At 40.4% G+C, this 66344-nt stretch overlaps 2 protein-coding genes across 2 annotated transcripts; both read right to left on the bottom strand.

Moving 5' to 3' along the window:
- Positions 1–21004: 21004 nt before the first annotated feature.
- On the bottom strand, positions 21005–63682 carry LOC117710335 (uncharacterized). The gene is made up of 5 exons (XM_034505067.3): positions 62659–63682; positions 57167–57373; positions 47765–47908; positions 29473–30688; positions 21005–25304 (listed from the first exon to the last, which is right to left on the bottom strand). Exons 4-5 carry the CDS (start codon positions 30664–30666, stop codon positions 24039–24041), a joined length of 2460 nt encoding a protein of 819 aa, XP_034360958.1. The 5' UTR covers positions 30667–30688; positions 47765–47908; positions 57167–57373; positions 62659–63682; the 3' UTR covers positions 21005–24038.
- Positions 63683–64440: 758 nt separating this feature from the next.
- LOC143442815 (T-cell-specific guanine nucleotide triphosphate-binding protein 2-like) lies at positions 64441–66090 on the bottom strand. The gene is given in 2 exon segments (XM_076936986.1): positions 64441–65976; positions 65979–66090. Coding segments are annotated over 2 exon segments (1419 nt in total). The 5' UTR covers positions 66043–66090; the 3' UTR covers positions 64441–64621.
- Between the last annotated feature and the right edge of the window lie 254 nt (positions 66091–66344).

Genomic DNA, 66344 nt, shown 5'->3' with positions numbered 1-66344 from the left:
CCTTGTACAAAGGTCAAGTCCAAGTGGATAAAGGACCTTCACATAAAACCAGATAGACTGAAACTACTAGAAGAGAAGGTGGGAAAGACCCTCGAATACTTAGGCACAGGGGAAAAGTTCCTGAACAGGACACCAATGGCTTATGCTCTAAGATCAAGAATTGATAAATGGACCTCATAAAATTGCCAAGCTTCTGTAAGGCAAAAGATACTGTCAATAAGACAAAACAGCAACCAACAGACTGGGAAAAGATCATTACCAATCCTAGATCTGATAGAGGGCTAATATCAAATATATACAAATAACTCAAGAAATTAGACTCCAGACAGCCAAATAACCCTATTAAAAATGGGGTACAGAGCTAAACAAAGAATTCTCAACTGAGGAAATTCGAATGGCCGTGAAACACCTTAAGAAATGTTCCACATCCTGAGTCATCAGGGAAATGCAAATCAAAACTACCCTGAGATACCACCTCATACCAGTCAGAATGGCTAAGATAAAAAAAAATCCAATTGCTTGTAGATGCTGGCAAGGATGTGGAGAAAGAGGAACACTCCTCCATTGTTGGTGGGATTGCAAGCTGGTACAACTGCTCTGGAAATCAGTCTGGCGGTTCCTCAGAAAATTCGACATAGCACTACCTGAAGACCCAGCTATACCACTGCTGGACATATACCCAGAAGATGCTCCAACATATAACAGGGACATATGCTCACTATTTCATAGTAGCCCTATTTATAATAGCCAGAAGCTGGAAAGAACCCAGATGTCCTTCAACAGAGGAATGGATACAAAAAATGTGGTACATTTACACAATGGAGTACTACTCAGTTATTAAAAATAATGAATTCATGAAATTCTTAGGTAAATGGATGGAACTAGAAAATATCATCCTGAGTGAAGTAACCCAATCACAAAAGAACACACATGGTATTTACTCACTGATAAGTGGATGTTAGAGCCCAAAAGCTTGAAATAGCCAAGATTCAACTAACTGACCACATGAAGCTCATGAAGAAGGAAGACCAAGTGTGGGTGCCTTAGTCCTTCTTGGAAGAAGTGACAGAATGCTCAAGAGAGCAAATAAGGTGACAAAGTGTGGGACAGAAAGTCAAGGAGTGGCCCTTGAAAGACCACTCTACCTTGGTATTTGTCACATGTGCAGTCATCAAAGATAGATTCTGATATGAATGTCAGGAAGTGCATGCTCACAGGAGCCTGATGCAGCTGTCTCCTCAAACGTCTGCCAGAGTCTGACATATCCAGAGGCAGATGCTCGCAGCTACACATTGCTCTGATCAAGGGTTCCCAATGAAGAATTTAGAGGACTGAAGGAGCTGAAAGGGTTGGTGGCCCCAAGAGGAGAGCAACAATGCCAGCCAACCAGAGCTCCCCAGGGTCTAAACCACCAGCTTGGGAGCACAAAGGGAGGCACCCATGACTTCAACTGTATACTTAGGGGAGGATGGCCTTGTTGGGCATGGATGGGAGAGGAGATCCCTGGTCCCATGAAGGCTGAACACAGAGAGGGGAGGAATTCAAGGGTGGGGAGGGAGAGTGGGGGGTAGGTTGGGGCACACCCTTGTGGAGGGAGGATAGGGGACAGGATAGGGGGTTCCTGGGTGGTGGGGGGAATGGGTTGAGGGGATAAAATCTGAAATGTATTTTAAAGAAATAAATTTAAAAAAATCATGCCAGGCATTATGGTGCATGCCTTCAATTCCAGCACACAGGTGTAGGTACAGGCAGATTTCTGTAAGTTCTAAGCTAGTCTTGTCTTCACACTGAGTTATATAATAGTCAGAGCTATATAGGGAGACAGTCAGAACCACCACTCCCACTTCCTTTACCAATAACAGAGAGAGAGAGAGAGAGAGAGAGAGAGAGAGAGAGAGAGAGAGAGAGACTATAGATCAGGCTACTGGTCAATCTTATGGAGGCATTTGCTCAATTGTTTCCCTCTTTTTATCGATTCTAGCTTGTGTCAAGTCCAGATAACACCAATTAAGACAAACCACTCACATTAGAGCTGGCTTAAGCTTTTCTTGTGTCTCATCTCCAAACACTGGCTGGTGAAAATAATTAGTGATCTTTTAATATTTAGGATGAAAAATTTCATGCTCACAGAACTGGACCCATTTCTGTAGGTGCCATACACACCCGCTGTTGGTCAAACACAGCTTGAAACATCACTAATTCTACATTACAAATCAGGCTTTAAAATTTTTTGGTTAATTATGAAATTGAGAGCAGACATAAAGAAAAAGTAAGTAACTTCAGAATTCAGAGCACTACTGTGTCTGTTTTCTTTCTCTGGCCCTGCAGTGGCCCCATGTATAGTGTGGAAATTAAACAACTTCAGAGTGCCTAGCATAACTGTGTCTGCCTGTTGCCATTTTCCTCATGCATTTGACAATGTATTACTGGTATAACTTTGATTATTAACAATTTGCCGCCTTCTGGTTTGTGTCCAAGCACTGAGCAGATCCAGGGCAGCAGCTCTGAAAATCTCACAAAACCCAGAGGAAGCAGGACTCCCAGGAGCTCTAACCTGGGCAATATTTTAGGTAAGGAGACAGTAATACCGGCCCCAAACAGGGAGTAACTGGGACCCACTAGGACCCAGAAATTCACTCCTGGCTCAGAGCACTGATTTTTTTTGGTTTATGCCTGAGCACTGTGCAGATCTTGGACCTCAGCTCTAACCCCAGCAGCAACACCCACCCCAAACAGTTGTGACACAACCAAGATAATAGGAAAGACAGGCTTCAGTCAGAGAGAGCACAGGTAGCACTAAGAAGATCCAGATGGCAAAAGGAAAGTGCAAGAACATAAGCATCAACAACCCAAGGTACTTGGCATCATCAGAACCTAGTTCTCCCACATTAGAAAGTCCTGAATTCCCCATATCACCAGGAAAACAAGATTCAGATCTAAAAATCACTTCTAATGATGATAGAGGACTTTAAGAAGGACATAAATAACACTCTCAAAGAAATTGAGGAGAACACGGGTAAATGCATAGAAGTCCTTAAAGAGGAAAAATAAAAATCCCTTCAAAAAGACACAACCAAACAATTGAAGGAATTGATCAAAACCATTCAGGACATGAAAATGGAAGTAGAAACAATAAAGAAATCACAAAGGGAGACTACTCTGTAGACAAAAATCCTAGGAAAGAAATCAGGAGTCATAGATGCAAGCATCACCAACCGAATACAAGAAATAGAAAAGAGAATCTCAGGTACAAAAGATACTATAGAAAATATTGACAAAACTGTCAAAGAAAACACAAAATGCAAAAAGTTCTTAACCCCAAACATCCAGGAAATCCAGGACACAATGGGAAGACCAAACCTAAGGATTATAGGTATAGAAGAGAGTGAAGATTCCCAACTTAAAGGACCAATAAATGTCTTCAACAAAATTATAGAAGAAAACTTCCTTAACCTAAAGAATGAGATGCCCATAAACATACAAGAAGCCTACAGAATGCCAGATAGACTAGACCAGAAAAGAAATACTTCCCATCACATAATAATCAAAACAACAAATGCACAAAACAAAGAATAAGGGAAAAAGGCCAAGTAACATGTAAAGGCAGACCTATCAGAATTACACCAGACTTTTCACCAAATACTATAACAGCGAGAAGATCCTGGAAAGATGTCATACAGACCCTAAGAGAACACAAATACCAATCCAGGCTACTACACCCAGCAAAACTCTCAATTACCATAGATGGAGAAACAAAGATATTCCAAGACAAAAACAAATTTATACAATATCTTTCCACAAACCCACCACTACAAAAGATAATAGCGGGAAAGCTCCAATTCAAGGAGGGAAATTATACCCAAGAAAGAACAAGAAAACATTCCTCTTCCAACAAATCCAAAAGAATATAGCCACACAAACAATGCCACTGCTAATAACAAAAATAACAGGAAGCAACAATCTCCTCTCCTCAATATCTCTTAACATCAATGAACTCAATTCCCCAATAAAAAGACATAGGCTACGGAACTGGATATGTAAACAGGACCCAGCATTTTGCTGCATACAGAAAATCCACCTCAGTGACAAGGACAGACACTATCATAGAGTAAAAGGCTGTAAAACAAAATTTCAAGCAAATGGTCCTAAGAAACAAGCTGGAGTAGCCATTCTAAAACCTCCAGCCTGAGAACACAAAGGGGGGGGTGGTGGAAATCATGGCTCCACCTGTACAGGTAGTTGAGGGTGGCCTTGTCAGGCATCAGTGGAAGTGGAGGGCCTTGGTACCTCAAAGTTTGCATTCCCCAGTTTTGGGGAAATCGAGAGCAGGGAAGTGGGAATGGGAAGATGGTGGGAGCACATCCTCATAGAAATAGGAGGAAGGGGGATGGGATAAGGTTTTTTTTCGGGGGGGATGGGAGAGGAGATAACATTGAAAGGTAAATATATAAAATATCCAGTTATAAAACAGATAATGGGTCTGGGAATTGTAGTTGAGCAGTCGAGACTTTTTGTCAATAATTTATTACGGGGATTTTGTATAATCCTCAAGGACAAGGTATTGTGGAAGAGGCCCATGGAACTTTAAAATGATTCATGAGACATACTGTTGCTGAGACAAAGAATGATGCCAACCTGTGAGCTTGCTGAGTGCCCTGACAAGGTTGACTGGGAGCTGTATTGGACATATGTTCTTGACCCACCTTTGCTTGACTATATTCTAGATGGGACAAGCTGCCTTGCCTCAAGTTTTGAGACCTTGTGGGATAGAGTATCAAAAAGAGAAATTATGTCTTTTGTATTCTTCTTAAAGGTGACCAGCTATTAGGAGTCAATCATTTACTGGTCTAGAAATCAACCCAATATGGGAAATAGCAGACTACTTTTGGAAGACTGGGTCTGGACTTTGTCAGGAACATATTTGGAAGCTAACTGTAGCTCGCTATGATGTTAGGATAGCAAGAGATAATGTTGGGACAGGATCTGGATTTCAAACAAGGGTTAGTGTATGTTTTAAGGCTCTTTTAATTGTCAAGCTAAAATTGGTTTTGTCTCTTTTACAGGATTTATTGTAAGTTGCATTGACTGTATAATTTCTAATTATGTTAGTGTGTCAAAATCTGGCATGTCTGTTATGGGGGTCTATCAACCAGCTTTCGTCTCACTGCCCTGAGTATTAGAAAACCCTGATTCTCTGAAAAAAGCTTGAAAGTGGTGGAAGAAATGAGTTAGGCTTTAAGCAGATGAAGAGGGTAGTAAGTTTGATTATTGCTGGTATAACAGCTTTAATTCCATTAATTGCTAGCACCACTGATTATGCATTAGCATTGACAAAAGGAGTTAAGACAACTATTTTTGTTAACCATCTAGCACAAAAAATGTTACTAATGTATTCAGTATACAAAAAGATTTATATAGGTATCTGGAACAATGAATGATGCTCTATAACCCATTCAAATTATCTGAAGAAGGTTCAAGGTTCAAGAGGTAGGAGTCATCCCGAGTGTCATGAAAAATATCACTGGAGCAATGTTACTTTTGAAATTCACAATAATTGTCATTATAACTACAAAAAAGATTGAAAGCACCTGTAGGATATTTGGCATAATCCTAATGCCTCCTTGGGTGTGTTAACTTTGCATAGTGAGATTATGAATTTAAAGAATGCTGCTCTGTTGACCTTTGATGCTGCAGATAATTCCAATAAAATTATCCATGGCCTGAGCTCAGTATTTCCATTTTGGTCAAACATTAGGAATGACATATATAGCTTGATCAGGCTAGCCCTTCTTGTCCTGAGAATAATTTTATTCCTGCCCATCATGTTAAAGCTTATCTTTAACAACATCAACATGTTGGCAGCCAAAGTCAATGGCTTAAACCTGAAAATGGAACCCCAGGCAGAGTTAATAAATTTATAGGCTGGTAAGCCAAGGACAGGTAAGATCTAAGACAGTCTCAGTCTTGTTAATGAAATAAAAAAGGAGGAGAGGTGGAGAGCCTTTGGGGCTGCTTGCCACGAAGCTGACGTGGGCCAAGGACAAAGAAATGGGCTGCTTGGAAGGAATATGACATTGGCCAAGGACAAGGAAGTAGGCTTCAAGCAGGAATCTGACATTAGATGTCGCTTCTCTATCCGACCAGCAGACAGGAACGATGCAACTCAGAGTTCTTCTCAACACAGTTTTATTCAGGATCCTTTATTATCCTCTCTCTATGGAAGCCCTTCTCTTATCTTCCTTTCTCTGGATGCCCTTCTGTCCTCTCCTCTCTCTGGATGCCTTTCTGATCTCTCCTTTCTCTGGATGCCCTACTCCTATCTCTCTGGGTGGTCTTCTGTTATCTCTCTGGGTGGTCTGTTATCTCTCTGGGTGGTGGGGGCTCTTCTGTTAACTCCCTCCGGGGCTCTTCTGTTAACTCTCTTAATGGCAGTCCTTTTTATACCCCCTGCCTGTCCCAATCAGCACCTGCCATGTGGGCATGCCTCATTGGTGCACCTCAAACAGCCGGATCCTGCGTAGCAGTGAGTCTGCACATTGTGGCTCAGGGGAAAAGGCACAGTGCGCAAACTGCCAAGAAGCAGAGCTCGAGCACACCTGCTCCTTGCTGGAGCACACCCACTCCTCACAATTAGACTAGAACAAAGAAGTAATTTCAGGTAGAAATCTAAATCGTAGGACTACAACAAAGACGTAATCTGAGGCAGGAATCTAAATATTAGGCTAGAACAAAGAAGTAATTTCAGACAGGAATCTTATATTAGGCTAGTACAAAGAAGTAGGCTTCAGACATGAAAATGACCTTGGGCTATCATAGGGAAGTAGGCTCAGATACTTTGGTCATCCTGATAAGCCTTTAGAAACAGTGACCAAGGTAGTGTTCACATAACTGGGTTTAATGCATTGCTTTTTCTTTGACTATTTGTGTTTATTGTATTGCTTGTTTCTTGACTATTTGCATCTATTGTATTGATAGACCCTCAACCTAGAACTGATCTTAATACATGCATGTAATCAAAATGGTATAAAAGAATAAAGGAAGAGGGTGTATAGGATAGGGGGTTCTAGGGAGAGGAAATAAGGAAAGGGGATGACATAAGTATTATAAATAAAAATATCCAACAAAAAAGAACAACAACAACAAAAAATCAATTTGCTACAGCATGTGAACTATTCAAAGGAAGTTTAGGATTTGAGTTCACACACTTACACATTGTAAGTACAGAGTTCTGTAAGTAGCTATGTGTACTGTGTGATCTGTCACATAGGAACATATAACCTATTGTACACATAAACACAATATATCAGCTCATAGAAATGCACACATGTACAGTCCCAGCTTGTGCACACATGGATGCAGATAGTTTTGTCTTTGATCCAGGGTGATAAGGTCACCGTATATTTTCTCTGTAACTAAAGAGAGAACCATAGTGTCCCTCTGAGAGATTACAGGCATCTTACGACTGAATTAAGCAGATTTAGGTTCTTCTGGACATTGAAACCTCTAGCTCCTGCATGCTTACCTTGTTCCACCATATCTTGAAGCCCCAAGATGCTCTAACGAATGTTGTTCACTGCTCTTCTGATATTGTAGAGATAAATGTAGATGGTGTTCTTTCTCCCCTTTTCATACCTCAAGAGTATTTTCATTGTGAATATGTGGCACATTGCCATGACTTCAGTTGTCTAGAAGTCATGCTTTACACCCAAATGTTTCAATTTCTGGACCTATATTTTGACTCTTCCTCCCAGAAAAAAAAAAAAAAAAGCACGAAGAGCTCTGTTTAGTTCTCACACAGGAATCCACTAAGTATGTGAAAGTCGATGTATGGGAGGAGACAGAATCACTGTATGCCTTCAGGTAATGAGAAATAGGACCCCTAGACATTGATGTCAACCTCCTACTATCTGCACTCATCCAAACATTCAAAACTAGAATAAACCCAAATCAAAGGAAACGGGGAAAATGACAAAGTTTGTATTAACAAGAGAATGTAGTTTATTCTTCATATCTAATTAAAGTTCTCAGAAACTCTTTCTGTCAATAGAACCGCCCCGCCCCAGTCAGACAAACATCTCTAAGAACAGAACATGTCAGTGACAGCTTTCTCTTCCAACATGGCAGCAAATAGTTTTCCTCCATGGTTATAAAGATTAAAAACAACAGAAATAGATTAAATATGGAGCTAAGACCAGGCAATGAGACACCACAACAAGGCTGAGGTATGAATGGTAGAGACAGGGATTGAGGACAACTGTAGGCATGCTTATTTTCATCCTGAAGCTACTGTGCAGTTGGGGATGCCTCTGCAATAGAACACAGGGGCAGGTAAATGGCCTCAGGACCATTTAGTAGAAGCTGCCAGAGTTCACAAATAATGGCACAGAAAGAAAAAAATATAGTGTCACAAGAGAAAATGAATTACAAAGAAAAGAAGTCATTAACACATATATTCTCTCACAAGAGGAAGGGGAAGAGGGAGAAATAACTAACACTAAAGATCTTTGAAAAAGCCACTGGAACCTTATTATGACAGAAGCAAACTAAAATGCAAAAATGACTTTAACTGGAACAACCACACAATGGAGGGAAAATACCTCGCTCAGGCACCATAGGCTACCAGATGAAAAACTCAATGTGAAATACAGTTTACCTCTTTTCAAGCTGTTGGTCACAGGGATCCCATAGACCCCTAAATCCTATAGGCTATTTATTACCTTTGCTTTTGGTTAGTCTTCAGAACTTGACAGTAAGATGCTATTGCTGAAGGCATCACACAGTGAAGTAACAAGGTCTGGAGAAATTAACCTGGTAATGGCCTTTAACCTTCATTCCTACTTTCATCGTGCTGCAAGGTTCTATGCATGCTGCTGGATGAGAGAAATAACCACCACAGAATCCAGCTGTGAATCCCGAATCCTGCATACTAGAATAATGAATGATCTGGCAGGATACACCCACTGGTGCATCAATGGCACACATGTTATGGGAATAACCAATAACTTTCTGACTAGTTTTAAAGCTTGTGCACATTATCAGAGTCATGTTAACTGTACTAAAAGCCTAAAGCTGGTTAGGACATAGGTCCTAGCAGGAAAACAGAATAGTGTATTTTCCTGGTCAATTGATGTAGTAATAAATTTCTCCTAAGTTTTCATCTTTACACCCATAGATTAGCACATCTTTCAACTTTCATCAGAGAAGCTCATTTTGTAGTAGTTGGTGATTCATAGAGACCAAGGACTGGTCACCATGCAGAGAGTAAAATTTTGTAAAGTACTCATCTCTAAATGGTAATTCTGTATCTTACTCCTTTCTCCAAGGCACATGGTTCATTTCAGATGAGAAGCAGGGGAGATTGTAAGAGCTGGAGCCATTGGAATCTTCTGAGAAACACCATTTTTTATCATGGTGGGGCTGTTGCATACATGAAATCTCAGAGGCTGTGAGCAGCATGCACAAGACCTGCAGAAAATCAAGCCAGCTGAAACTCTAGCAGTTTTGGGAGAAGGGCTTATGAAGTCCTAACCCTTTCTAAGATCTATTGAAAACTGATGGCTTTTGGGAAAGAGAGAATCAGTTTTCTCAGGAATGTGTCCTCAGAGAGGCTTCCCATGATTCAGTAGATGCTACTGTACCCATGTGCATAAAGGCAGCATTAAGTGGGTATCAGGGAAATTCTCTTATAATAAGAAATTTTATAAAAAAAAAAAAAAAACCTGATGCCCCAAAGCCTTGCAGTGTCAGTAGCAATGACCTTTGTGATGAACAAATATGTGATGGCGAGATGGGGAAGAGAAACAGAGCACTATGTGTTCAGTGGAAAGAGACAGAATGGGATACGTCAAGGATGTGAGGAATATGCTGATGTGACTGGGCTGTACTGCCCCCTGAGGCCATGGTGATGCACAAATCCATGATGCTTGTCTGGGTCCATGGTCCTACTACAGCTGGAGGCCCTCCATATTTTTTGGTCTTGCCAGTAAATATGTGGAAGACCATAGTCATGTTCTCACTGTCTCTAAGGAGCAAAAAAGATACTTTTGTAGTGACATCAATAATTACAGATGCACAGTTGAGAAATAGGGACATGGAAGTCTTTTGTCACAACCTTTACACCCACACCAATTCTCACCTCCTCCAAGAAGAAGGAGCAGCCTAAACCGGAAGGCATCAAGGAGAATTCAGAAAACATAAGATAAGGATGCCGAAGTTCTCTCTGCACAATTGATGGTTTCTAACCAAAAGTTATCAAAAAGATAAGGAAGTACTCTTCATACTCATCAAATGAAAAATCTACCAAATGAACTCTGAATTTTGAAGATCTATGTTCAAAATACAAGGGCACCCATATTCATAAAAGAAACTTTACTAAAGCTAAATACATACATTGAACCTCACACAATAGTAGTGAGAGACTTCAACAACTCAGTCTCATCAATGGAAACAGAAACTAAACAGAGACACAGTGAAACTAACAGAAGTTATGAACCCTATGGATTTAGCAGATATCTATAGAACATTTCATTCTAAAACAAAAGAATATACCTTCCTCTCAGCACCCTGATACAACTCACAGACCACATGAAACTTAAAAGCAAAATATACCAAAGAGTGGATGTTTCAGTCCTACTGGGGGGGGGGGGAATAAAATAATCAAGGGAAGTAGAGGGTGGGAGGAACTTGGGAGAAAAAGAAGAAGGGGAAGGGGAAAAAGAGAGGAAGAATCAGGCATGTGAGGAGATGGTGGAGATGGGCAGAGGATCAGGAAATTGAACAGAGGTGTGTAACAATGGGGAATGAGGAACTGGGTGTAGCAACCAGAAAATCCCAGATGCTAGGAAAGCAAGAGAGTCCCAGCTCCCCATACAGGTGACATTAGCTGAAATACCCCACAAAGGGGATGGAGAACCTGTTGAGAAGATATTCAGAGTTTAGGCATGGCTCTATTAGTGAGAAATAGGGCCACCCACCCATCTTTAAAATTTTAACTCAGAATTGCTCCTGTCTAAAGGAAATACAGAGACAAAGAGTGGAGCAGAGACTGAAGGAAAAGCCATCCAGAGACTGTCCCACTTGGGGATCCATCCTACATGCAGACACAAAACCCAGATACTATTCAGTATGCCAAGAAATGTTTGCTGACAAGAGTCGGATACAGCTGTCTCCTGAGAGGTTCAGCCACTTCCTGACCAGGGCACATGCAGATGCTCACAGCCAACCACTGGACTGAGCACAGGGACCCACTGGAGGAGTCAGGGAAAGAACTGAAGGAGGTGAAGGGGCTTCATCTGGCATCAATGGGAGGGGAGGCCCCTGGTCCTCTGAAGGCTTGATGCCCCAGTGTAGAGGAATGTGAAGGCCTTGAGGTAGGTGTGGGTAGGTTGGTGGCAGAGCACCCTCATAGAAGCAGGGCAAGGGTGGATGAGATAGGGGTTTTGCAGAGGGGAAACCAAGTTAGGGGAAAACATTTGAAATGTAAATAAAAATATCCAATTTAAAATTATTATTTAATAATATATCCTGGTGGCATGGTTTACCACACTTTCTCCCATCTATCCTTAAAAGAACACAATTTCCCTTTATTCCTCCCTTTTATGGAGATTAATATTTCTTTATTATTATTTTTGAGACACGGTTTCTCTCTATTTCTGTGTCTTTGTTTCCTACATTTCGGATCAAATGCCTGGATGTCTTTATCCTTTCATGCTTACTTTTTTATTTTTACTTATGCAATATAATTTTTTTCAGCTTTAATAAAATTTATTCTTTCATCATTTTTTTTTACAGCCCAGATTTCATCCTAATCCCAGTCCATCTTCTGACTGTTCCACAACACATATCTCCTAGTCTCCAAGAAGATGTTACCACCCCAACTCCCACCCCATCAAACTTTCCCACTTTCTGGGGCCCCAAGTCTCTCAAGGATTAGGTGCATCTTCACTGACCAAATACAGACCAGGCCATCCTCTGCTGTCTATGTGTTTGTGGCCTCCTATCAGCTGGTGTATGCTGTCTGGTTGGTGGCTCAGTGTCTGAGAGATTCTGGGGGTCCAGATTAGTTGAAACTGCTGGTCTTCCTATAGGTTCACCCTCCTCCCCAGCTTCTTCCAGCTTTTCCCTAATTCAACCGCAGGAGTCACTACCTTCTGTCCATCTATTGGACATAAATATCTGTCTCTGACTCTTTCAGCTGCTTGTTGGTCCTTTTGGAAGGAATTCATGACAGGCCTCTGTTTGTAAGCAGACCATAGCATCAGTAATAGTTTCAGGCCTTGGAGCCTCTTCTTATGGTGAATCCCAATTTGGGCCTGTCACCTGACTTCCTTTTCCTCAGACTCTTCTCCATTTTTGTTCTTGCAATTCTTTCAGACAGAAACATTTCTGGGTCAGAGGTTTTGACTGTGCTATGGCAACTCCATCCCTCCAAATGATGCCCTGTCTTTCTATTGGAGATAGACTCTACAAGTTCCCTCTCCCCACTGTAGGGCATTTCATCTAAGGTTCCTCCCTTTGATTCCTGAGGGTCTCTTACCACCCACACCCCAGGTCTCTGGCACACTCTAGAGGGTCTCCCAACTTTCTGCCTCCCGAAATTGCCTGTTTCAATTCTTTCTACTGGCCCTCAGGGCTTCATTCCTGTTTTCCCCTTCCAATACCTTAGCATGTTCCCCTCTCCCACCCAGGTAACTTTCTCCCAATATTTAATCAATTTCTGTTTCTCCCTTCTAACCCTAAAATAATACAACTTTTCTTTATTCCTCCCTTCTAAGGAAGTTAATATCTCTTTAAAACAGTAATATAAAATTTTATCTATGCCATTTGAAAAGATGGCATTAAGAGTCCTGATAATTTTATAGCCAACAATATTTATTGGTTAAACTTTGTTGAAGTTTAGCTTAGAACTGTCTCAGAGGTGTTCCCATGAAGAGGGATCAGGAATGTATGTTACCTGTTTTGTTTCATCTTCTTGATTTTTTATTTTTATTGGCAGCCAAGATATTCAGGGTGCCTCCCCCTCTCAATTCTGATTTTTATAAATTTGAAAGAAATCCAGAGTTTTTCTTCTCCCATGGAAACAAATACAAAGCCTCTCCCCCTGTGTAACATATTACCTTCCTTTCTTCAGTTCCTAAAGTGGGAATATCTGATTTTGTTGGAGACTCAGTTGGGTTATGTGAAACTCTTCTGGAAGCTGTCTTATGAGAAGATATTTTTTTCCTGAAGCAGACAGGTGAGAAGATGTTTTGCTGAGAACAGACAGGTGTTGTTTTTCAGGAAGTTGTCTTATGAAAGGGTATGTGATGTTTTGCTGGACTGGATACTTGAAAAAAAAGTGATATTTGAAAGGGTATAAGTAAATCCAACAGAGAACGGAAGACACTGTTGCATGGGTTCACCTTGCTACTATTTGGTGGTCTTCATTGGGCTTTGCTGATCCTGGTCTTCACTGATGATGCGCTTGCATTGGTTCACCTTGCTTTCTTTGTTCTCTGCATGTAATAACTTCATAGAGAGAAATTCACAAAAGATCTTCTGGTGGTCTTCTGTGGACATGTGCTGATCAGTAGAGGCTTGTGGTCTCTTCTGGATTGAGCTACTTCTACTGATTCATCGACTAGATTGCCACTGCTAATTCATATTGGTGTTTTGCTAGTGGACTCAAATGCTGACAAACAAATTTGGAATTGCATCAAAGAACTACTTCCAAACAGGTTCACAACCCCCTTGTCCTCTTGGCCATCTTCCTCCCCTACCTTTGTTCAGTGGGTTATAAGGAATGGTGAAGCATTAGAACACATATGCTACTGATTGACATTATTCTGAGGTAGCATCATTACATAGAATCAAGATGCTTAATTTAGAATATTGTATCCCTATTGGTTGGTTGCCATTCTAATCTTTAAGCCTTTGTGGAGTTTTATCATCTTGAACTACTTTTGTGTTGTTATTGTAGGTTCCAGATTGAAATCCTTGAAGGTTCTTTATTTTGATTTTTAGAATCCTCCAACATCTGTTCTATGGACAGTAATCTTTTAGTCCTTTTTGTAAATCTAAGTCTGTTTTGTATTGTTATTTCTTAATAAGGACATATAACATTGTAAATATCATTGAACATATAAGTTTTTTTATGTTGACAGTGAAAGCAAAATTATATGGGGACCTAATGTTTTTTTTCTGTAGAGTTTTCCATTTTTATCATGGAAATTTTTAAAAAATCTCTTTAATTTTTCTATTTTTTGGAGCCTTCACTTTTTTCAAACTTTTTTCCTTTTTCTAAAAATCTTATTTTATTTTTATTTCTCATTCCGTTTTTTTGTTTGTTTGTTTTTTTTTTTGTTTTTTGTTTTGGGAATCTACTGCATTTTTCTTTCTCTTTCCATCCTTTGAAGATTTTTTCTTTTTGTCTCCTTTGTCTGAAGGCTTTAGCTCATTTTTTTTCCTATTTCCTTTTAAAAGAGATTTTACCACATTTTTCTTTCTCTTTCTTTTTTTGGAGATTCCATATTTAGTTTTCTCTCTTTTTTTCTAGAAACATTTTTCCTTCTCCCTTTTTGAGAGACATTTTCTTTTCTGTGAATTCATTTATTTTTCTCTGAATGGTTTCTAAATTTAATTTTTGTATTTATTTTTCTCTAAATTCTTTTTCCTCTGGAGAACTGCTTTTAATATTGCTCTTAATATTTTCTAAAGTTAATGTCTTTTTCTGTATTTAATTTTCTCCAAGTTCTTTTTCTGTCCTTATGAGGCTTATTCCTTTTCATTTATTTAATTCTCCCAGTTGAAGCAGCTGCACCTTCTTTATCAGACCCTACGCCCTGTAAAGCATTGATGAGACTGGACTTTCCAGCCCAACCTCCCTCATCACTACAATATTCAGTGTAATTTTCTCTATGTAACTCACAGCATTGCTGATTACAGAAACTGTTTCTTGAAGGTTTCTGTCCTCTTGGGAGGCTTCAGTGAAGGCGATTAATTCCCGAGACAGGATTTTGGTTTCATCTTGAAGTTCTGAAGATTTGTTCCAAAGCTGGAGGTCAAATCAGGATCCTCCTTTGGAGGGGGTGTAGAAGAGGAAGTCACACCCATGCCTGCGAAATGTCGATGGTACCTAAGGGAGGAAAGAACCAGGAAGGTCAACAAATTAGTTCAGCAAGAACAACAGTGGGAAACCAGGGCTTACAATAAGCCCCACATTAGAAATAGGGACTTCCTTCCCTTCAATCAAATGTACAGGACTAAACGGCACTTATTCCTGGGTTTAGTTTTAAATTTTGGTTTGACTCACAGTTCTTAACCTTTGACTATTTTTTTCTTTACAGTGTTTTTAGTTCTTCAAGAACAAATTCAAGCCTGTAACAGCAGCATTAAGGAGGTTGTGCAATGGATCACAAGTTTGAGCTCATCCTGAGCTGTGATACCAAGATGTTGTCTGGTAAAAAATTTACCCTAGTTCCAAGCTCTGCCAGTCTCTCCAAATAAGGTCATATTATGACATGCACACTGGCTTTCAGGTTTTCAGTTTTACTTCAATAATTGACAAGAATGGTAGCAAATTTAATTGGAGAGCTCAGCTCATGGTCAGAAGGAGGAGTCTTAAGGATGTGTGAGACTGTTTATCTATTCCTCTTGGGTTTCCTGTGACTTTGATATCTATGAAAGTCCTTTCTCTCTTCGGTGCTGAAAACCCTTTTCTTTGGCAATTAAAACCTTGCAGTTGTTGTGGATGTAGGCTCTGGTGGGGAAGCTGCTACTATTATTTTGTCAAATTGGCATGATATGCCCATTGATTTGCCATTTAAATGCTTACGTTTGTATCCATGAACTAGCATGGCTGTCAGCTTTGGCCATAGAAGCTGCTCTAGATAATGAGTAGGAGTAACTTTAGATTAACTCATAACTGTCAAAGAATTGAGCAGAAGTGACTGTTGGATGCACAGTCATAAATGTGATATCTAAATTACCACCTCCAAGGCTTAGTGTGATGCAGAAGAGACAACAGAATTGATGTGAGAACTGGGGGCAGGGTGGAGTATTTTGACAATGTAAAAATTCATGAAACAGTAAAAACCAAAATCATTCAATAAATTAATGAGCTAATGAGCTGTAGAGACAGTCATCAAGAGGCTAAATGAAATGGCTAATACATCCTTGAACATTTACTCAATATACTGAATTATCAGAGAAAGGGCAATTGAAGCAGAATGGTACCACCAAGAAACCACTACCAACCACAAATGTAGAAAAGAGGAAGCACATTTAGTGTTCAAAGTTGATGCAGTTCCTTCAGAAATTGATCACTGTCCCAGGTACATTGCTCACTTCAACATGAGGACTGTTAGTCAACATTCCACACAGATGCAAGCACATCCAAGGTTATAGCTGCTGTGTTGATGGTCGCTGTGAAATCAGTTCAGTGTAGATATTTATATACAGGTTAGTGGACAAAGAAATTATGGAACATATACACAGTAAGGTTCTATGGAGTTGTGAAGAGAAATGAAACAATGACATTTTCAGAGCAAAATTAGTGTATCTAAAATTTGTTCTGCAGAGAAAAAATTCTGGACCTCAGCAACACAATTATTACATGTTGTCATTCACAAGTTGAAGCTAAACTTACAAAAATGTATGTGTGTGTTCCTGAAGAACATGACCTACAGAGGCAGAGGCATGCAGATGAGTTCAAGGTCAACGGGGTCTAAAATGTGAGTTCAAGAATATCCAGGGATGTTATACAGTGAACCTTGTCAGGGAAAAAAAACCAAAACACATACTCTCCAATATATTTTGGTGTCATTTTCCCTAATAGTACAGCTTCTAGAAGACTAGGTAGTGGAAAAATTAAGTTGTTAGGGCCTGAGTATCTATTGCCTGTCTCATCGTTCATTTTACGCTATTAAGCAAACTTTCTCATATGCTGTCACAACTGGTACAAGGAAACTGTCTGATGTGCTGTTACTAGGAACTTTTTCATGCCTGAGTTAACTGTTCACCCACAGTCCGTTATGTTCTATGTTTTATGTTTCTTGGAAAACAATCATAAATGAGGTAAATTAGACCTACTTTATATAGTTACCCATAATAATTTTGGAATCTAGACCTCCCTAGGAATTGACATCCCACTTTCTGCCACATGTGTGGGTAACTGACACCCTGGTTGGCAAGTTGGAACATGAATGTTAGGCAAGTCAAGTCACCCTGTCACAGTTGGATAACCCAACCAATGAGGACAGGATAAGCATGCTGCAAATATGTGTTCTTTAGCATGTCTCCTATCCCTGAACACAGTATTGTTGTCTTGATGCTCTGAAGAGAACAGCCGGGAAGTAAAGGCTGATGTTTTCAGACTTCCTACCAGATGTCTGTTCATACAGTCTTCAGTCTTGGTGCTGCAGTTTCTAGATCTGAATCCTACCCGCCTTGTTCCTGAAGGGAGGGACTGCACTGAGGGTCACTTTTTGGTTCTGTTCTGCGACTTTTCTGTCTGGCTTACACATTCGGGTTTCACATCCTCCCACTGAGTGGGAAGTGGAGCTCTGGTGAAGTGACCAACACCAGGGCTGCCTGCGATCTCTAGTGGGTACTGTGGTAGCCTAGCCCAGTGTCAGGGCTCCCCCTCCACTGACCATTCTGCATACTACCTCAATTCCCTGTTTTCAAATGAGTCATCTATTTCTGGGCAGTATTGACTTTCAAACCCAGTGAGCACATGATTTAATGAGTGTAGACACTTGCTCTAACCCTGTCCTGGTTTTATTCTTTTTACATTCTTTCTCTCATGTTTCTCTTTCTCTCTGACTTGTTAAGCCAATGGGTTTTATTGGGGTTTCTAACAGCAGCAGGAAATACTCAAAGACAGCTGCATCACCAAGGCCCACCCCTGCATGAGTGACAGCTCAGGAAACCTGGGAACCTAGAGCAGCTCAGCAGGTCAGAGAGTGTCCTTTGTAAGTGATTCTGGTCTAACCCTCTTCCAGGCATCTCCCTGGCTTTCTGCTTCTCCCAGGAAGCTGATCTGGATGCAGAGTCTTCTGTGCAGCTCAGCTTCATTAGTCTGAGAGGGACTCTCAGCTTTTATTCCTTACCCTGGAAGGGAAGGTTCTAGTTAAAGTAGTTAGTTTCAGTACTTCTGGTTCTGTCTGCCCATGCCAAAGTCCTCATTCTCTCTCTCTCTCTCTCTCTCTCTCTCTCTCTCTCTCTCTCTCTCTCTCTCTCTCTCTCTCTCTCTCTCTCTCATCCAACCTTTGCCTGTTTACCCACCTTCCTAGTAAGATCCTGCTAGTTGATCTGCCCTGAACCTCTGAGAGTGTAAAACCTCAAAGAGGGATTCTCACTCAAGTCTCAGGACAGCCCCCACTCAAAAACTCACGAGAGACCAGCTTGTTGTAAATATATGAGGCAGTGTAACATCAGAGCTATGGGCCAGTCCATATCTCCATATGTCACATAGGGGATAGAGGCACTGAGCTTCAGCTCACAAGATTGGCACTTTTTATAGGCAAGAGGTGGGGAAATTGGGGGATTTTTACGTAGGTACACATGATTGGTTGTTTTACATCAGCAGACTGTATTGGTTGATGGGACACAGGGCGGTTCTTGTAGGCGGAAGCTTAGTTAGCATAGTATCTAGTTAAACTTAAATTGCAGTTTCTTGGACCTTAAGACCTCAAGGGGAGGGGCAAGAGTTTGGAGGAACACCAGATGGCCCATTACTCATTTGGACATATCTCTGTTCTTCTAAGGATGTCCTTGTATATTTTTTATTTTTCATGGTCAATCAATTTCTTTGGATGATTTAATAGGCCTTTGTCTTGTAACTTCACATTTTCTGTGGCTAATTAACTGGGCCCAAACCTGCTGACAGGCATTTGTAACTATTTAGGTTAGAAAAAGGAATCACAGGGCCCTGTTATTTTATTAGTTTGGGCCTGTTTCAAAATTTTCTTTCAAGAGCACTGTGGTTCATCTTCCCCGCATTTTGCACTGCATTTTGAGGAGAAATATCCTCCATCTTCACTGCTAGTACTGGTCTCTGATCCCATGCAGAAGTCCTCTCTCTGGTAAAATGACTCCAAGGTGGCATTACACTGGAAGCCACCCTCACCAACCCCACCCCTGACCACACCTGGCACCGACTTCCTAGCCACAGAGGCACAGACTGTAGGAAGAAGAGGCTTATCCAGTGCTCCTCCCAGCTCCAATATGTTTTATGTTAACTATGAGTCTGTGGTTGTTCAGGGAGTCACCAGTCTGACTGGAGTTTTGGTTTTAATAAATTATAGGTGTTTTATTAGGAAGGAGACTGACCAATAAAAGCTGAGAATCCCTCTCAGACTAATGAAGCTGAGCTGCACAGAAGACTCTGCATCCAGACCAGCTTCCTGGAAGCAGCAGAAAGCCAGCGAGATGCTTGGGAGAGGGTTAGACCAGAATCACTTGCAAAGGACACTCTCTGACCTGCTGAGCTGCTCCAGGTTCCCAGGTTTCCTGAACTGTCACTCATGCAGGGGTGGGCCTTGGTGATGCAGCTGTCTTTGAGTATTTCCTGCTGCTGTTAGAAATCCCAATAAAACCCATTTACTCAACAAGTTGTACTTTGTTGGTATGTGTACCTTGGTCTGTGGTGGACTCCTCTATCTGGGGTGAGTAGACATGTGTGTGTTGTGACCACCCAGAATAAAATGTGTACCTTTACACCCACCTGTCCCTGGACACAATTTATACCATTGTCTTGGTCTCAGTGCCTTTTCCCTGGCAAATCTTTTCCTTCCTACCATCCTCTGATCCTGAAAACCTGTCATGCCCTGCACCAAACACCTTGGTCCACATGTTTGCAGATATCTAGGGATCGCCTTCAGATTCCTCTGTTGCTCAGAACCCAGGCTGCTCTTTTTCAGTTCTACTTTCTCCTGAGCTCCCAGTGTCTGCTTTTCCCAGTTCATCTATCAAGGGCTGAGGGCAGCCTCAGGTCCGAGCTCCTCCACATAACAGAGTTGTAATTGTGATACCTTCTGTACTGAGCAATAATTCTGGACAGTTTTATCTTTCTTACTTTCTTTTAAAATCAATTGTGGTAACATTATCCATAAGTATTTGCTTTATGTCATAAATTACTGAGGTCAATACACATAAAATGACACACATCTTTCATAATACTCCACTGTGATATCTTAGTTAGAAGCAGTGACAGTTTGTCACTTCAAGCTTCCCTGTCCTTTCAGAAGCAGGGTTTTGAAGAATCTGTACCATTTCCTGATCTTAGGAGGATAAACAGGAAATGGGAGGGGTGATTTATGCCTGGCTCTGCTGAGCTCACTGCTGGCTGGAGGAATTGATGGACAGACAGAGGAGGAAAGGGATTCCAACATGTGGGGAACCTTTAAGATTCCTGGAACTGTGTGTGGAAGGGAGATCAGAGAAGAGAGTGAAAGCTGGAAGTGTGTGTGTGTGTGTATGTGTGTGTGTGTTTGTGTATGTATGTGTCTGTTCAGATACTTCTGTTCCATCTTTAAGAACTGTGAGTGCTTACCTTGGATTTTCTCATTCAGACCTCTGGCCTCCCCTGAGACTTCCCTTATCTCTAGCTCTCAAATCCCCAGCAGAGCTGACTTTTTCCTTTTCTCTCAGCTCTGAGCATTGGTTCCCAAGCCTCACCCATGCATGCAGATGCCCTGCCCTGGACTGTTCTTACTTCATTGGGCAGCTGCATTTATTTGCTGAACCTGGAACAATCCTGACTTGAGGCTTGGTGGGAGGAGGGGCAGCCAGTGCTCCCTGGCCAGGGCTTGGTTTGCTCACCTCCCACTCAGTAGGTCCTGTGCACAACTGGCAGTAATCCGTACCCAGAGCTGAATCTGGGCTGTCTCCTGGCTTGTGCTTATAGTTTCTCATGTGAAGGGGCCAACAGTGACTGTCCTTTAACAGTGTAGTGAAATGAGTAAGAGCCACTCAATATATTTAATATGTATTCCAGGTTATAGCCACCAAAGCCCAAATATATCTTTCCACACCCACACGGATTGCACACACATACACAAAAGACATCCCAATGTTCACAAACTCTGTGACACTTCTCATCCTTTGTTTTCCAAATGTGCCTGAGCCAATGGGAAGAGTCTGCAGTCACCTATTGTTTACAATGAGGTTGGCTGCAAGCACAGACCTTCACACAGTTACTGCCTGTTTGTAGCTACAGAGCTGAAACTCTTCCAAGCTATCCTGTTTAAAGAAAGCCTTTGCTTTTCCTGGTTAATAATGGATTCATTGTGGAAAGACATGGAAACATAAACCACTGCATAATGCACATGGCAGGCAGTTCTCCCTTTACTTTCTTGGGTCTGTAGTAAGTGACAATTGTCTCCATGTTGTTCTTTCAGTCCTATGATCAACACTCTTGTCCTCACAGGGATGTGATCATTAGTCATTGACCACAGCATTTCCCCGGGCTAAGAACCTGCTAATCTCACCATCTTCGTACCTGACTGTTAACTGTAGAGGCTGGTGTGTAGCTACAAGTATTGTGTCGTCAGTTACACACAAGCACACATGCATGCAGACTGACCCCTTGGCAAATACACAGGAAAACACACATGGAAACACATCCACACACATATATATATGCACCATGAATTGTGCCTTGCACCATTGTGGGTCCCAGGAAGATCATCTCCCAGGATATCCTTTGTAAGTAAAGAAAAGACCCTGTTGTTCTTTTCATCGAAAAGGGGGTGTCCTGTTTTGAGGCGAGCTGATTTAGTTTTTCACAGACTCTGTTCTCCTGTGTGACCCTGACTCCCTCTTTCCTGATCTCAACTCACTGTGACATCAAGGCTCTAAAGTATAAGCTTCCCTGGTAGCTATTCAGAGGCAAAGGTGGCTGCTCTCCTCTCCACTCCTTGTCTAGAGATATGTTAGCACAGAAACAAGACTCAGTACTGCAGGTGTGATGAAGTCAGCTGCTGTACCCCAGTTCTTCAGCTCCTAGAATTGTATTATGAGTCTTGCAATGGATCCAAGGAGGAGTTATGTTCAGGGCTTAGACAAGACTAAGAATGTGAAAGGATGTGTGTGCTGGGGGAAGGGATGACTTTGTCTCTAGAATGTCAGAGACACAGCCTCAAGACATCAGCCCCTTTCCCACAGGTTCTGCTTCCTCAGCCATTCTAACCTGTCCATGAACTAAATAAACCATAGTCAGGGGGCATGGGTACTAGGAAGATGCCACAGTCTGAGGAGACAGAAGCATATTGTTATCAGTGCGTAGTGATGTGTACTTGTAATGCACTTACCTGTAATTAGGGTAAGGGGGCTCCCATCCTCAGAGACAGACTTCATCAAGGATAGGATGAAAGGGCATTGGCTCAGAAACCCCAAGACCAAGTTCTCAGCACAAATGAGATTCATTTGTCTCATAGGCTCAAAGGGCAGGGAATAAAAGACAAACACAGGAGACTAGATGGAGGGAGGAGGGGAAGGGAACAATGGAGAAGGGGAAAGGTTGTTTGTCCCTGAGGGGCACAAAGGTCTACCTCTGCATAGAGAGGAGGCACGTGTGGCTCATAGGCAAATGGCAGTTTATAAAGGCAAACAGGGAAAGCCTGTGTTAGGATGAGGTGTTTAATTTTATTTGGGCATGTTAATTAGGGGAGCCAAAAGGGGTTAGTGATTGCTGGATGTCAATTTTTTTGATAACTAGGCAATGATAGGTGACCTTAGGAAGAGGAAGTGGTCAAATAAACAGGATAGACTTTGGTCACTAGCTGCAGGAATGCAATCTAATTGGGTCTGTTTGTTTGTTTGTTTGTTTTTTAGCAAGGCAGAGGGAATGGAGGAGAAGGCCTGTCAGAGCCATGTTTGCCACCTTGGGTTGGGTAGCTTCCTTTCATAGCCCATCTGCTGACGACTTCTTTCTACAAGATGTCAGCAACAGCTTTCCTCTGTGAAGTTCTGAAGCACACAGAAGCAGATTAAAGTCTGAGCTAATGTTGGGCAGTGAGTGTTTCCTACACAGAGTCGGGGTGTATATTTTAGGAGTGTGGGAGGGCACATCTCTCCACATGCTCACATTCATCTTCAGGACACAATGTAGGTGTGGGAGCCTTGCGGTTTCTTCTGGATGGAGCCACTACTACTTACTCATGGACTAGGTTGCCAGTGCTGATTCATGTTGGTGTTTTTCAACTGCTGACAGGTGAGATTGTAATCACCTCAAAGAAAACTTCTAAGCAGGTCTACCACCCCCTTTTTCTATTAGGCTTCTTCTTTCCCTACCTGTGTTCAGTGGGTTATAAGAAAGGGTGAAGCATTTAGGGACTTTTATTAAAATAGGTTTTGAAAAGTCTAAGCCTACATACAAGTCCCTCTCCAAAATCCAGTGTATTTTCATACCTTTGTTATTTGTCTCATTGACATTATAAAATTTAAAGTCAATAAAGTATTATTCAATTTATATTGGTAGATCTTATATTTTCTTTTTCTTCTATGAGCATTTTCTTTAAAGTCTTGTTAGATGTCTCCATAATTGTTTGTCTTGTAGAACTGCAAGTTATGCTTGGAACATGTTTCATGTCATAATGTCTAAAACAGTGTTGTCTTCTAATGGATACATTTGTTGATGTATTTTCACCTTCAATCTGTAAAGGAATCTTCAAGAATGCCATCATCTCTAATAATATTAACTCAGAATCATCCTTTTCAGAAGAAGTCCATTGAAAATCTGATTATATATCAATAGTATGGTCTATCAACATATGTCCATATGCTAGGTTTTCAAATTCTACAAATTGGAACACATATTATGCTACTGTTTGATATTATTCTGGGGTAACATCATTACAAAAATCAGGATGTTTAATTCAGAATATTGTATTCTTATTGGTTGGTGGACATTCTAATCTTTAAGCCTTTGTGGATTATTTTTCTTTTCAATCTGGAACTACTTTTGTGTTGTTATTGTAGATTCCTGAGTGAATTTTTGAAGGTTCTTTATTTTGTTTTTAGAATCCTCCAACCTCTGTTCTATGGCCTGTAATCTTTTAGTCGTGATAAAAACTGTTCCTTATAAGGAGAGACTTTGCATCACTTGCCACAGTATGAATAAAGAGACTTTTCCAATAGTAAGTCTTTCTAAAGTAAAGGCCTGAGGCAAGTGGTCCTCCAGTCACACAGGAAATAGATTCAATATATTTCAACAGTTTTTCTTTGAAGGACATGTCTTTGTCCTTTGTTAACAAATGGAGACACTTAAGTTCTGCCTTGATTTCATTCACAGACACATTAAAATCATTGGCAATATTTATCAGTGAAGATTCATCCAGCCCAAAGTAAGACCTGTAGAGATTCAAGGTCTTCTCCAACTTCTGTATTTCATCTCTGATGAAGCCCCCAAATGGAATGGTGGCCCATACTCCAGCCTTCAGGGCCTCCAGCCAGATCTTCTGTTTGAGGAAATCCCTCTTCCGGTCAATGGCAGTCTCAGTAACACTGTGCAAGGACATCATAAAGATGTGGCGCTTATGGGCTGGGAGCTCGCTCAGTAGGGTGGTCTCCAGCTTTGGGAAGTCAAAGTCAGACATATCATAGTTAGAGACTAGGAAGACTGGAGGCTGACTGGAGAGAACCTTCTGAAGATGCTCTGAACAGTCATCTCTAATTTTCTTTAAGACACTGTCTCTATTGAAAGACTTTGGTTTACTTCTCTGTTCATTACTGACATCTTGATCTATCTTGGTTCGGACAAAGTAGAACTTTGTTTTCATCTCTGCGATGGCTTTGGCCAGATGTGCATCAGTTTCTTTGAAGCGTGCAGCCGAGACTATAATGAAGAAGTCATACTCACCAAACTTCATTTCTGTTAGGTAGTTTTGTGGTTGGAAGTTAGTGGTCCCAATGCCAGGCAAGTCCCATATTGTCACATTGGGAAGCTTTGGGTGTGGGTATGGAGTTCTCTTCATGGTTGTCTCTACCACCCCAGTGGAGGCTGCCCCTTCTTCTTCATCCTTAACTCCCCTCAGGGCATTGATAAAGCTGGATTTTCCAGTTCCTGTTTCTCCAGTCACAGCAATATTCAGTGGGGCATTGTCAATGTTTCTCAGAGCATGACTAATTTCAGACAATGCTCCCTGAATGTTGTTAACCTCCAGATGGGATTTAATCAAGGTGATGGTTTCCTCAGAGAGGAGTTTGTTTTCTATAGTGAAATTCTTAAAAAAATTTTCAAAGTTGGACATCAAAAGGTGAGCAGTTAGAAGAAAGGGGCTGCTAGAGGAAGGCTTGCATGTAGCTGTGTTCCATGGTGGTTGCTGAAAAGAGAAGAAAAGAGAGAAGCTGTAATTATTATTACAGCAGGGCAAGAAGGACCTCAACTGCTGATACCATTATAAGCAGAACACCCTCCTTTCTGCTCCTGGCTGCTGGCTCCATCTCTGCTCTGAAAGTCACATGCCCTCATTCAGCCCTTACCTTCTGTGCTTTCCCTCCTTTTTTGTTGTCCCATTCATGACCAACTTATTCCATGTGGTTTCTTTTTTTTTTTCTTTCTTTCTTTCTTTCTTTTTTTTTTTTTTTTTTTTTTTTTTTTGGTTTTTCGAGACAGGGCTTCTCTGTGTAGCCTTGGCTGTCCTGGAACTCACTCTGTAGACCACGCTGGCCTCGAACTCAGAAATCCACCTGCCTCTGCCTCCCAAGTGCTGGGATTAAAGGCGTGGGCCACCACCGCCCAGCTTCCATGTGGTTTCTTATACCAGTGTTAACTTCTTACTTTAAGTTGTATTTGCAATCTGTTGACCTCTAGTAACTCTTAATACCCAGAAGTTGTAAAATGCTTAAGGGCACAGATCAAGATATGAAAAACTCAAGCAACATATCTCATGGAAAGGCTCCCTGTCTTTTTTGAGTGCTTAGGGCATTGCTTCCTAGGCCTCATGACCTCTGGTCCCTTAGCACAGCCATTCTAGTTTCTCCTGTGTAGTCTGTGAATTTAGGGTGAAGGGGCATGAGGTAGGGAGCAGAAAAGATTCTTGACATGTCCACCAGAGGGCTGGATACATTACTATATATGTGTAATTGACTGTCTTTAGCCTTAAAAAAGATTGAGATCATGTCCTTTGTAGGAAATTGTATGTAACTGTAGGTAGTCATATTAAGACAATATAGCCCGTCTCAGAAAGACAAATACATTTTATCATTCACAGTACAATATAACATTCCATAAGTTATATTGTAGATATGACATGAAAGTGGAAGTGAACCTGTCTGGGGGGACAAGAAATTTATAACATGCAATGTGTGCTTGTTTGAAACTTCAAGTCTAGATGTTAAAAAGATTTATTTGTAGGTTATAGGTATCCATGTTATTTCTTATTTCCCAGTAGGGGAGTTAGGAGATTCCCTCGTTTTACACAGTTTCTTAAGGTATTTCCTGCATGTCTCTGTTTTCTAGTGTTTAGTCCACAAAAACCAAAGAAACAACCCACAAAAATGTAAATCCTAAATGGATACAGTAGAAAGGCAGGAAGGAAGGAAGAATGAAATATGAAAAGATGTTAAAGAAACATTTTTTTTAAAGGTTAAGCAACCTGAATAAGAAAGTATTACAATGAAAGCTCTTCTCTGAGGAAGTATAAGTTCTTAAGGCTGATGAAAACAGATAAAGCTCAGATGTGTTTTTTACAGGAATCCATATATTACATATGTGTCCATATATTACATATTTTTGACGTTAGGCCACAATTTTTTTGTCTGATACTCCTCATTTATTATAATCTTAAAAGGACATTAAAACTATGTATATTTCATGAATTGTGGAAAACCAGACTTCATGATAGCTGTGACTGGAGACCAAAGTTTATGAATACTGATACTAAAAATATCAGAGCTTTTGGATGATGGGTATAAATCACAGCCATTTCCTTTTCTTTTGGTGTTTAAGCACACAGAGGACTTTGGAATTAGAGTTGGAACACAGGATAAATGCAGGAAGTCATGAGAGATTGACTTCACTTAGCTCTGATACTCTGGTGTTAATCATGTGATGTGATGATTTCAATATAGAAGCTTCAGATATATAGAATTCTATTCTTGAGTCAGCCAATCACCTTGTTGGAGGCCATGTCACCAATAAAAGTAAGTGAAAGGAGGTCATCAGTATATATCCTGCTGCCACTAGCCATAATATATTAAAATATCACAATTCCCAGGGTAATTATTTGAGAATTCTCATGAGATGCTACATGCATGTGTGCAGGCCCACATGTGTATAATATGATTTCCTAAATTCTACCCATTTCTGCCTCTCTAGTACTGGGATGCCAACAATTGATTTACTAATAGAAGCAATATTTAGGAACTGCTGGTAACTGTAGCTACAGAAATGAACTTGAATTAATGTACAATGCATTTTTTATACCCTACGATTTTTGTCACAGTTGCTTGCAATGTATGCTTGTCCCAGTCTTGTGTGACCATCTGAAAGAATGGTTCTCAACAATTCTGACATGGAATAGACTGAGCCAAAACTCACTAGATGGCACCACAACAGTGATATGGCATCTACACTGTGATGGCCAGCTGTAAATAAACCTAATATTACATAACAATCCAACCTCCTAAGACACATTTTTCTGGAGAACCTTCTTAATAAGGACCTTTTATGTAAGTGGTAGATATTTTCATTGAGAAGATCAAATTGCTACACAGAACACTGTAACTATTCAGAATACCTAAGACAACATGAGTGCAAAGGATCATAAGTCTCTAATAAAGGATTCTGGAGACAGCTGAAGTGATGGCTCAGCAGTTGAGAGGACTGGCTGATCTTCAGGGGGTCCTGAGTTCAATTCCCAGCAACCATATGGTGGCTCACAACAATTTGTAATGAGATGTGATTCTCTGTTTTGAGTGTATATGAAGACTTATATACATAAAAATAGATGTGTGAATGAATATTTTAAAAGATTCCAAAGAAATTGTAGTAGATTAAATTCCTGTCAATTATTTTTTATAAGTAATGAAAAAATCTCAATCACATGAGAGGGGAGAAATGTTGAAGGAGCAACAGAGTATGTGTGACAAGAACATGAAGTAGGGACTCTTGAGGATAAATGGGAACTTGCTAGATATGGGGGAGCATGGCAGAGGGCAGTAGGTAAACGAAAGAGCGTGAACAGATCAGAATGAATGACAGTGTATAATGACATACATGTATGGAAATGCCATGGGGAAACTCACTGTTTTGTACTTGTATCAAAAATGTAATGAAATAGAATAAACCTCAATGAGATCCAAGAAAATACTGATGAATGAAATTAAAATGAAAACATAAAGGTTTACATGAGAAATTCAGACATGTAAGATTTTGAAAAAAATCCTAAAAGTTCATTTACAATAGACAGAACACACACATACCAGATAAGAAGACAGAGTAAGAAGGTAAGAAGAAAGGAAGATAGAAAACAAGCAAGGAAGAAAGCAATCAAGTTCAATAAGTAACCAAGAAAGTGAGATGCTTCAAAACATAAATGAAAGAAATCTCAAAGAAGGCAACAAAGATGATAAGATTTCCGTGTTTATAGTTTATAAACCTTAATGTTGTCAATTTGTCTATACTTCAAAAAATTATCTATAGATACAATGCAATCTCCACTAAAATATCAATGCCATTTAGAATAGAACTGGACTGTGTAATCAGAAAACTCACATGAGAATACAGAAGACTGCAAATAGCCAAAACAATATTGACCAAAACCATCAGGCTAGCATTCACTGTAACACCTGATTTCAATAGCACAGAGGCACAGTGGCAAAAATCAGCCCAATAGTGGTGTGAAGACAGGCCTATAAACCAACAAACTGATAGGAAGAACAGAGCCAGGATTATCAATAACCATGCAGTCAGAGAGTGTTCCTATGGCCAATTAATATCTCAGCAAGGCTTCCAATAATCACAGTGCACAAAGGTTACATGGTTTGAAGAATGGAATGGGGCAAACTGAATATCAGACAAGACTAAACCTTGACCCTCACACTTCACCCTATACATAAACCAACCCTAAGTGGGCCAAAGAGCTTAATATAAGATGGAAACCTTGAAGCTCTCAAAGGGAAATGGGCATGAAAAACTTCATCAGATTTTCCCACCTGGGGTCCGCAAAGCATAACAATCAAAAGCAAGCTGAGAAGTGGCATTCCATCTAACTGAACTACTTGTTAAATACAAAGCAAATAAACACCACAGAAATGAGATGATTTACAACAAAAAGCCTTAGGAGTGCATCATGTAACAGTCTCAACCAGAGAGACCCCAGCATGTCAACAGGTGCAGAAAATGGATATGACAAAATTCATCAGAGTCACTTTAAAACATCTCAACAAAGTGAAATAGAAAGGTGCTTTCTGGAACAACTGTGGAAACACTAATTTTTCCCATGGCCTCCCCCAACATAGAGAGGCTTTAGAGTAGAATGAGCTCACCTTCTCTGTCAACAGCTCTTCTTTACTGAGGATAATTTTAACATCGCTTGCAACTGTGTCAATGAAATAATTTTGCAAGTGGAAAACCTTTGAAATAAAGGGATTTCTAATGTACTTCAATAGTTTGTCTGTTAAGGATGTACCAGGCTCATCTGAGAACAAATGTGGAGACTTAATGTTTGCCTTGAGTTCCTCCAGTGTCACGTTCAAATCCTCAGCGATGTTTTCCAGTGAGGCCTCATCCAGGCCAAAGGAAGATCTATAGTCATTCAAAGTCTGTTTCAACATCTCTAGGTCATTTGGGGTCAGTCCCCTGAATGGCATGGTAGCCCTTGGCATTCTGGATTCCTTCAAGATCTTTTGTTTCAGCATATCCCTCTTCTGGTTTATGGTGGAATCCGTAACAATTGACAAAGTGAGCATGAACATGTGTCGTTTGTAGGCTGGGAGCTCTCTCAGAAGGGTGGTTTCCAGCTTTGGGAAGTCAAAGTCAGACACATCCAAGTTAGAGACTAAGAAAAGTGGAGGGTCCTGGTTGGTCACTACCTTGAGTATACTTGAAATGTTATAACGAATACTCTCTAATGTGCTCCCTTGAGAGAATCTCTCATTACATAGTGACTTCATAACATGAGTGTCTGTATGTGTTAGAACAAAACAGAAACTCCTCTTCATTTGTACCATGATTTTGGCAAGTAATGCATCAAGGAAAAGTTTTCTAGAAGAGACAATAATGAAGAAGTCATACTCCTCAAACTTGATTTTCTTCAAATAATCATATGGATGCAAGGCCAAAAATGAAGTACCAGGCAGGTCCCATAATGTCACACTGGGAATCTTTGCATATGGGTACGGTGTTCTCTCAGTGGTTGTACATACCACCCCAGTAGCAGCTGCACCTTCTTCATCAGCTTTTACTCCCCGTAGAGCATTGATGAGACTGGACTTTCCAGCCCCAACCTCCCCTATCACTGCAATGTTCAGTGGGGCTTTCTCAATGTCACCCAGAGCATTGCTGATTGAAGAAATTGTTTCCCGAAGGTTTCCTTCCTCTAGGGATGATTCAATGTAGGCGATCAATTCCTGAGACAGGATATTGGTTTTCATATTGATATTCTGAGGATTTGTGCCCAAGCAGGAGAGCAAATCAGGATCCTCCTTTGGAGGGGATGTAGAAGAGGAAGTCTGACCCATGCTTGGGAAATGTCAATGGTACCTAAGGGAGGAAAGAACCAGGAAGGTCAACAAATTAGTTGAAAAGGAACAACCATTTGAAGAGCAGGGCCTAGCACCCGCCCCCACATTATAAATAGGGACTTTTCCCCCTCCAATCAAATGTACAGGACTACATAGCACTTATTCCTGGCTTTCGCTTTAAATTTTGGTTTGGCTCACACTCCTTAACCTTTGACTATTTTCTTCTTTATAGTGTTTTCATTTTTTCAAGATCAAATTCAAGCCTGTAATAGCAGCATTAAGGAGGTTGTACAATGGTCTGAGTTTAGCCTGAACTATGATACCAAGATGTTTTCTGGAAAAGAGATTAACCAAGTTCAATGCTCTGTGAGTCTCTCCAAATAATGTCATATTATGACATGAACACTGACTTTCAGGTTTTCAGTTTTACTTTAATAATTGACATGAATGGTAGCAAATTCAACTGGAAAGCTCAGCTCCTGGTCAGAAGGAGGAGTCTTAAGGATGTGGGAGACTCTTGATACGTCTTTCTTGGGTTTCCTGTGACGTTGATATCTACCAAAGTCTTTTCAATTTTTGGCACGGAAAACCCTTTGCTTTTCAATCAGGACCATGTGGATGTGGTGGTCATAGTCTGCAGTGGGAAAGCTGCTACTGTTGTTTTGTGGAATGGCTATAATATTCCCATCAATTTACCATCTACATATTTATGTATGTTTATATCCATGAATTGGAATGGCTGTTAATTTGTCCATAGAAGCAGCTGTGTATTGTGAGTAAGAGCAACTTTGCATTAACTCAAAATGGTCAAAGAATTGAGCAGAAGTGAGTTTTGAATGCACAGCCATAAATGTAATTTGTAAATTACTACCACCAAGGCTTATTTTTATGCAGAAGAGAAAACAGAAGTGATGTGAGAACTGAGGAAGGATTGTAGTGTTTTGACAATGTAACAATCACTGAAACAGTAAAAACCCAAATCATTCAGTCAATTAGTGGACAAATGAGCTTAGAGACAGTCATCAAGATCCTAAATGAAGTGGCTAATACATACTTTAAAATTTACTGAATATCCTGAACTATCAGAGAAAGAGCAGTTAAATCAGAATGGTACTACCAAAAATCAGCAGCAACAACAAATGTAGAAAAGAAGAATAATATTTACTGTTAAAAGTTGGTGCAGTTCCTTAAAAAATTCATCACTGCCCAAGGAAAACTACTTACTTCAACCTGAAGGACTGTCAGTCAATAGACTACACAGATGCAAGTACATCTGTGGTTATAGCTGCTGTGTTGATGGTTGCTATGATATCAATTCAGTGTAGTCATTTATATGCAGATGAATGAAAAAAGAAATTATGGTACATATATACAATAGGGTTCTATGGAGTTGTGAAGAAAAATAAAACCATGACATTTTTTAAAAAAAATTAGTGTAATTGTAATTTGTTATTCAGAGAAAGAATCTGGATCTCAAAAAACAAATAGCACATGTTTTCTTTCACAGGCTGAAGCTAGACTTACAAAAATGTATGTGTGTGTGTGTGTGTGTCCCAGAACATGGCCTACAGAGGCAGAGGCATGCAGATGTGTACAAGGTTAGCCTGGTTTACACAGTGAGTTCAAGATCATCCAGGGATGTTATACAGAGAACCTTGTCTTGGAAAAACACAACACATACCTTCTATAATTCTTTGGTGTAATTTTCTCAAATAGAATAGCCACTGACAGACTAGGTAGTAGAAAAACTAAGTGTTATGGCCTGGGTATCTACTGCCTGTCTAGGCATTCATTGTATGCTATTATAAGCAAACTTTCTCATATGCTGTTATAACTGTTACATGGAAACTCTCTCATGTGCTGTTACTAGGAACACTTTCATGCCTGACTTAACAGTTCACCCAAAGTCTGTTATGTTGTATGCTTTATTTTTCTTGAAATCCAATCATAACAGAGTTCAAGTAGACCTGCTTTATATAGTTAGCCACAATAAGTTTGGAGTTGAAACCTCCCTGGGAATTGACATCCTAATTTCTGCCATGTGTGCCATATGTCTCTTATATGGTCCAAAGCCCATCATGGCTAGATGATGTATTATGGTACTTTTATAAGAAAATAGCAAGACATTATATATTCAGCTAGACTTGGTTTCTAAGTTCATGTTTGCCACAGAGGAATCAGGTAGCTTTTAGGAAAAGGGCACACAAGAAGCCCCCAGATGGAGGACTTAATCTCAGGCTGGAGACAAGCTTCCTAGAGACTAAGAATCTGAGGAAATCAATCATGCTCTTCATGATAAGGTCCTGAAGAAATTGTGAAAGGAGAGAACACATATCAACATAGCCAATGTTGTGCCAAATGAGAAATCCTCCAAGCAAATGCACTGAGCACAGGAAGAAGACATGGATTTCTACTTGTTATTCACTCTATTCACTTCAGTACTAGAAGTCTTAGCTAGAAAAGTTAGACCCAAGGAAAAAAAATAAAATATATATTAATAGAAAAGGGAAAAGTCAAAGATAATATAAGGTTCTCTCCATAAGAGGACTTAAAGTGTTTCTCTGAGAACTCTTAGAATCATTTCAGCAATGTGACAGAATTAAAAATTAACATTCAAATCTCGGTCGCCTTCACCTATATTAATGACAAAAATACTAAAGAAGAAATGGGGAATCAATCTCATTTGCACTACTAGCCAGCACCTTCTCCACAATAACATACCTTGGATTAAGCCTAACCAAGGAGGGAAAAGCACTCTATAATGAAGACTTTAAAAGCTTGAAACATTCCATTCCTCTGTTGAAGGACATCTGGGTTCTTTAGAGGAATGGATGCAGAAAATTTGGTACATTTACACAATGGAGTGCTACTCATCTATTACAAACAATGAATTCATGAAAATTTTAGGCAAATGGATGGTACTAGAATATATCATCCTGAGTGAGGTAACACAATTACAAAAGAACACACATGGTATGCACTCACTGAGAAGTGGATAATAGCCCAAAAGCTCAGAATACCCATGATATAACTCATAGACCACATGAAGCTCAAGAAAAAGGGAGACCAAAGTGTGGTTGCTTTGAACTTTCTTAGAAACATGCACAAAATATTCATGGGCACAAATACATAGACAAAGTTTGGAGTGGAGACTGTAGGAGGGGTTGTCTGAGACTGCCCTACCTGGGTATCCATCCCATGTGCAGTCAACAAATGCAGACAATGTTGTGTATGCCAGGAAGGCTTTGTCAGAATCTGATATATACAGAGGTGGATACTTGCAGCTAACCATTGAACTGATCATGAGTTCCCTAATGGAGGAAGTAAATAAAATACTGAAGGAGCTGAAGGGGTTTGTAGCCCCATGTGAAGAGCAACAAGACCAAAAACCAGAGTTCCAGGGTCTAAACCACCAGCCTAGGAACATGCATGGGAGGACTTATGGCTCCAGCTGTTTAAGTAGGGGAGGATGGCCTTGTCAGGCATTGGTGGGAGAGGAGGTACTTGGTCCTGTGATGGTGGGATACCTCAGTGTGGGGGAATTTGTAGGCAGGAATGGGGGAGTGGTTGGATGGGTGGGGGCACATCCTCATAGAAGCAGGTGGAAGGGGGATAGGATAGGTAGTTACTGGGGTGGGAATGGGTACAGGGTATAACATCTGAAATGTAATTAAGTAGAATATCTAAAATTTTTAAAAAAGAATGTTGAACAGAAAATTAAAAAAATGTTTCAGAAAAAATAGGAAGACACACACACACACACACACACACACACACACACACACACAAACCCCTACTACTCATTCTAAAGTATTGGAAGAATTCATGTCATAAAAATGGCTAGCTTAAGAAAACTAATCTAAGAGGCTGGAGAAATGGCTCAGTGGTTAATAGCACTGACTGCTCTTCCAGAGGTCCAGAGTTCAATTCCCAGCAACCACATGGTGGCTCACAACCATCTGATGCCCCATTCTGATGTGTCTGAAGATAGCGACATCATACTCATAGAAACAAATCTTTAAAAATAAAAGAAAATTAATCTACAGATTTAATGCATTTCCTATCAATATTCTAAGGCCATCATTCACAGAATTAGAAAAAAAAAATGCTTTGTTGATGGGGCAGACTCCTAGCTGGTCTGTTTACATGAAGTCACCATATCACGACTCATCCTAGAGGAATCACTGAACTTAGAGCAGCTAAGGATCCACTGCACTCAGAGCAGTGGAGGATCCACTGTACTAAGAGCATGTGAGTAAGCTCATCTCCCAAGAGCTCTAACACTCCCAGGATCATAGCTCTGCACACAATTCCAGAACACCCAGAGGAAGCTGGACTCCCAGGGGCTCCAACACACTCAGGATCAAAGGATTTCAGGATCCCAGAGGCGGCCAGAGTCCCAGGAGCTCTTAAACCCAGGATCACAAAATCACAGGATCACAGAGACAGCTGGACTCTGAGGAGTTCTGACACAAGCAAGATAACAGGAGAGACAGGCTCCTGTAGAGACAATGAATGCAGGTAGCACTAGAGATAACAAGATGGTTAAAGGCAAGCACAAGAACATAAGCAACAAAAACCAAGGTTACCTGGCATCATCAGAACCCAGTTCTCCCTCCATAGCATGTCCTGGATACCCCATCACACCAGATAAGCAAGATTCAGATTTAAAATCACTTGTCATGATGATAATAGAGTGTGGGGAGCTGACAGAAGGTGGCTATCATCCTTGCAGCCATCTTGAGCCATATACCCTGACAAGAGACTTGTTTACAATAGCCTACAACAGCTGAGCACCCTCTGATAGCATCTTGTTTAAGATACCCAGGATTTTCCCTTTGGTGTGTGAGACTTAAAGGTGTGATTTAGATCCGAGACTTAAAGGTGTAATTTAGAGATAAGACTTAAAGGCTTGACTTAAAGGTGTGGCTTAGAAGTGAGACATATAAAAGGCAAGAGGCAGACCGAAGAAAGGATTAGACACTTGGTACTTGAGACTTGGAGCTGGTAGAACTTGGAACTAGGAAGTAGACACTTGTATTCAAGACAGGCAACTTGGATTAGACACTTGAGACTTGAGATTTGAGGCAGGTAACTTGGAACTGGGAAAGAGACTAGCAGCTGGAATAGGATAAGGACTTGAGATTTATTACAGCTGAAATTGAGATTAGGACATGAGACTTGGTACTAGGAACTAGGGACTTGGAACTAGGGACTTGGAGAGAAGAAGAGAGACTGAACAATAAACGGGATTGAATCACACTCTCTCTGGTCTCCATTCGTAGAGTCTGTCCTCACTCTCTCTCTTGCTGAACCCAACCCGCGGACCAGAGCAGCTTGGAGCAGGGAGGACTCTAACAATTTAGCCCCCAAGGCTTTTGGCAGCTCAGGTTCCAACACTGACAGAGCGGTCCATGCCATTTTGGCCCCTAAACATGGGGCACAGCAGCTCAGTTCTCAACAATAGAGGACTTTAGGGAGAACGTAATTAATTCCCTTATAGAAATACAATATAGAGTACACAGGTAAACAGGTAGAGAAGCCCTTAAAGAGGAAACACAAAAATCCCTTAAAGAATACAAGAAAACCCAAACCAAAGAGCTGAATGAATTGAACAAAACCATCCAGGATCTAAAAATGGTAGCAGAAATAATAAAAAAATCACAAAGGGAGACTACCTTGGAGATAGAAAACTTAGGAAAAAGATCAGGAGTCATAGATGCAAGCATCACCAACAGAATAAAGAGATAGAAGAATCTCAGGTGCAGAAGATACCATGGAAAACCTTGACACGACTGTCAAAGAAAATGAAAAATGCAAAAAGCTTCTAACCCAAAACATCCAGGAAATCCGTGACACAATGAGAAAACCAAACCTAAGGATAACAGGTATAGATGAGGGTGAAGACTTCCAAGTTAAAGGGCCAGTAAATGTCTTCAGCAAAATATATATATATATAAAAAAACTTCCCTCACCTAAAGAAAGAGATGCCCATGAATACAAGAAGTCTACAGAACTCTAAATAGACTAGACCAGAAAAGAAATTCCTCCCATCACATAATAATCAAACATAAAATGCATAAGACAAAGAAAGAATATTAAAAGCAGTAAGTGAAAAGGTCAATTAAATTATAAAGGCAGACCTATAAGAATTTCACAAGACTTTTCACCAGAGATTTTAAAAGCCAGAAGATCCAGGAAAGATGTCATACAGACCATATGAAAACACAAACTACTATACTCAACAAAACTCACAATTACTACAGATGGAGAAACCAAGATATTCAATGACAAAATCAAATTTACAAAATATCTTCCCACAAATCCAGCACTTCAAAGGATAATAAATGGAAAACTCCAACCCAAGGAGTTATACCCTAGAAAAATCAAGAAAGTAATCCTCCAACAAACCCAAAAGAAGATAGCTACACAAATATAATTCCACCTCTAATAATAAAAATAACAGGAAGCAACCATCATGTTTCCTTAGTATCTCTTAACATCAATGGATTCAATTCCCCAATAAAAGGAAGTAGGGTAACAGACTAGATATGTAAACAGAACCCAGAATTTTGCTGTATATAGGAAGCATATCTCAGTGACAAAGACAGCCACTACCTCAGAGTAAAAGGTTGGCAAACAATTTTCCAAGCAAATGGGTACTCCAAGAAACAAGCTGGAGTACCCATTCTAATATAAAATAAAATCAACTTTCAACCAAAATTTATCAAAAAAGATAAGGAAAGATACTTCATATTCAACAAAGAAAAAATCTACCAAGATGAACTCTAAATTCTCAATATGTATGCTCCAAATGCAAGGACATCCACAATCATAATAGAAACCTTACTAAAGCTCAAAGCACACATTGCACCTCACACAATCATAGTGGGGGACTTCAATACCCCACTCTCAGAAATGGATAGACCATGGAAACAGAAACTAAACAGAGACACAGTGAAACTAACAGAAGTTATGAACCAAATGGATTTAACTGATATCTATAGAACATTTCATCCTAAACCAAAGAATATACCTTTTTCTCAGCATCTCATGGTACCTTCTTTAAAATAGACCATATAATTGGTCACAAAACAGGCCTCAACAGATACAAAAAGATTCACATATTCCCTTGCTTCCTATCAGATCACCTCAGACAAAGGATTGTATTCAGTAATAACAAAAAGAATAGAAAGCCCACATACACGTGGAAACTGATCAACATTCTACTCAATGATGACTTGGTCAAGGAAGAAATAAAGAAATTAAAGACCTTTTAGAATTTAATGAAAAATGAGTACACATTATACCAAAACTTATGGCACATAATGAAAGCAGTGTTAAGAGGAAAACTCATAGCTTTAAGTGCCTAGAAAAAGAAACTGGAGAAAGTGTACACTGACAGTTGGACAACACACATGAAAACACTAGAACAAAAAGAAGCAGATACACTCAAGAGGAGTAGACGGCAGGAAGTAATCAAACTCAGGGCTGAAATCAACCAAGTAGGAACAAAAAGAACTATACAAAAAATTAACAAAACCGGGAACTTTTACTTTGAAAAAATCAACAAGATAGATAAGCCCTTAGCCAGACTAACTAGAGGGCACAGAGACCGTACCCAAATTAATAAATTCAGAACTGAAAGGGGAGACATAACAACAGAAACTGAGGAAATTAAAAAAATCCTTAGATCCTACTACAAATCCTATACTCAACAAAACTGGAAAGTTGGAATGAAATGGACAATTTCCTAGACAGATACCAGGTACCAGAGTTAAATCAGCATCAGATAAACCATCCAAACAGTTCCATAATCCCTAAAGATATAGCAGCAGCCATTAAAACTCTCCCCACAAAAAGAAAGAAAGAAAGAAAGAAAGAAAGAAAGAAAGAAAGAAAGAAAGAAAGAAAGAAAAGAGCCCAGGACCAGATAGTTTTAGTGCAGAATTCTGTCACACATTCAAAGAAGACCTAATATCAATTCAATTCTTTTCAAACTATTTCACAAAATAGAAACAGAAGTATTACTACCCAATTTATTTTATGAAGCCAAGAGTGTACTCCTACCTAAATCACACAATGACCCAACAAAGAAAGAGAAATTTAGACCAATCTTCCCTATGAATTTCCATGCAAAAGTACTCAATATAATTCTCGCAAACCAAATCCAAGAACACATCAAAACAACCATCCATCATGATCAAGTAGGCTCTATCCCACGAATGCAGGGATGGTTCAATATGTGAAAATCCATCAATGTAATCCACTATATAAACACACTCAAAGGAAAAAATAACATGATCATCTCACTAGATGTTGCAAAAGAATTTTACAAAATTGAACACCCCTTCATGGTAAAAGTCCTGGAAAGATCAGGAATTCAAGGCCCATAACTAAACATAGTAAAAGCAATATACAGCAAACCAGTAGTCAACACCAAACTAAATGGAGAGAAACTTGAAGCAATCCCACTAAAATCAGGGAGTAGACAAGGCTGCCTACTCTCTCTCTACTTATTCAATATAGTACTGGAAACCCTAGCCAGAGCAATTAGACAACAAAATTAGCTCAAAGGGATACAAATAGGAAAGGAAGAAGTCAAAATATCACTATTTGCAAATGATATAATTGTATACTTAAGTGACCCCAAAACTTCCACCAGAGAGCCTCTAAACCTGGTAAACAACTTCAGCTGGATGGATATAAAATTAATTGAAACAAATCAGTAGCCTTCCTCTACTCAATGGATATACAGGCTGAGAGAAATTAGGGAAATGACACCCCTCACAATACTCACAAATGATATAAAATACCTTGGTGTGAATCTAACCAAGCAAGTGAAAGATCTGTATGACAAGAAGTTCAAATCTCTGAAGAAAGAAATCACAGAAGATCTCAGAAGATGGAAAGATCTCCCATGCTCCTGGATTGGCAGCATTAATATAGTAAAAATGGCCATCTTGCCAAAAGCAATCTATAGATTCAATGCAATCCCCATCAAAACTCCAAACCAATTCTTCATAGAGATAGAAAAAGCAATTTGCAAATTTATTTGGAACAACAAAAAACCCAGGATAGGAAGAACTATTCTCAATAACAAAAGAACTTCTGGGGGAATCACCATCCCTGACCTCAACCTATACTACAGGGCAATAGTAATAAAAATTACATGGTATTGGTACAGAGACAGGCATGAAGATCAATGGAATACAACTGAAGATCCAGAAATGAGCCCACATACCTATGGTCACTTGATTTTTGACAAAGGAGCTAAAGCCATCCAGTGGAAAATGGACAGCATTTTCAGCAAATGGTGCTAGTTCAACTGGAGGTCAACATGTAGAAGGATGCAAATCAATCCATTCATATCTCCTTGTACAAAGCTCAAATACAAGTGGATAAAAGACCTTAACGTAAAACCAGATACACTGAAACTAATAGAAGAGAAGGTGGGAAAAACCCTTGAATACCTAGGCACAGGGGAAAAGTTCCTGAACAGAACACCAATGGCTTATGCTCTAAGATCAAGAATTGCCAAGTGGGACATCATAAAATTGCAAAGCTTCTGTAAATCAAAGGACACTGTCAATAGAACAAAATGACAACCAACTGATTGGGAAAATATCTTTATCAATCCTACATCCAATAGAGGGCTAATATCCAATACATATAAAGAACTCAAGAAATTAGACTCCAGACAACTAAATAACCCTGTTAAAAATGGGGTAGAGAGAGAAGCAAAGAATTCTCAACTGAGGAAACTCAAATGGCCAAGAAACATCTAAAGAAATGTTCAACATCCTTAGTCTGCAGGGAAATGCAAACTAAGAACATCTCTGCGATTTCACCTTACACCAGCCATAATGCCTAAGATAAAAAACTCAGGTGATAGTAGATGCTGGTGAGGATGTGGAGAAAGAGGAACCCTCCTCCATTGTTGGTGGGATTGCAAGCTGATACAACCACTCTGGAAAGCAGTCTAGTCGTTCCTCAGAAAATTGGACATAGTATTACCTGAGGACCCAGCTTTACCACTCCTGGACATATATCCAAAAGATGTTCCAACATATAAAAAGGACACATGCTCCACTATGTTCATAGCAGCCTTATTTAGAATAGCCATGAGCTGGCAAGAGCCCAAATGTCCTTCAAAAGAGAAATGGATACAGAAAATGTGGTACATTTATACAATGGAGTACTACTCATCTATTATAAACAATGAATTAATGAATTTGTTAGGTAAATGAATAAAACTAGAAAATATCATCCTGAGTGAGGTAACCCAATCAGAAAAGAACACACATGGTATTCACTCACTGATAAGAGGATATTAGCCCAAAAGCTCACAATACCCAAGATACAACTCACAGACCACATGAAGCTTGTGAATAAGGAAGACCAAAGTGTGGGTGCTTCAGTCCTTCTTAGAAGGAGTAACAAAATACTCATGGGAGCAAATATGGAGACAAAGTGTGGAGCAGAAACTGAATGAGGGGCTGTCTGGAGACTGCCCCACCTGGGTATTCATCCTATGTGCAGTCACCAAAGGCAGATGAAGTTGTGGATGCCAGGAAGTACATGTTGACAGGAGCCTGTTATACTTGTCTCCTGAGTGGTTTGCCAGAGCCTGACATATACAGAGACAGATGCTATTAGCTAACCACTGAATTGATCATGTGGTTCCCAATAGAGGAGTTAGAGAGAAGACTGAAGGAGCTGAAGGGGTTTGTGGCCTCATGGGGAGAGTAACAAGACCAATCAACCAGAGTTCCCAGGGTCTAAACAGCCAGCCTGGGAGTACTCAGGGAGTGACCCATGGTTCCAGATGTATATGTAGGGGAGGATGGCCTTGTCAGGCATGGATGGGAGAGAAGGTCCTTTGTCCCATGAAGGTTGGATACACCAGTGTGGGGGAATTCATAGGCAGAAAGGTGGGAGTGAGTTGGAAAGAAGCAGAAGAAAGGGGGGATTGGATAGGGGGTTTTGGGGGGTGGGTAATGGGTAAAGGGGATAACATCTGAAATGTAAATAAATAAAATGTCCAATAAAAAAATCTTAAAATTTAGTTGAAAGCATGAAAGATCTCAGATAAACCAAGCTTGAGGAAGGGAAAATACTAAGGACATTACTGTACTTGGTTTCAAGCTCTGCCTCAGAAGGACAGGAACAAAAAAGCACAGGGTGTTGCCTGAGTATCAGACAACTTAAAAAGCAGGGGAGCACAGACAATACAGATAAAAACCCACAGGGCAACACCTACCAGACTCTGTTTGTTTCTTTCCTCCTCCACCTCCTCTTTTTTCTTTCAAATAAGCTTATTGGAGAAAAACTTTCTATTAAGAAATGGAGTTCAAAACTCTGGAATGAAAACACTACAAGAAGTAGGAGTAGGTAGGGGCTTTCCCAGTAGGGTTCCAGCTGCTCAGGAAATGAGGCCATGACTACAAGCAGGGGCTCATGGAAAGTAAAAGCTTCTGTACAGCAAAGGAAACAGTAAAAAGACAGATTGCCAGATGGGAGGGAATTCTTGTTAGTAATTCATTCAACAGAAGATTAATATTCAAAATATGCATAGAACTTTAAACAAAAACCCAGACCAATAAGAAAATAAATAGCTCAATAAAAACATGTGTGTGTAACTGAACAGAGTTCTCAGAAGAAACAGAAATGGCTGAGGATGCTGAACATATATATATGTTCAGCATCCTCAGCCATTAAATCATGCAAATTGTAGCTACTTTGGGATTTCATTTCACTTGAGTCAGAGAGACTTTCATCAAGAGAGAACATGGCAACAGATGCTGGTGTGGATGTAGGGGGAGGGGAATCTTTATTTGCTGCTGTGGGGTTGTAAGCAAGCACAGCCATTATGGAATCAGTGACACCATTCCTGAGTGTAGCCGTGAAGGACTCTCTATCCTAGCACAGAGACCCTGGAACATGATGTTCATCACTGCTCTAGTGACAATAGCTGGGAAACGCAATCAGTCCAGATGATAAATGGATAATGAGAATGTGCCACAGAGACACAATGGAACTGGATTCATGCACAATATCAATGGAAGTGTATAACATTCAGACACACTGGCTGAGCTACTAAATGTTAAGTGAGGTCACTCAGCGTCACAAAGGCAAACCTGATGTTCTCTCTCCTATGTGGATTTCAGCTTCTCATTTTTGGGTATGTACATTTATGTAGCAGGAAGTCTTTGCAGAGGCCAGCAAACTGGAAGGGGGCCCATAAGAGGGGTACAAATAGCTTTGTGGGAAAGAGATAGTAGCATATATAAGATATACAAGTAGATGGTGAAATAATGGGAACTGAGAAGTTTGAATAGAGATGATAGCCAGAGACCTGTGACAGAGGACTGACTGTGGTGGAGTCAACGAACATCCAGTATATGTGAACAAGCTATAAGGAAATATGGTTCTTTTCAAGTTTATAAAAAACAAAATAAAGTTTGAACAGAGATATCCTGAGTGGGTGGATGAAGCTGCTCCCAGAAGTGAAACACTAATCAATAGAAATCCTAGCCCCAGTAGTGGGCTACTCCCCATGATTTGATGATTGTGAAGCTCCTGAACCCTGCCAAAAAGTCAAGGTACTGTTAGTGCTGATTATGTTGAAAATGTCTTCTCATAGTTCTCTTCTAGACAAGGAAATAGCAGTGGATATTCTGGATAGGATTTTATCCTCATGGTGTGAATACAATAGTTCCCGTGTAGCTGGGTGTCATGGTTTAAGTCTTTAATTTCAGCCCTTAGAAGAGAGAGCAACAGAAGTAGTTGGATCTCCTTGAGTTTGAGGCCAGCCTGATTTACAGGTTCTACACCATCTATAGGCACACAGTGTAATCCAGTCTCAACCAAAACCAAAATCAAAATAAAGAAATAACAATAACAAAAAGCTCCAACAACAACTCTCAACCCCAAAGAGGTTCCTGCATTGACTCTGAGGAATCTGGTCAGACAAGCTGCCATCTTTCTCCAAGCTCAAGCTAGTATTAGAAGAACAACAGACCCAGGATGTGCAGGTGATAGGGAAGTGTGTTACTGTCTGGTTGGTGGTGAAAGAGTTAAAAAATTTTAAACCCTCCACAGATGAAGTTCAGAGTGCAGATCAGCTTATTCTGCACTCTGGGTCCTAGGAAACTAGCTATCCACAAGTCAAAATAAATGAGTTCAGAGCTGCGAGTTCAGGACAGCGTGACTAAGCACTATGGGTACCAGGAACTAAAAACTGACCATAAGATAGACTCAATAGAGTTTGAGTTGGAAGTTCAAGTTAGCATGCCTGTGCACCCTAGATACCAGGAACTTGGCTGATGTATAGGCTCTTAGAGAATATCCTGTTCCTTGTACCCTGTCACAAACTAAATAATGGGCTGGGATTTTCCACAGATGCTCTCCAATAGCCCTCCCTTACTCCCCCTGGGTTGTGGTTCCCCCCACCAGTTGTGGTTTTGGGCTTTAAATTCTCTCTGTCTCCAAAGCCCAGGGGTCAGACCCCATTGCCCCTGTGTGGGCTACAGGTCTTGACCTCAGTATACTGATTAAAATATGCCTCTTGCTGATTACATCAAGTTCGGTGTCTTGCAGTTATTGGGGCTTGGGTGAGGTCCTCACTTCATGGGGGCCTTACAGTGGGTTGGGGGTGCTCTGTAAAGACAAAGAAGGGCCTCTCTGTGAACAAACCCTGAGTGAAATGAGCCATAATCAAAGATTCTCTGTCAGGAGACTATACCTTATACCACAAGTAAGTAGGATTTCTGATCAAGCTGCACTTAGAACCCTTCACGTACCTGCTCCTGAGTAGTGATGTCAGTGGTTGTCTTGTGCTGTCACTTCTTTTCTGAAAGGAAGGTCACTGGAGTAGCTCTCTAAGAACTCCTCTGAGCTGGGACACCCAGGAAACAGATGGGTGCCAAGCATACACATTGGGTCTATATTACTAATTGTACAATTAACAGAGGAGTAAGTTGGGGAGATATGGATATCCTCTTGGTGGTTAATAAATCTTTTTGGTTACCTGATCCTTATGACAACTGGGGGAAGTGCTAAGCCTATGGACAAGACTACAGAAACCATGAGTTATACCATGGGAGCGCAAGGAACCCTTATTTGTATGGGTAATGGAACTCAAAGTCTACATAGATCTTTTCAAGTGTAGTTATTCATAGTTGATGCTACTCAGAATTTTCATAGAAAATTTTACATGCTTCACACATCTGCCTTTAGTGGATAGAAGATTAATGCTACTTGTTCCATAAATCTAACATCTGGTCTTGTGAGATGTGGATTACTAACAAGGAATTGGACTGAATACAGAGGCAGCAACATTAAAGGGGGCACCCTTGGGTGCTTGTTGATATCCCATGAAGAAGTCATTCATTGGAGCTCTTCTTGCTTTCCTTGGGAAAATGTTCTCACTCAGAATTTAGATGGCAATGGCTTAGTTCAAATGGAACCATGGAAATTATTTCTATTGTTAATGAACTTATTTGATGGCAGAGAGTTGGATTGTCAGGTCCTCTTCTGTAATTTGGCCATCCAGTGCAGACTAATTTGTGGAAAATAGTGAGGGCCTTTTACCCTCTTTAAGCATGGAAAGGGAGTTTAAGCATTAATGATGGTTAATAATCTTTGACCTTTAGCTTAAATCAATATCACCCCTTTGTAGTATGTATATCATTACATTATGTGCTACTGAAAAGTCTGTATAATGCCAACCTAATAATTATTGTATCACTTGTGAATATTGTACTGTTCATAGCCTTGTTAAGCCTAGTATGTCCTTAAGTGTCACTTCTGAATATTTGTGAATCCTTAGAGCAAGGCCAGCAGTCTGCAATCTGGTGAAGCTGTCGAGGCCATGGCAAGGCTCACCAGTGATACCTTTTAATACCTGCTGAAAGTGTATTAAGAAGAATTTGTAGAATGACTGGGCTGATTGTTGCTGTCATTTTGGAAATTATTGCATTAGCTACTGTTGATACTACAAATAGACTGGCACTTAATAAGAAATTCAAACTGCTGAGTTCATAAGCGACTGACATAAGCATTCTGCAGAACTTTGGACTCCACACAATAAAATAGTGGCATGGCTAATGAAATAGATGATCTAAGACAAACTCTAATACTGATTGGAGTTAGGGACAAAGAACAAAAGAAGTTTAAATGTGATGCCATGTTTTATCTGTATTTCACCTTTAAATTTCAACGAGAACAATTATGACTGGAAAAAAGGTTAAAAGACATTTGATGGACTACCCTCAATTTTCCTTAAGTGGTTCATGATTTTCAACAAGAAATTAAGGACACTTTCTCAAAAAGATTCCTTGGTCTAGCAACTGCTATCCTTGTTTTCACTAATAAGTTTACTGGCTTCTTCGTGCAAGATTGTGAAATAGCACGACAGAGAAAACACTGTATTTACTGAAAGGATGCATGATCTTCAACATAAACTTAATTTTGATGATAACTTAACAGAGCTTAAACAAAACAGAGAGGCAGTGGGCAAACTGGAAGAACCACTGCACCTGACATTTACTGTGGAGTGATGGCCACTTATGCTTTGAAGTGAAGCTCTTGAAAACAATCAGTGACTGTTATCTGTGACTTATGGGGTTGCTGATTCTTGGGAATTTCAGAACCTTAACATGTCCTCAGTTCCATGAAATACCTAGCAAACCAGGAAGCCTTGTGTGGCTGAGAAAGGCTCAGGTAATGATTCCTTCAGACAACTTCTAGATCAAGCAAGAGGTTTTGGTCTGTGGGGACTGAATCCCTAAAAGGCCCTTTTGTGTCAATCAGTGAAAGTGATTCTGCAATGCTCTGTGGGGTTCCTTCTATCAGAGACTGTCCTTCCCTGCTGCCTGCTAAGCTTTAACACATCCTGCAGTGTCTCTCTTTCTTGTCCTGCAAAACTCAGAACACTCACAAGTGATCTAACTCCTAACAGCAAATTCAAACACAAAGCCAAAGGTTCTCTGAAAAACGAAGACAGGTCATCCCCTCTAAAACCCACAAATGCCAGGAGAGTTCTTGTGATTTTCATGAGAATAGGTGAAGGTCCAGATGATGAATTGAAAAGGATGATTGTAAATATGACCAAGGTAAATGGACTCAATCAGCTGAATGAAAATTAGGGGTCAACAAAGGGCATGATGATGGAATTCAATAAACAGAAATACCAAAGAAACTCATGTCTTAAATGGGTCTAGAAATTAAAACTTGAGAAATCAAATGCCCACTGGAAAGACTCATCAATGTAGTGGGTCATGTGAAGGAGAGACTAACAGGAGTTTTAGGTATGTATAGATAGTATGCAATTGAAAGACATGTTCAAGTTTTTCCATAATAATTAAAAAAGCCTATGAACAACCATTTGTGATCTTTTGAACACCAGGAAATGTATGGGCATAAAAGAAGTAGAAGAACTCTGTTCCAACAGTATAGAAAATGTATTCAATGAATCCTAGCAGACATGTCTCTATATTTAGGGACAGTAAAACATATCCAGATAGGTTCAAGAAGCATGTAGGACTCCAGATACACAAGGCAGAAAGAGAAACTCCTGAAGTCCTATTATAGTGAAAACCCTGAATATACAGAGCAAATAGTTTTGCATACTGCAAGAGAGAAACTGGAAAAACTTTAAAATAGTCCCTTTCAGAGCAACAAGTGATCGAGGGCAGAATAATTTTTGAAAACTAAAGGGCCTAACATGATCTGCCGGATCTCCTCTGTGGCTCTTTGTGATCTGGGATTTTATCTTCATGGGGCAAATGAAGAGCCTACAGCATAAACTCCAAGGGCATCTGAATATCCCAACCTGTACTCTTTCTCCAAGCTTGACTCCTCCAGAAGACAACCAACGCCCACAACACACTGGTGGAAGGAAGGGGTTGCCTTCTCTGCTTTGGGATGGTCTGTGGTCCAGAAAATGGCCACTGAAGGATACTCCTGGGTCCAGGATGCTCCCTGAGTACAAAGCCCTGAACTTTCCTTTCCTGGTGTCAGGACTCCACTCCTCATATTACCAGACATCTTAGATTATCAAACAAGCCCTACGTAGACACCTTTCACTTACCTCAGCAGTGGTGACCTTGGTGGCAATAACACTTCTGTGAATGCTCTCCTCTCAGGAAAGGTCTTTATCTATAACAGGAATTCATATTCAGGATGTTTATGAAGAGAAGACATGAGGTATGGAGTTCTGGTGTCCCAGGAAGAACTGCACAAAGAAAGAATTAGATGATGCAATGGACAGTCTGATATTCCTGGGTATCTTTCTTCGTACTGTTCCACACACTCTCCTTGTTCTCTACACTGTCCTGCCTGGATCTGAGCTCTGATTATCTAAAACACTCAAGGGGGGGATGCTGTAGTCAGAGTAGGTTTCAGTTTCTATTCCTGGAAATGGCTAGTTTGTAAGAATCAAATGGGAACTCTATTGTGTTTTATAAAAAGAAATAGCCAGGAATATGTTTGGAAAAGGTGCATTATGGTGTGTGTGGGAGGATGCCTCTGTGGTCCCTTGCTGAGGCATCCCTTTCCCCTGAGGTACCAGCCACAGGAATAGAATAGAATTTATTTAAGACATGGGAAGGGGAGTTGGGAATGTGGGAGAGAGAGAGAGAGAGAGAGAGAGAGAGAGAGAGAGAGAGAGAGAGAGAGAGAGAGAGAGAGAGAGAGAGAGAATGAATTGGGAGGGGAGGGAAGGGGAGGAGAGGAGAAGAGAAAAGTAGAGGGTGGCTATGAACAGATGAGATAGAGGAGGGAGAGGATTACAGGTAGAAGGGACATAGCGGGAAGACAGTAGGAATGTAAGAGAGTAAATGAGTAAGAAATTGAGGCGGGGTCAAACAGTTTTTTTTTTTGTGAGTCTGCATACAAGGCTACCTCAAGGTAACGGGGGGGGGGGGGGGGGGCGCCCTAGAGGGAATGCCACACTCATATAGTGTCTTTTAGATGAGGCCTTGTATAGGCCAAGTTGTTTGAAGTTTAACAGAAGGCCTTACTAAATCTAAGGGGTGATCCTTAACACAGTTTATGGTAGAGACTCTGGCTTGCATGGATGGCTAAGGCACCTGCTGGACCTCAGTTATAGAATCAAGCCTTGCCAGATCTTTATCATTATTGGTCTACACATAGCCCTTGCTATCTACACTTTTCTGATTGGATCTGAGCCCTATTTCAGGAAACCTCCCAAGGGGAGGCTGTAGTCAGATTAGATTTCATTTTCTATGCTGTCGATGGCTAGTTTGTAGGAATTAATCCAGAAGTCCACATATTCACCTTTAGGGAAGGTCATAGGTGGGCCAAGGGGGTTGACATTTAGCAGCAGGCCTGGCTAAGTTCGTGGGGGCTTACCATGATAAGCTCTATATCCTCATGATTCTGAAAGCTTGGCTCATAGGGAGTGGCACTATTTATAGGTGTGGCCTCCTTCGAGTAAGTGTGGCCTTGAATGAAGTATCTCAATGGAGGTGGAATCTGAGTTTATGTGTGCTCACTCAAGCTGTGTCCAGTGTGATACCCACCCTATCTTAGTTAGAGTAACTATTGATTTGATAACACACCATGACCAAAAGCAATCTGGAGAGAAAGAAGTTTATTTCAATTTATATTTCAATATCATTGAGAGTAGCCAGAGTAGAAACTTAAGGCAGGTATGTGGAAGCAGGCACTGAAACAGAGGCCATTAAAAGTGGTTTCTACTGACTTGCTCTCTCTTAGATATCTCCCTTGGCCTTAAAAGTATCTTGAACCACCAGGCCAGGATTGGCATTACCTACCATGAAGTAGACAATTCCATATTAATCGTTAATTAATGATAAATGCATGCCATTAATCATTAATTAACGATTAATATGGGATTATCTACTTCATGAAATGAATTCATGCCAGGCATTATGGTGCATGCCTTCAAGTCCAGCACGCAGATGTAGGTACAGGCAGATTTCTGTGAGTTCTAAGCTAGTCTTGTCTTCACAGTGAATTATGTAATAGTCAGAGCTATATAGGGAGACATTCAGAACCACCACTCCCAATTCCATCACCAGTGACAGAGGGGGAGAGGGAGAAAGTGATAAAGAGAGGGAGAGGGAGAGGGAGGGAGGCAGAGGGAGGTACTATAGACCAGGCTACAGCCAATCTTATGGAGGCACTTGCTCAATTTGTTTCCCTCTTTTTAATGATTCTAGCTTGTGTCAAGTCCAGATATCACTAGTTAGGACAAACAACTAACATTAGAGCTGCCTTAAGCATTTCCCTGGCTTTTCTTGTGTCTCGTCTCTGAACACTGGCTGGTGAAAATAATTAGTGATCTTTTAATATTTAGGATGAAAAATTTCATGCTCACAGAACTGGACCCATTTCTGTGTGTGCCATACACACCCACTGTAGGTCAAAGACAGCTTGAAACATCACTGATTCTGCATTAGAAATCAGGCTTTAAAATTTTTTTATTAATTATGAAATTGATAAAGAAAAAGAAAAAAGTAAGCAGACCTAAAGAAAAAGTAAGTAACTTCAGAATTCACAGCACTACTGTGTCTGTTTTCTTTCTCTGGCCCTGCAGTGCAGTATAGTGTGGAAGTTAGACAACTTCAGAATGCCTAGCATAACTGTGTCAGTCTGTTGCCATTTTCCTCATGCAATTGACAATGTATTACTGGTATAACTTTGATTATTAACAATTTGCCACCTTCTGGTTTGTGCCCAAGCACTGAGCAGATCCGGGGCAGCAGCTGTGAACCCAATCTCACAAAACCCAGAGGAAGCAGGGCTCCCAGGAGCTCTAACCCGGGCAGTATTTTAGGTAAGGAGACAGCAATACCAGCCCCAAACAGGGAGTAACTGGGACCCACTAGGACCCAGAAATTCACTCCTGGCTCAGAGCACTGATTCCTTTTGATTTGTGCCTGAGCACTGTGCAGATCTTTGGCCCCAGCTCTAACCCCAGCAGCAACACCCACCCCAAACAGTTGTGACACAACCAAAATAATAGGAAAGACAGGTTCCAGTCAGAGAGAGCACAGGTAGCACTAAGAAGATCCAGATGGCAAAAGGAAAGTGCAAGAACATAAGCATCAACAACCCAAGGTACTTGGCATCAGAACCTAGTTCTCTAACATTAGAAAGTCCTGAATTCCCCATATCACCAGGAAAACAAGATTCAGATTTAAAAATCACTTCTAATGATGATGATAGAGGACTTTAAGAAGGACATAAATAACACTCTCAAAGAAATTGAGGAGAACACAGGTAAATGCATAGAAGCCCTTAAAGAGGAAAAACAAAAATTCCTTAAAGAAGTACAAAAAGACACAACCAAACAAGTGAAGGAATTGATCAAAACCATTCAGGACATAAAAATGGAAGTAGATACAATAAAGAAATCACAAAGGGAGACTACCCTGGAGATAAAAATCCTAGGAAAGAAATCAGGAGTCATAGATGCAAGCATCACCAATTGAATACAAGAAATAGAAAAGAGAATCTTAGGTACAGAAGATACTATAGAAAATATTGACAAAACTGTCAAAGAAAACACAAAATGCAAAAAGTTCTTAACCCCAAACATCCAGGAAATCCAGGACACAGTGAGAAGACCAAACCTAAGGATAATAGGTATAGAAGAGAGTGAAGATTCCCAACTTAAAGGAGCAATAAATGTCTTCAACAAAATTGTAGAAGAAAACTTCCCTAATCTAAAGAACGAGATGCCCATAAACATACAATATCCTACAGAATGCCAGATAGACTAGACTAAAATAGAAATACTTCCCGTTACATAATAATCAAAACACCAAATGCACAAAACAAAGAATAAGGGAAAAAGGCCAAGTAATGTATAAAGGCAGACCTATCAGAATTACACCAGACTTTTCACCAGATACTGTAAAAGTGAGAAGATCCTGGAGAGAAGTCATACAGACCCTAAGAGATCCAAATAGCAACCCAGGCTACTACACCCAGCAAAACTCTCAATTACCATTGATGGAGAAACCAAGATATTCCACGACAAAACCAAATTTATACAAACCCAGCACTACAAAGGGTAATAGCGGCAAAGCTCCAATACAAGGAGGGAAATTATACCCTAGAAACAGCAAGAAAGTAATAATCTTCCAACAAATCCAAAAGAATATAGCCGCACAAAGAATGCCACCGCTAATAACAAAACAACAGGAAGCAACAATCACTGTTTCTTACCATCTCTTAACATCAATGGACTCCATTACCCAATAAAAAGACACAGGCTAATGAACTGGATATGTAAAAGGACCCAGCATTTTGCTGCATACAGGAAGCCCACCTCAGTGACAAAGACAGACTCTACCTTAGAGTAAAAGGCTGGAAACCATTTTTTTCAAGCAAATGGTTCTAAGAACAAAGCTGGAGTAGCCATTCTAAAACCTCTAGCCTGAGACCACAAAGGGAGGAACTCATTGTTCCACCTATACAGGTAGTTGAGGGTGGCCTTGTCAGGCATCAGTGGAAGTGGAGGGACTTGGTGCCTCAAAGTTTGGACAAATACAGACCAGGCCATCCTCTGCTGTATATGTGTTTGTGGCCTCCTATCAGCTGGTGTATGCTGCCTGGTTGGTGGCTCAGTGTCTGAGAGATTCTGGGGGTCCAGGTTATTTGGGAATGCTGGTCTTCCTATAGGTTCACCCTCCTCCTCAGCTTCTTCCCGTGTTTCCATAATACAACCACAGGAGTCACTACCTTCTGTCCAGTGATTGAACATAAATATCTGTCTCTGACTCTTTCAGCTGCTTGTTGGTCTTTTTGGAAGGAATTCATGACAGGCCTCTGTTTGTAAGCACACCATAGCATCAGTAATAGTTTCAGGCCTTGGAGCCTCTTCTTATGGTGAATCCCAATTTGGGCCTGTCACTGGACTTCCTTTTCCTGAGTCTCTTCTCCATTTTTGTTCTTGCAATTCTTTCAGGCAGAAACATTTCTGGGTCAGAGTTTTTGACTGTGCTATGGCAACTCCATCCCTCCAGCTGATGCCCCGTCTTTCTATTGGAGATAGACTCTACAAGTTCCCTCTCCCTACTGTAGGGCATTTCATCTAAGTTCTCTCCCTTTGATTCCTGAGGGTCTCTTAATCCCCCCTCTCCCAGGTCTCTGGTACACTCTAGAGGGTCCCCAAACTTTCTACCTCCCAAAATTGCCTGTTTCAATTCTTTCTGCTGGCCCTCAGGGCTTCAGTCTTGTTTTCCCCTCCCAATACCTGATCATGTTCCCCTCTCCCACCAGGTCCCAATACCTGATCATATTCCCCTCTCCCACCCAGGTCCCTTTTTCCCAATACTTAATCAATTTCTGTTTCTCCCTTCTAACTGTAAAATAATACAACTTTCCTTTATTCCTCCTTTCTAAAGAAGTTAATATCTCTTTACAAGAGTAATATAAATTTTTATTTATGCCATTTGAAAAGATGGCATTAAGAGTCCTGATAATTTTATAGCCAACAAGATTTATTGGCTAAGCTTAGTTGAAGTTTAGCTTAGATTAGTCTCAGAGGTGTTCCCATGAAGAGGGATCAGAAATGAATGTTACCTGTTTTGTTTCATCTTCTTGATTTTTTATTTTTATTGGCAGCCTAGATATTCAGGGTGCCTCCCATTCTCAAATCTGATTTTTATCAATTTGAAAGAAATCCAGAGTTTTTCTTCTCCCATGGAAACAAATACAAAGCCTCTCCCCCTGTGTAACATATTACCTTCCCTTCTTCAGTTCCTAGAATGGGAATATCTGATTTTGTTGGAGACTCAGTTGGGTTGTGTGAAACTCTTCTGGAAGCTGTCTTATAAGAAGATTTTTTTTTTTTTTCTGAAGCAGACAGGTGAGAGGATGTTTTGCTGTGAACAGACAGGTGTTGTTTTTCAGGAAGTTGTCTTGTGAAAGGGTATGTGATGTTTTGCTTAAGTGGACAGTTTACAAGATAAGTGATATTTGAAAGGGTATAGGTATAACCCGACAGACAATGGAAGACACTCTTGCATTGGTTCACCTTGCTACTATTTGGTGGTCTTCATTGGGCTTTGCTGATCCTGGTCTTCTCTGATGATGCGCTTGCATTGGTTCACCTTGCTTTCTTTGTTCTCTGCATGTCATAACTTCATAGAGAGAAATTCAGAAAAGATCTTCTGGCGGTCATCTGGCTACTTCCCTACTCTCCTGTGGACATGTGCTGATCAGTGGAGCCTTGTGGTCTCTTCTGGATTGAGCTACTTCTACTGATTCATCGACTAGATTGCCACTGCTAATTCATATTGGTGTTTTGCTAGTGGACTCAAATGCTGACAAACAAATTTGGAATTGCATCAAATAACTACTTCTAAATAGGTTCACAACCCCCTTGTCCTCTTGGCCATCTTCCTCCCCTACCTTTGTTCAGTGGGTTATAAGAAATGGTGAAGCATTTAGGCACCTTTATTAAAATAGATTCTGAAAAATCTAAGTCTACAAGTTTCTTCCAAAATCCAGTATATTTTCATAGCTGCGTTATCTGTTCCATTGATATTTAATAATTTAAAGTCAATAAAGTATTATTCAATCTATATTTGTAGATCTTATAGTATCTTTTTGATCTATGAGCATTTTCTTTAAAGTCTTGTTAGATCTGTCTAATACTGTTTGTCTTGTAGGATTATAAGGTATGCTTGGAACATGTTTTATGGCATAATGTCGAAAAAATTGTTGTATTGTGATAGATACATTTAATAAAGCATTTTCAGCTTAATCTGTAAAAGTATCTCAAAAATTTATGATCTCAGAATCATTCTTTTGTGAAGAAGTCCATTGAAAACCTGATTACTTATCAATAGTATGGTGTTTCAACATATGTCTATATTTTAAATTTTTAAATTCTACAAATTGGAACACATATGCTACTGGTTAACGTTATTCTGAGGTAGCATTATCACTTAGACTTGGGATGCTTAATTCAGGACATTGCATCCCTACTGGTTGATGGCCATTCTAATCTTGAAGCCTTTGTGGATTTTTTTCATCTTAAACTACTTTTGTGTTGTTATTGTAGGTTCCAGATGGAATTCCTTGAAGGTTCTTTATTTGGTTTTTAGAATCCTCCAACCTCTGTTCTCTGTTCTTTAGTCCTTTTTGTAAATCTAAGTTTGTTTATATTGATATTTCTTAAAAAGGATATATGAAATTATAATTATCATTCAACATATAAGTATTTTTATGTTGACAGTGCAAGCAAATCTATATGGGGACCTAATGTTTCTTCTATAGAGTTTTCCATTTTTATCATGGAATTTTTTAAAAATCTCTTTAATTTTTCTATTTTTTGGCACCTTCACTTTTTAAAAAACATTTTTCCTTTTTCTAAAAATCTTATTTTATTTTTATTTTATTTTTTTCTCAATCTTATTTTATTTTTTTAGGGAGGGGGAGAATTTACCGAATTTTTCTTTCTCTCTCCAGCCTTTGGAGATTTTTTTTTCTTTTTGTCTCCTTTGTCTGAATGGCTCACCTTATTTTTTTTCCTTTTTCCTTTGAAAAGAGATTCTACCATATTTTTCTTTCTCTTTCTTATTTTGGAGATTCTATCTTTAGTTTTCTCTCTTTTTTCTCTAGAAACATTTTTCCTTCTCCCTTTTTGAGAGACATTTTCTTCTCTGTGCATTTATTTATTTTTCTCCAAATGGTTTCTAGATTTAATTTTTGTATTTATTTTTCTTTTACTTTGATTACAAATTTTAAGGTTTTCATTGGTATGAGCTTCTTATTGATATAAGAGTGAGATGAATATTGTTATTCTCATAGGCATTGTACCAGTATAACACATTTAGGAATACAAGGCTTAGACCCAGTCCTTCTTTAACTTTTTTAACTGATTTGAGATGGACAGCCTGTGAGTTAAGGGACTATAGCAAATTCATGGCTTGGAGTTTATTGTTAGGGTGTTTTCTATGTTTTATTTAGAAATAGCTGAGAGGAGTTAACAGGCAATAGTCCAGATTACCCTACATGGATAGTTGGTTTTCAAAACATCAGAAATCCACAGAATTGACATGCCAAACATTTCTGTATTACTGTTCATTTTGGTTAGAGACCTGTCTGCTCCTGACAGCTTCCTATAATGAATTCTAAGAAGAAATTGAGCATCCTTGGAGTTACTCCAGTTGTGGTGAGACAGCCACTAGGCAAGAATTGCCTCTTTCCTTCTACAGACAAATTACTGTCCAGAAAAGGACACACTTGCAGAATAGTTGACTGATTATATCTGCCTAGACAGAGTAATCAGCCCTTAACAATTCTGCAGCACTAAGGTCTGTCAGATGATACTGGGCCAGAAGGCGGAAGAACAGATGCTCCAACATTTTGAAGTAGAGGAGCTGTCCAGTTGTTCAGAGGTCTCTATAAATTGGCTAAGTTTTAGAAGCTATGCTTTGTGCTTCCCACAATTATAGTTAACTCAGTCATTCTGGATTTCTGACGGGGTTGAAAACTTATAGCCTCATAGCCAATCCTGGCTATTTACCTTGAGAGAAAAGATTTGAGTGGATGGTTGTCAGCTGACATTCATCTTAAAGCCAGGTTCAGAACTAAATGTTTTAGTTAGGATAGACGACAGAGGTTCTGGTTAGTCAAGAAAATGATGGACTGGATATTAGGACTATCTTGTACCTCACTGGTACAAATCAGCATAATTATGCTCTAATTATATTTTGAGAGAAAAGTTTCATTTTAACAAGAAGGGTGATATGTAGGAGGAGCTAAGGTGGGGGGAATACTGAGAGGAAGAGAAGGAGTAAGAAGAGGAGGAGAAGAAGGAGAGGAGAAGCTAGGTGATGAAAGAGAGAAAGAGGGGGGAGACAGGGAGGCAGATGTTCATGTATCTCCACCAGTCAAAGATAGTTGATATATCTAGGTTGGGTAGTGGGTTACACCTCTGATTGAGCAATACCAAACTTATAAAGCCTATGATTAACATTTTTAAAAAATGTATAAATGCAAAAAGGAAAAGGGGCATGGGATAGGGGTTTTCTAAGGGGGGGAATGGGGAAAGGGGATGACATCTAAAGTGTAAATAAAATATCTAATAAAAAAATAAAACAAAAAAAAAGAAAAAGAATGTAACCATCATCTCAAAACTTGCTTGTTCTATGTACTGCTGATAATTATGCTAATGAGATAATTGGGTTTTGTTTATACCTTTAATTTCTATATTTTCATATTTTTAAATAAAGATCTGCAATACAAAAATATTGCTCTTAATATTTTCTAAAGTTAATATCTTTTTCTGTATTTAATTTTCTCCAAGTTCTTTTTCTGTCCTTATGAGGCTTATTCCTTTTCATTTATTTAATTCTCCCAGTTGAAGCAGCTGCACCTTCTTTATCAGACCCTATGCCCTGTAGAGCATTGATGAGACTGGACTTTTCTGCCCAACCTCCCTCATCACTACAATATTCAGTGGAACTTTCTCCATGTCACTCACAGCATTGCTGATTATAGAAACTGTTTCTCGAAGGTTTCCGTCCTCTTGGGAGGCTTCAATGAAGGCGATTAATTCCTGAGACAGGATTTTGGTTTCATCTTGAAGTTCTGAAGATTTGTGCCAAAGCTGGAGGTCAAATCAGGATCTTCCTTTGGGGGTGGTGTAGAAGAGGAAGTCACACCCATGCCTGGAAAATGTCGATGGTACCTAAGGGAGGAAAGAACCAGAAAGGTCAACAAATTAGTTCAGCAAGAACAACAGTGGGAGAACAGGGCCTACCATAAGCCCTACATTAGAAATAGGGACTTCCTTCCCTTCAATCAAATGTACAGGACTGAACAGCACTTATTCCTGGGTTTACCTTTAAACGTTGATTTGGCTCACACTTCTTAACCTTTGACTATTTTTTTCTTTACAGTGTTTTTAGTTCTTCAAGATCAAATTCAAGACTATAACAGCAGCATTAAGGAGGTTGTGCAATGGATCACAAGTTTGAGCTCATCCTGAGCTGTGATACCAAGATGTTGTCTGGAAAAGAGTTTACCCTAGTTCCAAGCTCTGTCAGTCTCTCCAAATAAGGTCATATTATGACATGCACACTGGCTTTCAGGTTTTCAGTTTTACTTCAATAACTGACATGAATGGTAGCTAATTCAATTGGAGAGCTCAGCTCATGGTCAGAAGGAGGAGTCTTAAGGATGTGGGAGAATCTTGATCCATCCTTGGGTTTCCTGTGACTTTGATATCTACCAAAATCTTTTCCCTCTTCGGTGCTAAAAATCCTTTGCTTTGGCAATTAAAACCTTGCGGTTGTTGTGGATGTAGGCTCTGGTAAGGAAGCTGCTATTTTTATTTTGTCAAATTGGCATGATATGCTCATCGATTTGCCATTTAAATGCTTACGTTTGTATCTATGAACTAGCATGGCTGTCAGCTTTGGCTATAGAAGCTGCTCTAGATAATGAGTAGGAGTAACTTTAGATTAACTCATAACTGTCAAAGAATTGAGCAGAAGTGACTTTTGAATGCTCAGTCATAAATGTATCTAAATTATCGTCTCCAAGGCTTACTGTGATGCAGAAGAGACAACAGAATTGATGTGAGAACTGAAGGAGGGGTGGAGTATTTTGACAATGTAAAAATTTATGAAACAGTAAAAACCCAAATCATTTAATCAATTAATGGTCTAATGAGCTGTAGAGACAGTCATCAAGAGACTAAATGAAATGGCTAATACATTTTTGAAAATTTACTCAATATCCTGAATTATCAGAGAAAGGGCAATTAAATCAGAATGGTACCACCAAGAAACCACTACCAACCACAAATGTAGAAAAGAGGAAGCACCTTTAGTGTTCAAAGTTGGGGCAGTTCCTTCAGAAATTGATCATTGTCCTAGGTTCACTACTCACTTCAACCCGAAGGACTGTTAGTCAACATTCCACACAGATGCAAGCACATCCAAGGTTATAGCTGCTGTGTTGATGGTCGCTGTGAAATCAGTTCAGTGTAGATATTTATATTCAGATGAGTGGACAAAGAATATATGGAACATATACATAATAAGGTTCTATGGAGTTGTGAAGAGAAATGAAACCATGACAGTTTCAGAGTAAAATTAGTGTAACTAGAATTTGTTCTTTAGAGAAAAAAATCTGGACCTCAGCAACACAAATACTACATGTTGTCACTCACAAGTTGAAGCTAAACTTACAAAAATGTATGTGTGCGTTCCCAAAGAACATGGCCTACAGAGGCAGAGACATGTAGATGAGTTTAAGGTCAGTGGGGGCTACAAAGTGAGTTCAAAAATATCCAGGGGTCCGAGGCACCCACACTTGGTCTTCCTTGTTCATGAGCTTCATTTGGTCTGTTAGTTAAATCTTGGCTATTTCAAGCTTTTGGGCTAATATCCGCTTATCAGTGAGTAAATACTAAGTGTGTTCTTTTGTTATTGGGTTACCTCACTCAGGATGATATTTTCTAGTTCCATCCATTTACCTAAGAATTTCTTGAATTCATTATTTTTAATAGCTGAGTAATACTCCATTGTATAAATGTACCACATTTTTTGTATTTATTCCTCTGTTGAAGGGCATCTGGGTTCTTTCCAGCTTCTGGCTATTATAAATAAGGCTGCTATGAACATAGTGGAGCATATGTCCTTGTTATATGTTGGAGCATCTTCTGGGTATATGTCCAGGAGTGGTATAGCTGGGTCCACAGGTAGTGCTATGTCCAATTTTCTGAGGAACTGCCAGACTGATTTCCAGAGTGGTTGTATCAGCTTGCAATCTCACCAGCAATGGAGGATTGTTCCTCTTTCTCCACATCCTCACCAGCATCTACCATCACTTGAATTTTTTATCTTAGCTATTCTGACTGGTGTGAGGCGGTATCTCAGGGTTGTTTTGATTTGCATTTCCTTGATGCCTAAGGAATGCTCAAGGGAGCAAATAATGAGACAAAGTGTGGGACAGAAACTCAAGGAGGGGCTGTCTGGAGACCATTCTACCTTGGTATCCATCCCATGTGCTGTCACCAAAGATAGATGCTGATATGGATGCCAGGAAGTGCAGGCTGACAGGAGCCTGATGAGGTCAATTAGACCTGCTTTATGTAATAATTTTGGAATTGAGACCTCCCTGGGAATTGACATCCTACTTTCTGCCACATGCGTGGGTAACTGACACCTGGTTGGCAAGTTGGAACATGAATGCTAGGCAAGTCAAATTACCCTGTCACAGTTGGATAACCCAACCAATGAGGACAGGATATGCATGCTGCAAATATGTGTTCTTTAGGATGTTTCCTATCCCTGAACACAGTATTGTTGTCTTGATGCTCTGGAGAGAACAGCTGGGAAGTAAAGGCAGATGTTTTCAGATTTTCTTCCAGATGTCTGTTCATACAGTCTTTGCTGTCAACTCTGCAGTTTCTTTAACTAGATCTAGAAACTATGCAGTTTCTAGATTTGAATCCTACCTGCCTTGTTCCTAAAGGGAGGGACTGCACTGAGGGTTGGATTTAATTTCTATTCTGAGACCTCCCTGTCTTGCTTATACATTCGGGTTTCATGTCCTTCCACTGAGAGGAAAGTGGAGCTCTGCTGAAACGACTACTCCAGGGCTTTCCAAGAGCTCTAGTGGGTACTTTGGTAGCCTAGCCTAGTGTCCGGGCTCCCCCTCCACTGACCATTTGGCATCCCTACCTCAAATCCCTGTTTTCAAATGAGTCATCTATTGTTGGGCAGTATTGACTATCAGACCCAGTGAGCACATGGTTTATGAGTGTAGACACTTGCTGTAACCCTGTCCTGGTTTTATTCTTTTTACATTCTTTCTCTCATGTTTCTCTTTCTCTCCAACTTGTTGAGCCAGTGTTTTTGATTGGGGTTTCTAACAGCAGCAGGAAATGCTCAAAGACAGATGCATCACCAAGGCCCACCCCTGCATGAGTGACAACTCAGGAAAGCTGGGAACCTGGAGCATCTCAGCAGGTCAGAGAGTGTCCTTTACAAGTAATTCCGGTCGAACCCTCTTCCAGGAATCTCGCTGGCTTTCTGCTTCTCCCAGGAAGCCGGTCTGGATGCAGAGTCTTCTGTGCAGCTCAGCTTCATTAGTCTGAGAGGGACTCAGCTTTTATTGCTTACCCTGGCAGGGAAGGTTCTAGTTAAAGTAGTCAGTTTCAGTACTTCTGGTTCTGTCTGCCCATGCCTGAGTCCTCATTCTCTCTCTCTCTCTCTCTCTCTCTCTCTCTCTCTCTCTCTCTCTCTCTCTCTCTCTCTGTTCTGTCTGTCTGTCTGTCTGTCTGTCTGTCTGTCTGTCTGTCTGTCATTATCCAACCTTTGCCTGTTTACCCACCTTCCTAGTAAGATCCTGCCAGTAGAGCTGCCTGGAATCTCTGAGAGCACTGTGGTTCATCTTCCGTGCCTTTTGATGAGAAATTTCCTCTATCTTAATGCTAGTACTGGTCTCTGATCCCATGCAGAAGTCCCCTCTCTAGTGAAATGACTCCAAGGTGGCATTACATTGGAAGCCACCCTCACCAACCCCACCCCTGACCACACCTGGCTCAAACTTCCTAACCACAGAGACACAGACTGTAGGCACAGGAGGCTAATCCAGTGCTCCTCCCAGCTCCAACACGTTTTATGTGAACTATGGGTCTGTGGTTGTTCAGGGCGTCACTAGTCTGACTGGTGTTTTGGTCTTAATAAATTAGAGGTGTTTTATTAGAAAGGAGATTGACCAATAAAAGCTGAGAATCCCTCTCAGACTAATGAAGCTGAGCTGCACAGAAGACTCTGCATCCAGACCAGCTTCCTGGGAGAAGCAGAAAGCCAGTAAGATGCCTGAAAAAGGGTTAGACCAGAACCACTTGTAAATGACACTGTCTGACCTGCTGAGCTGCTCCAAGTTCCCAGCTTTCCTGAGCTGTCATTCATGCAAGGGTGGGCCTTGGTGATGCAGCTGTCTTTGAGTATTTCTTGCTGCCGTTAGAAACCCCAATAAAACCCATTTGCTCAACAAGTTGGACTTTGGTGGTATCTGTTCCTTGGTCTGTGGTGGGCTCCCTATCTGGGGTGAGCAGACATGTGTATTGTGACCACCCAGGATAAAATTTGTCCCTTTACACCCACCTGTCCCTGGACACAATTTATACCATTGTCTTGGTCTCAGTGCCTCTTCCCTGGCAAACCTTTTCCTTCCTGTCATCCTCTGTTCCTGAAAACCTGTCGTGCCCTGCACCAAACACCTTGGTCCACATGTTTGCAGGTATCTAGGGATTGACTTCAGATTCCTCTGTTGCTCAGAACCCAGGCTGCTCTTTTTCAGTTCTACTTTCCCCTGAGCTCCCAGTGTCTGCTTCTCCCAGTTCATCTATCAAGGGCTGAGGGCGGCCTCAGGCCCCAGCCTCCTCTACCTAACAGAGTTGTAAGTGTGACACCTTCCAGTACTGAGCAATGACTCTGGACACATTTTATCTTTCTTACTTTCTTTTAAAATCAATTGTGGTAACAATATCCATAAGTATTTGCATTATGACATAAGTTACTGAGGTCAGTACACATGAAATGAAACACATATTTCATAACATTCCACTGTGATATCTTAGTTAGAAGGCAGTGACAATTTGTCACTCCAAGCTTCTGGGCTTTCAGAAGCAGGGTTTTAAAAGATCTGTACCATTTCCTGCTATTAGGAAGATAAACAGGAAGCAGCAGTGGTGATTTATGACAGGCTCTGCTGAGCTCAGTGTTGGGTGGAGTAATTAAAGGAAATACACAGTTGGATACTGAATTCCAACATGGGGTGAACCTTTAAGATTCCTGGGACTGTGTGGAAGGGAGAAGGGAGATCAGAGAAAGGAATGAAGGCTGGAAGTGTGTGTGTGTGTGTGTGTGTGTGTGTGTGTGTGTGTGTGTGTGTGTGTGTGTGTTCAGACATTTCTGTTCCATCTTTAGTTCCATCTTTAAGGTGAGTGCTTACCTTGCTTGGGTTTTCTCATTCAGACCTCCGGCCTCCCCTGAGACTTCCATCATCTCTAGCTCACAAATCCCCAGCAGAGCTGACTTTTTCCTTTTCTCTCAGCTCTGAGCATTGGTTCCCAAGCCTCACCCATGCATGCAGATGCCCTGCCCTGGACTGTTCTTACTTCATTGTGCAGCTGCATTTATTTGCTGAACCTGGAACAATCCTGACTTGAGGTTTGGTGGGAGGAGGGGCAGATAGTGCTTGCTGGCCAGGGCTTGGTCTGCTCTCCTTCCATTCAGTAATTCCTGTCCAGAACTGTCATTAATCCCTACCGAGAACTGGACTTGGGCTGTCCCTTGGCTCCCACTCTCTCTCTGTCTCACAGAATTCCATTCTATTCTACTGAAATTCTCATTTATTACTTCCTACCTTTTGCTCATGGGCCAACAGCATTTTATTGACAGGTGATGCTTCCATGCATTGCGCAAGAGAGTCTCTCTACAGCAGGAGGCTTTGAATATGTCAGATGACCTCTTCTACTGAAAATGCCCCCTGTTTAACCAACTGAAGTTCTTAGAGATTAAAAAAATACAAAAACAAAACAAACCCCAAACAAAATCAGCAATAACAAAAAACCCCTGTCATTTCTTAGGAAAGAGAGAAGAGAGAATTCTTGCTGTTTGGACTAAAGCTGAAATACCAACTCTTCCAAAGTTTTCTAGGCTGCAAGGCTTCCCTGTAGATACTGTGTTTGCAAGTGTTATAACTGAGTAGACAAATGAAAGACAGAAGCAGGGAGAGAAATAAAGACAGAAGAGGGGAGAAGAGTGAGGAGGAAGAAGAGAAAAGCAGGAGAAATATCAAGAGAAGAAACAAGAAGAGAAAGGAGAATGAAGTTGAGGGAGAGACTATAGACTATTGTGTTAATCACCTGGTGTTCAGCAGGAGGCTCGATTTTAAGATGTTGTTGAGCCTTTACCATACCACAAAAAATGACAATTTAATTAGAGCCCATGTTAGCTACAACCAAATTCCAAGTTCATCCTGTTGAGTGCTGAAAGATATGGAATAAAAATCTGTGTCTTCATGGATCTCCAGGTATGTTTATTTACTCATAGATTACCCAGCTCTTTCTGGAGGGAGCATGGACAGTGGTCATCATTCCATCTGCCATGTGGCTACCATGTCTAAGGAGGTAACACCTTATGTGGAGATGTCTGCTGGGAACCAGGCCCTGTACTTACTAAACCCCAGAAGAAATTCAGGACAGGATTGTAGCAGTAACCTCTTATGCACTATGTCAAAGCATCATCTCTCAACAAAGAGCTGACAGGCCCAAAGAAAGCCAGAAGAAGAAAACAGGTACCACAATTTTCAGGAGAGAGAGAGAGAGAGAGAGAGAGAGAGAGAGAGAGAGAGAGAGAGAGAGAGAGAGACTGTGGGAAAGAGTCAGGCTGAAGATATTCACCATCAAGTTTTGAAGGAAGTTGAATGTATGAAACTGAGAAGAAGCAACCAGCCTCATCTCAGACACAGAATAGTATCAACAGGTTAACTTAGGTATAAACTAGTTGGAGAACAAGCTTAGTGACATTACAGGCAATATTGAATAAATAAATGAACCTCTGTGTCATTATTCTGGAACTGAGACAGATATAGAAAAGCCCAAATGGTTAGACAGTCCACTACCTTCTTCATCTTAGGAGAATGTGGCACTGCTTGGGATATCTCCATGGGATAAATGACCCAAGTTTAATTAGACAAAGATGTTGCAAGCAATATGTATGCAACCATATATTCTCATACTCATACTTTAATGGAAGGGAGTTCTTGTACTCTGGACAATGCTTTTCTACTTGCCACTGTAATATTCTGTTTCTGAAAAAAAAATGAATCCTCTGGTTTTTCCCCTGTAAATGTTTTTTGCTTAAAAGTTGGCTTTAAGTCAGTGCCTGAAGCCAGTCCAAAGGTTAGTACCTCACAGCTCCATTCCTGTTTCCCAGTATTTAGGGAAGTCAGACATGCATGATTCTGGCTTCTTTGATAAAAACTCTTCCTTATTAAGGAGAGATTTGGCATCACTTGCCACAGTATCAATAAAGAGACTCTTCCAATAGTAAGTTTTTCTAAAGTAAAGGCCTGAAGCAAGTGGTCCCCCAGTAACATAGGAAATATATTCAATATAATTCAACAGTTTTTCTTTGAAGAATATGTCTTTGTTCTTTGTAAACATGTGGAGACATTTAAGTTGTGCCTTAATTTCATTCATAGACACATTGAAATCCTTGGCAATATTTTCTAGTGAGGCTTCATCCAGCCCAAAGTATGACATGTACAGATTCAACGTCTCCTCCAACTTTGGTATTTCATTTCTGATGAAGCCCCCAAGTGGAATGGTAGCCCATACTCCAGCCTTCAGAGCCTCCAGCCAGATCTTTTGTTTGAGGAAATCCCTCTTCCGGTCAATGGCAGTCTCAGTAACACTGTGCAAGGACATCATGAAGATGTGGCGCTTGTGGGCTGGGAGCTCGCTCAGTAGGGTGGTTTCCAGGTTTGGGAAGTCAAAGTCAGACACATTATAGTTAGAGACTAGGAAGACTGGAGGCTGACTGAAGAGAACCGTCTGAAGATGCTCTGAACAGTCATCTCTAATTTTCTTTAAGACACTGTCTCTATTGAAAGAATTAGGTTTCCTTCTCTGTTCATTACTGACATCTTGATCGACCTTGGTTCGCACAAAGTAGAACTTTGTGTTCATCTTTTCAATGGCTTTGGCCAGATGTGCATCAAGTTCTTTGAAGCGTGTAGCGGAAATGATAATGAAGAAGTCATACTCACTAAACTTCATTTCTGTTAGGTAGTTTTGTGGTGGGAAGTTAGTGGACCCAATGCCAGGTAGGTCCCATATTGTCATATTGGGAAGCTTTGGGTGTGGGTATGGAGTTCTCTTCATGGTTGTCTCTACCACCTCTGTGGGGGCTGCCCCTTCTTCTTCATCCCTCACTCCCCTCAGAGCATTGATAAAGCTGGATTTCCCTGTCCCTGTCTCTCCAATCACAGCAATGTTGAGTGGGGCTTTGTCAATGTTTCTCAGAGCATGACTAATTACAGACAGTGCCCCCTGAAGGTTCTTATCTTCCAGATGGGATTCAATCAAAGTGATGGTTTCCTCAGAGAAAATTTTGCTTTCCTTCTTGAAATTCTTTAAAAGTTTTTCAAAGCTGAATGCCAAAAGTTGAGCAGTTAAAGGAGAAGGTCTTCTAGAGGAAGGCTTGCATGTGTTTGTATGCAGTGGAGGATGCTGAATAGGGAACAAAAGAGAGACACTTATTAATAGAGCAGGGTAAGGCCTAGGAGTTTGTTCTTATGGTATAGAGGGACCTTAGCTACTGATTCCATTATAAGCAGAAGACCTTCCTTTCTCTTCCTGGCCGATGGCTTTGTCTCTGCTCTGCAGGTCACGTGCCTCATTCACCCCTTACCTTCTGTGCTTTTGCTCCTCCATTGTTGTCCCTTTCACAATCAACTTGTTTCACGTGATTTCCTACACCAATGTTTATTCCTTCTTTTTGTCTATGCATTCTGTTTACTCCTATTACATTTAATATGTATAGTTTGTAAAATCCTTAAGGGCATATAGATCAAGGTCTCAAAAACCTCAGTCAGTGTGTCTCACAGAAAGGCTCCCTGCCTCTACTGAG

Source organism: Arvicanthis niloticus, chromosome 6 (assembly GCF_011762505.2).
Source record: "Arvicanthis niloticus isolate mArvNil1 chromosome 6, mArvNil1.pat.X, whole genome shotgun sequence".
NCBI classification, from domain to species: domain Eukaryota; kingdom Metazoa; phylum Chordata; class Mammalia; order Rodentia; family Muridae; genus Arvicanthis; species Arvicanthis niloticus.
This window is presented reverse-complemented; position numbering and strand designations above follow the sequence as displayed.

What these genes read in the sequence shown, in the direction of transcription:
- LOC117710335 (XM_034505067.3), bottom strand. Translation starts at nt 30,666, where the DNA reads ATGGGTCAGACTTCCTCTTCTACATCCCCTCCAAAGGAGGATCCTGAT. An exon ending in AAGAGCTGTTGACAGAGAAG is followed by an intron (nt 25,305 to 29,472) that starts GTGAGCTCATTC and finishes TTCTCTTTTCAG; the next exon opens with CAACCACCATGGAACACAGC.